Genomic DNA, 69,685 nt, shown 5'->3' on the forward strand with positions numbered 1-69,685 from the left:
GAGATCACCTTGCCACGAGACGATGTCTTCACGTTGGAGGTTGACGTCAGTTGATCACATGACTTCTCGCGCACGGACTGAAGCGTGTTATTTTTGGCCGCAATCCCGTTTGCGCAGGTTTGGTACGACAGTCAGTCTATATGCAATTCCTTAAGTGCACACATTAAAGACGTGCGTTGGTGTTTCACTTTTGTCTGATAGCCTTGCTTTACACAACACCTTCGGTTGGTGACTTTGGCCCCCATGGCCCCAGGTTTTGTCTAATCAACGGAGACGAACTGGTATAATGCAATAACGCCTTCCGCATACACTCATAACTGCTCACCAACGGATCACTTTCTCAAGGTCATTGGGCAGTTTACTTCACATTGTTTCTCTGTCACTGACTAGATGAAGGGAGTTTATAGATGCACGTGCACGGACTGTTGCCCTCTTGCATTTTAAGGGTGCGTTTAAGGTGTTTGCATCGTGGCCATTACAATTCAAATAATATTTACATATCAAATAAGTATGTCACGTTTGTCCACCAGGTGTCGCGATTTACCATTATTTGTGTTCATTTCTCACTTTTACCTAACGTTAATGAACACTGATTTGTGGAACAAATTGTATTAAATGGGTCTCTCAGACATATTATCCACAATAAAAAAAATACACAGACGTTTGATACAACTAATTGCATGCATCAAACATCTAAACCTGTAGCTTTTCTTTTGGATTATTATTATTATTATTATTATTATTATTATCTGTGTGTTTTCTTCTTTGTAGGTTCCTCGCGAGTGGTTTGCTGGTGTCATGCACATGTAATACCTGTGTAATCCGTGCGTTGCTATGGTTTATGGCATACATTGCCAATGAGTAACAGGCCACGCCTGCTCAGCCGGTTGTCTCCAGTCACGTCAATGCGATTGTGTACTTTCCGCTTACACTAACCAATCCCTATCGGCCAAATGCCATCTCCCGCCCCATATATTAGAATACGACCAATGGGACTTAACATGCAAATTAAGGGAGAATAGAGACGCTGTAGTTGTGAACCTTATCTTTGACTACCACTTTTCGCTCCCTCAGATACACGGATTGACGTACAGAGGAGGTAATATTGTTGAACCGTGGATAACGCATCCCGAAGACTGCTGATCCTTTGCGGAGTTTATTCTATTTGGCAGCCTGGGAATATCGACCCTTTAACTGGATTTTATGTGCAATATGACTTTTGAAGAGTTTAGTGGAGATCACTCTGCAGAAAGGTAAGTTATACAGTTAAAAAAGACCTTCCAGCGCTCTCGGAAATAGATGCACTGGCTGACTGTTTTAGCGCTCCGTGCAGTAAATAAATAGTAATTAACGCGGCCCTTAACATGCTGTTTTGTAACGTAAAGTGTCCATTTTACCTTGCATGTCTCCCGGACTTCTGGGCATATTAGTAATTTATGACTATTGAAGGAAACGAAACTTGAACGGAGGCTGCTCTCTACTTTACATCTTTCACGACTGGTAACATCTGGGGTGGCGTTGCACGCGCACCGGCTCGCGTGGCTGCTGCGGCAACACTCTCGCGCTCAGCTAGTTAAGAGGGACCGCCGGGCTGTGGGTAAAGTCACCTTAAACTAGTGATCGCTAACTCGCCAACCTCACGGGACGGTTTAGGTGCGGATCAGAGAAAGTGTTACTGGAAAAGGTGGGGGCTGGGGGCTGTGGGGGGGCCGGTCGGTGCGTTACTGACCGGGGACTGAAACCCCGGCAAAAAGACGTTAAACTAATTGGCGCGTTACAACGTGTGTCATGTTATTTTTTGTCCTGTGCTTTAGGATGGATTCGGTGGCCAATGCTCTGGAGGAGGTCCTCAGCTCCGCGGCGCCGCAGGGGTGCGTCACGGTGGGGGTGTACGAAGCAGCCAAGTGGCTCAATGTGTAAGTAGATGGCACCGGATCGCCGGCCCTCTGAACGGCCCTCTGCGGCTCCTCACCTCCGGCCCTAACGCGCATGCTGCTCCCTGTGCAGGAACCCGGACAACGTGGTGCTGTGCGTCCTGGCCACGGATGAGGACGACGTGGGGGACGTGGCTCTGCAGATCCACTTCACGCTCATCCAGGCATTCTGCTGCGAGAACGACATCAACATCCTGCGGGTGAACAACATGCGGCGCCTGGCGGACATACTGGGAGACTTCGGCCCTGGGGGCGAGCCGGCCGACCTGCACTGCGTCTTAGTCACTGTACGTGCCTTTCGCTTCGCTTTTCCCAAAGAACCCCCCCCCCCATGCGATCGGGCCGCTGGCTTCTCGCACCTGTTGTGAACTTGCCGGTACATGCCCCCCTCCTCCTACATCAGTCGCTCCCCGGCGTGCGAAGCCGTCAAATATCCTGCATCCGGCTTTTTGTTTCTCGGAAATAGGGGGCTCCCTCCCTGGGATGAACGCGCTCCGGGCTGCGCGCAGCAGTTTTGTGCGCATTTACGCATTTCTTTAGGAGCAGCGTTAATGCGCTCTGGGGGTTAATGAGAATTGGGGTTTCATGGCATTTGGAAAAGGCCGAGCTGGACGGATTACCTATGCGGAGCCCGGCGCTTTGAAGATCACAGTCTGCACGCTTTGCTTGAAGCCCTTTCATGTGGCTGCAGACTCGGCGCTACTGATGTGGATTGTGGGCAGGAGCGGCAGCGATCCGGAGTTGTGCTAATTGGCCGCCAGGCGGGTGCCGCATTCCCGCTTTGGGGATGGATGGAATGGGGGGGGGGCTGTTCACATCCTGTGAGACACTCCTGCAAACAGCCGTTACAGGAAGTAGGATGAGTAGTTTTGTAGAACATGTGAATTCCCGAAAGTAATGCCCCCCCCTTCCTGCCCTAACCTCCTGGCTGAAACACTAACCTCAAGTGTTGTTCAATCCAAATGTAGTTTACTTGCAGGATTTTTCTCAGAATCTGCATGTACTGTGCCTGTTGTACCCAGTGTTCTCTTTAGACATTCTCGGTATGCTAACCCTTTCCCCCGTTTCTCTTTCCAGAATCCTCACCCTGCAACTTGGAAGGATCCGGCTTTAAGCAAGGTGAACCGGTTCTGCAGGGAGAGCCGCGGTTTGGATCAGTGGGTGCCCATCATCAATCTCCCCGAGCGATGATGGCGGAGCTAGACCAAGGACTCCAGCACTGGAAGTGATGCACTGGATTTGTGTGACACAACAGCAGCCCACTCAGGAGAGGACTCCCACAAACTGATGATGAAATTCCCAAAAATTAAAAAGGGGAAGCATTGACGGACAGAGAGACAGCAGTATCGGTGAGAGAGGGGTGGATTTCGGCTTGACTGGAGGAGTCACATTCCTAGCCTGGCATGGGGAGCGGAGATTCAGGAGGAAGGAATCCATGTGGCCTCAGGAAGAGGCGCCGCACAGGAAGTGGGGGCAGGTGGGCGGGGGGGGGGAGGGGGGGGGGGAACAGGCAGGGCCCGGGAGCGGACCAGAACCTGCGGATCAGGACTGAGCCCCTGGCTGGATTACAGGGCAACCAGACGTCATATGGAGATGTTCAGATGTATGAATGCTGTTTTGTTGTTGCTAATATTATTATTATTTAAAAGGGAAGATCTATAATGTCAGTGTGCAGGACAAGTTATAGTCTTTCATATTTTACAGGAACTGTTTCACAAGTTTTTTTTTTTTTTTGTCTAAGTTATTTTGATTATATTAATTGAAATGTATTTATGTTGTAGTCACTATGAAGCCCCCTGTAAAGCAGTGACAATGATGCATTTTGTCGAATAAAATATTTTGCACGAAACCCGCAGCCTACACGGTGATTAAAGCATCAGAAGACGGGTGGGGAGGGCGACACCTGGTGTAGTTGTGTGGCGTAGGGGCCAAAATCTGACACACTGGGGCCCCGGGGATGTCACCTTGTCACACTGTTAATGGGCCGTCAGCCTGCTCTTTAAGTAAGAGGTGCTATGTGGGGGTAATGTAGAATGAACACCTTCCCTTATGCCTCTGCTAGCTTTCCTGGTAGGTCTCAAAAAATACTTTTACACTTGTGGCCATAGGTGGAAATTAGCGGGAGAACATTTTAAACTAGATTTAAGAAAGCACTTCTTTGCACAGTGGGTAGTTAGAGTACAGAATAGCCTTCCTGTTAGTGTAGTGCAAGCTAATGCCCTGGGTTCCTTTAAATCAGAGCTAGATAAGATTTTAACAACTCTGAGCTATTAGTTGAATTCTCCCCAAACGAGCCTGATGGGCCGAATGGCCTCCTCTCGTTTGTAAATGTATTATTTTCTTATGTGCTATCATAAAGTAAACTCTGTGTGTGAAGCAGGAGGCTCCTGTTCCTCAGGGCCCCGTGGGTATCTGCGTTCTGACTGCAGGCCCGCACAATCACGGCACGGCCAGGATTCTCCCAAGTCTCAGGCCGCCGCCTTCCAGGAGACACCCTAGCCGAACGGGTGCTCCCTGGCAGCGAGACGGCCTGCACACGCACGCAAGCCCTGAAGGCCGGCACCTATTGGACAGCTCCAACGCGAGAGTGTGAGGGTTTGGTCTACGGGTCAGCGTAAAAAGTCAGGCATTTGTCAGAGCTGGCTTGAGAAACTGCATCACACCCAGCCCCTCAGGATGCCCCTCCCCCCTCGACAGATCCACTCATCCGTGTAGATGTGCCCAGATGTGCTACGGTGCAGAAGGTCCGGTCACAATCCCCCCCTCCCACCCGTTTCCAGCTTCAGTCCAGGGTGGGGGGGCTGGGTGCTGTTTGACCACCCAACAAGACAGCAGGACGTGAAAAGTGAGGGAGGAAACAAAAGAGAGAGAACATGTTCCATCCCAAACCCGACGGGGACACCTTGACACCAGCTGCATTTCAGAAGCTAGAAAACAAGCAGCTTGCTTGGAGCCCCCACAGCAGCTGGGGCTGGCAATGACCCAGGGGAGAGGGCACATAAAACAGCCCCTCACCACCTCCATCAGCACATTTAGGCAATTTAATGTAAGTTTTTGCAATGCATTCCTGGATATCAAATATGACAAATTTCTTCATGAACAGGAAGCCACTGAATTTCCACATAATGCTCGATTTGTCAAGTTCAGATGTAGATCTTTCTCTGTTTCTCCCCAGATTGCACATGCTCCTCTCATTTGCAAGCAATTTGCATCTGTCTGACCCCCAGCACTGGCCTTATCTGGGTGTGTCATGTCCTTCTATATCTCCGAACGCTCTGTCTTCTTCCAGCTTAGAGAGCGGAGGCTGCAGACCTTGGGCTGGGCCGGCACCCAGCGCCTGACCGTTTCCCAAAATAGCTCCCCTCCCTCAGAGTGGAAGCCAGAATTCCTGCCGCAGCTATTTTTAGAAAGCAGCCCCCACCCACTCATCGGGGAGCTGCTGACTGTTGCCAAGCCATAAATAACCCCCCAGCAAGAGCCCACAGAGTGCGGGGCAGCGGGGCTGATTCAAAAACGACTCCGGCTGACACACATCCCCCCCCTCCCACATCGGACCCTTTGTGAGGTGGGCTGGCGGTCCTGATGAAAGGTGGCAGCACATAAAACACTGGCTGAGTCAAGGTTGTGCGGCCCAGCAGAGAACGATCCGGAAGCCAGCCTCAAAAGGTCGGGCCCCGCTCACAGAGCATGATTTATGCAGCTCGTTAGTGACCCGCGGTCTATGCTGGGGGGCCCATCAATAGGTTCCCCGGTGTCAGCGCATACCCAAGCGGTGATGCCTCGCGTCGCGTGGGTGGCTGGGTGGGTGGGAAGCAGCCGGGCTGGGCGAAAAGCCCGCTCCACCCGGAAAGCCTTCAGAGATGCCGGCGGACGCGAACGGGCACACATGTGAGGATGAGTAATGCGCAGTAAGCAGATTCAAACAGGCCACTCTGAAACACAGCAGTGTCATGCTTCAAAAGCGCCTTGCAAGTGATGTTTGTTGAGCTGGAAAGAAAAAAAACCTGCAGCTGCTACCATCCGGTCCAAAGAATTTGGGTGGCGGTAGGATCAAGGATGAGGTTCAGAAGCGCCAGACCCAACCTAATCCGGGCTGGGAGGCGGCCGCATACAAGGGCAGAGTTGAGGAATTCCACATAGCGGACTTTGAACGGAAAGTGCTTATCTATCGTCCTACCCCGCCCCCCCCCACACACACACACACACACACACACACACACACACACGCTATTCCACGTGCCTCGACCCTTCGGCCAACTCCAGGTAAGGTTCCTCCGATGTAAGAACGGCTGCTTGTTCACCCGGCACCCATACAAGTCACACAGTATCGAACCCCAGCTCAGGAAAGGAATTACCCGCAGGTCGTTTCCCTAACTGCCTGCCCGTAAATCAGGTGCCGCGTAAGAACGTGAGGCACGCAGGCCACTGAAGATAAACACACCTGCTATTTAGCCAACTAATGTCATTCAGATAGTGTTTATTGGTGAGACATTAAATGTGTCCCTTTGCAGAACACTATGTACAGGCAGGAAAGTCAACTGCCAGCAAAATAACTGGAAAACCTTTGGCGGCGGGGGGGGGGGGGGGGGGGGGGGGTGGTTCTGTAAATGTGTCAGGGCAAGCAAGCAACACTAACAGGAAGAGCCAGCCGTCACGGCACAAAAGGGATCCTGTTCTCCCCGAGACAGTGCAGTGCTGGCTGACTCCGCAGGTCAAGAGCGCTACGGGGTACGGGCTCGTCCAGCGCTCCTGCAGCACCACGAAACTGCTCAGGGGTCGGAGCCACAATGGCCAGCAGACACACACCAACCTAGTGACCCCTTGGACCTCAGCCTCTGGGATGCTGGTGTAACACGGAGAGCTTCCCAGCCACATGAACCGGACACGGGATTAAGGGCTTGGCAGAGCCAGGTTCGCTGAGCTTCCTTAGAGGGGTTAGGCGAGGCGTGACGTCACTCGCGACACGCTATCCCCATGAAAGAATTTTCTTATCTCAATGACACTATATATAACCATATATATACTTTCCGGCATCATAACCTTGAAGAGATATCACACCAGAAACAGTTGGCAGGCCCATTAATGTGTAAGCTGGCAGGTCACGAGGCATAAAGGGTGGCTTTGGGCGGTGAAAGCGGTAAAAGGTGAAGTTGTTTCGTTTGGCCCAGCGATGGGGGGGAAGTGGAAGGCGAAGCGGACCCTGGGGCAGAGATGGGAGGGGTTGCAGAGAATTGCCCGAAGCTCTCTGGGTCAACATGACAGCAGCTTTTCAGAAGCCAGGCAGACAAAGGGCACCACCCTGCCTAGCACTGCCAGCAGAATGTCACTTACTGCTCATGTTACATGGCACCCCACAATGTGCCAGACAGTGCTAATCGACGCAGGTAATATGACATCACTTCCTGTTTGGATTCCGTGCTGCACTCCAGGTCACAGATAACTGAGCCTGACACACACACACACCCCAATCACGACACCCTTAAAACCCCTACCCAGCCCTAACCTTAACCATAAGTAACCAACCCAAATACCTTTTGGCACTTTTACATTTTTGATTGCATTAACAGATTTTTATAAAATTGAGGTTATCCAAATCGGCACCTGAAGAAGTGTCCCCACAAGTAAGGAAGTTTCAGGTTTTACTTCACTTTGGGGACATTTTGGTCCTCAAATGTGATCTATGCAAACCCACACATACACACACACACACACACACACACACACACACACACATGGACACATGCACACACAAACACAGACAACATAAGCAATAGCAACAGATTTATGTTTAATAAAGTAAGAGCAAATTCCACTTGTACAGTACCAGAAAAATGTTTCTAGACTTTATAATTAAGAAAAACCTAATATCTAAAAACGGTTTAAATCCACCACTTACAAGAGTAGACTTGGCAAAAAATTTCATTCAAGAAGCCATTATTCATTTGTTAAACAAATACAGATTAACCCCCTCCCCCAACCCACGCCCCCAGAGCACAGTGGAGTTTCGTGAAACTGCTGCCTAATTCCATGAATGACTGCTGCAACGTGGAACATCATAAAGACGGCGGTTTAAAAACATGGGGTGCGAGTGGCTGCGATGCTGCTGGGTTTACGTCGCTGTGATCGAGGGCCGCTCCATACGGGTCGGGTTCGAGGAGGATGACGCGCGCCGATAGTAAGGCCATCGCAAAGGTGGTCAGATCACATGAAATTGGCGGCAGGGCTTGTCATCAGTGGTCAGAAGCTGAATACGACTGTAAACATCAAAACGTTAATACTCCCCGTCACATGGGGGAATTCTGAGTCGTGGAGAGGAGACAAAACACCTCCTAAACACCAAGGAAGGATCCCTTGGGCATCAAGAATGCTGAGGACCAGAGCGGCATAGAGCACTGGCTGTGAAATACAATCAGACATTCAGGATGTTTCGGTATATCCAGAACGAACTGTACTCGAGATGGCACACGTAGATTTGAGCTCCGTCACATACGCTACGTAAGAAGACATCAGTTATTAACAAACTGACGGCAAAGTTATCCTTCATAACTCTGTAAGGCATCTGCATTTAAAGGGTTAAGGTTATCCTGCCTCTCGGAAAACTGCACACAACGCTGGTTAGATCAGCTAAGCTAGACGTGGAACAAGTTCTAAAAGCAGGTATCAGGAGCACAGAATGTATGTTACGTTTCCATACAGCACTTCAAAACGTTCCCAACGCAGGTCAGCATTGTTAAACAGGCACCCTACAGGCTCTCCTGGAAAGAAATGACATATTAATACAGTGAGCAGTTTCCATCAGGAGGACTGAATACAGCGGTAAGTAGTGTCCTGATCACATTTTAAAAAGAAAGTACATTGGAAATAACAAATAAAGGTTTAGTGGTTGAGTAAGGAAAATCTGAAAAAAGCAGCCAAATAACTTAGAAAGAGGACACCTTCTGGGTCAGCTGTTACTCTCCTTCCAGACGAGGTTCATGTTCGTTAACTAACTGCTATTAGTGGTTTCAGGCTTAATTTTTACCGTTTTGATGGCCAACACTTAGCTTTTATTGAATTATTTAACAGAAACAGACATCTGGACAGCCAGACATTTCCATTCAGACTGTGTCCAGCCTGCCTCTGAAGGCCACAGCTTAGGAAGGGTTAGGGTCTCCAGCATACGCACGATTAAACGCCCCACTTTGCACAAACATAACATCTTGAGGTGTTTACTGGTTGGAAGCGACCTTTTGACCCGACAGATCACCCCCGTAACTTATGGTGACACAGGCCTTCCTTACCAAAGCAGGCCTCTTGTGGGAATGTGCTCGGTTCTTAATCTGGAAACCCTCCCCTAAGAGTAGGAGCTGCGCTAATTGCCTACATAAACGTTTGTGTCACTAGACATGAAAGGCCTCGGTTTTTCAAATGTTCCTCCCAAACCAGCACTCATTACTCATCCCTTCTGTGAGAATTGCTTCCAGAATAATCCGTAGATCTTCCCTCATTCCGACAAGTGTGAATGCAGAGGATAAAGGGGTGGGGTGGGGGCACTCTAGCTGCAATTTAACTGGGATATTCACTTGTTAAGTGTGGGGAAGATTAGAGCATTCTTTTAATCAGATTGCTGATGATAAAATTAAAAAATGACAAAAAAATGCAGGAGAGGCATGTCATTACAGTATAGTGCAGGGTTTTTTGTCCTTAAAGGGGTTTTCTGAAGCAGGAATTCCCATGAGCAGTGGGTCGTACTTGGCGTGCTCCCCACAGTAGCGCATCAGGTCCGCGGAAGCTTTGGACACCTGGGGGGGGGGAATCACAGGCCGTTAGGCGGGGGAGAACTACGCCTCCCAGAAGGCCTGTCTGGGATGCTGTTCATCTGGGCCAGGATGCTCTCAGTGTTCTTGGAAGACGCCCTTTGATCACCCCCCAGAAGGTATGCAGCCTGGAGAGGGGGCGACGGGACCCTCACCTTTATCCGCTCAATGTTGGCCTCTATCCTGAGCTGTTGAACAGCCCTCCGCGCGTGGGCAATGTTGTTGGAGCTGGGCCCTTTGGACGACATGCTGGCTGAGCACACGACCTGCCCAGAAGGAGACACAGCTGGGGTCAGCGATAGTCAGCTGGAAACGCCGGGAAAGGTGGGGAGGGAACCGAGCAGGTACGTACCCTCCTTCAGCACTGTGAAATCACCTCCTGCGTCTGTGGTATGTTGGATCGGAGTTACTCCTGCAAAACAAGACAGGGCGGCTTTCAACATGGCCGAACCCCCAAGGCAGCCATTGAAATAAAAATTTTTTTGGGATGTGAACTAGCAACGTACAGATCACAGCCACAGGGTTCTAACCCGCCAGACCACACACCACCCAAACATTCCTTGCGTTCCACAGCACCAGGATACATAACAGCACCAGGATGGAGGAGTCGAGCTCTTAGAATTAAGTACAGAACATGCCGGACTTGCGAACATGCCACTCCTCCTGACGCTCTGAAAAGGCAGGACCTGCCTGGAGGGGGCACTCTCTGCCTCGCCTCACTGCTCCTCTCCCACTCCCTACCCACTCAAGGGTCCTTACGGTGACAGCCAAGCCTGGGGCATTGCAGGGCACTCCGGCCAATGGTAACGAGCCGGCGGCCACATGCTTTGTGCTGAGTCATGCCATGTACACGGCAAAGGTGACGCGGTCGCACAGGCCCAGCCGGGCAGCGGGCTGACTCATCCGGCCAGACATGTGCACTGGGTTCACGGCCGAGTGGGCCCAAGGCCAGCACACTCTGCCAGCCACACAGTACTGCCCCCTAATGGACAGGAACAATAGATAGAACAAAAATGCAACAAAGATAATGACAAAACACCACAATGCAAAGGGAATGGTTCAGCTTCCCAGAATCACCATAGCAACTCCACACCAATGGCGGTGGTGCCGCCTTGCAAAGAGCATTCTGACGTTATCCCGACATTTTAAAGTTCACCACCCACGTCACCGAGCCGTGGACCAGGCAGAGTAAATCTGCTGTGAGCTGTGAATGGTTAGCGCTGTTTCCTTGGAGACAGCAAATGACACACGTGATTGCCTTGGGTTGGGGGGGGGGGGGTTTAGTCAATCCAACCTGGGAATTCCCATCAAAGCGTTTTCTACTAAAGCCCCCTTGGCAGTTGGGAAATAACACTGTGGGGGGGGGGGGGGTCAAGGGTGTAGTTCAGATAAATCCAAGGCCCAAGTTGTTCTCGACGCTTCTGGAAAAGTCGGGGACACATGTGCGGGGGCCTAGCCCTCCCCATCCCAGCCCACTAAGCATTTTCAGACAATGCACATTCAAATTCCTCCCAAAGGCTATAAATAGTCCACGCAGCCAGCCTGGAGAGAAGGAACAGGACGCAGAGCAATTCAGGCGGGCCGGTCGATGGGGGCCCCCAGACCGCCACCGCTGCTGGGTAACGTCAGGTGGCCCCCTCAGTCATGGTGACAGCCCCCCCACACGCATCTGGGGGGGCTCATCAGGGAAGGATGATTAGAGATGCGTCTGGGCCGAAGGGCTGGCAGAAGAAGAAGGGCAGTCAGGAGGGCATCGCGGACTCACCGGAAGGAAGGGGACGGTTGTACTACAAAGGAGTTGGTGGCTTGTTATTAATATACATCCTTTGTGGTGTTTCCTACACAACAAAGGCAAGGAACTGCTCTGCAGGAAAGCAAGGTTCAAACTAAGCATGCCCATCTGTGTCAGGCATGCATTCAAACACCAGTGAATTTTCCAGTGCAGTCAGACTAACACGGGTGGGCGGGGCCAAATCGCGGGGGCCAGAGACCTGGCGCCAGTCACGGGGCAGCTTGCGTCAGCGCGACGCGGGCATTGCCGGACTCGGCCCCGAGAGAGCGCTTCAGTGAGCCCTGAAGGTCGAGGCGCGCAGCTGAGCGAGGCAGGCGGTCACACACGTTAGACCAGACGCGCCACAGCAGGAATCTGCTCTCACACCCCACAGGGCCAAAGAGTTCAAACCTCATAGCCAGTCCTGGGTGATTCAAGGTGCTACTAGAGACGGTGACTGGTGTCAGTTCACACGAGTGCAGAGCCAGACGTGGCTGCCATCAGCTAACGTGCAGGCTCCTTACTGGAAGCAGAGAGCAATCCTCATATTTCTGCTCACATGACTTCAGGCTTCAGAGCTGAGCCAAATTCTTTCCGGGGACCCAGAGCGCTCCTCATTCCGGGAGTTCTGACAAATCCAGGCCTTGCTGCGGGGTGGGGGGAGGATCTGACGTGGGACGCCGGCATGTTTTGAAGATCCCATGAGAACACGAGGAGGAGGAGGAGCAGCAATTTCCACCGGTACCCACGTTCAGAAATTCCTCAGAAGTCCCGGTTCCTATCCAAGGAAGTCCCAGTAGGACCACCTAGGCTGTGAGGGGAGCCTGGCTGAGGGGGCAGACATCATAGAGACCACCTCAGATAGGAGACCCTGCAGCAATCTGCAGGTCGTATCACCAGCCACCTGTCTGGCCTGTCCTTCAGGGATGCAGAAGAGGGCGCCGGTGAGACATGTGATACCAGTTACCCTGCACACTGCATCATGTGACATCAGTGATCCCGTAAGCTGCACCCTCAGTGCCACGACGGCCATTGGGGGCCCACTGACAGCCATAAAGCAAACTGACCGGCAGAGGGATTCCGGAATACGCTGACAGCGCCATGCAGAAGCCAGTGGGTTGAAAGCTGAGGGGCATCCATTTAGGGAAGTTCGCGAGTTACAAGTGTAACAATCTGGGCACGTGGCACCTAGCCCCATGGACATGTGCGTACACACGCACATGAACACACAGAGACAACAGAGACACGCACAGAGACACACGCACGCACACAAGCATTCAGACACACATGGATACAATCACGCTCAAACACACATATGCACAGGTACGCACATGCATGCACACAGACACACACAGTCACACACACATACACCAAGAATAAGCTGACCATCACCAGGCTCCTGATTTCCGTCAGACCTTTGCCAGGCTGGCTGATTGCTTATCAGTCACTCAGACCCTCTTAGCTGCCTAGCAACAGGATAGCCAATCGGCTATTGCTGGGGGTAGCCATACGTTAATGGGCTGGGAGGCTCCACCGTGGGTGGGGGAGCTCTCAGACAAGGTACAGGCCGTGTAACACCCCCTCCCCCGGCTACTGCACACATCCTGCCAATGTTTAGGTATCAGCAGCAGAGCCCCGGGTTCCAAAGCAAAAGTCTGGCTAACCCTTATTAGCAGTAATCTCCGTGACCCTGATGCTATCTGGGGGCCAGACGGACGGAGACGTCACAGTAGTCACGGGAGTATGGGAGACGGGGACGGGGGGGGGGGGGGCTTCATTTCCTACACAACTTGTACAAGCCGCACGGGCGAGAGTGGCTCAACAAAATCACTGGTCTGACACCCAGGCCTGCAGATCGTGACCATTTATTGAGAGTGTGCGAGTTCACTGGGCGCGAGCACTGTGCTAACGCAGTGTGCTACAAAGTTTTATTTACTCTGCATTAGTCCAGCGTGTTTTTTTCTGAGTTGATCTCTCCTTGCAGGTCTGCACACAGCAGCACGTACATACAATTTAACTTCCTGTCAGTGGGTGCGGGAAATAAACAGTGACAAGTGATCTGGAGATCAGATCCTTAGTCAATATCACTCACCACAGAACAGCACTAAAACCACTGACCAATCACAGGAAAGCTTTTACAACACAGGCATTCAGTACGTCCAATGGCCTTCCAGCAGCCCGTGGAACTGGCACCTATGCGTACACATATGTGCACTGATAATAAAAAGCACGGAACTATCCATTTAGCTGCGGTGTTAACATGACTATAGGTGATTATTTTAAAGATTAAAGGAGGCTGAGAAAGGTCTCGCGACAGACACAGGTGATGACGAGAGTGTGGGTGCAGACAGGGAGAAACTGACTGAGCCAGTAAAAAAGTTTTTTCAAAAAAAAGGGTGTAACCAAATCATGTGCTGGTGCGGCCAACTGAGAAAGTTGATAGTACCAGTTCTACCACTGGAAAAATTAGTCTGGAGCCCTGCGACCTTCTGCAAACTGCCAGAAAAAAAAACAGTTAAAATCATACAGAATCATACAGCTTGAAGATGGAAAGATCTTCCTTCCTTTTTTTTTTGCTCGTTCCATCTTTATCCTGTTTAAAGCAGGACATGCTGTCTGCATAAGCACTCACGCAGCACTGGCGCAGGGACGGTCTTGGCACAAGCTGTGAGATACAAGGACTCTTTCATCTACGATGAAAAAAATGACAGATATTTTCCCGGTTGCTCTGACGTGCTGCTGAGTCAGCGCTCAAAGCAGCCTGTCGTGACTGCCAGTACACAAGTGTGCATTTGTCTCGCCTGACCCACAGCGGGGCAGGTAAGTGAGCCGTAAAATTAACGGCCTCCCCCCAAATGGGAGCGGGAAACAGGGTCGCCGCTGCAGATGGCGCCGCGGTGCAGCAGGGTGTGGGCACCCGGGGGGGGGGGGGGGGGGCATGTTATTTTCTTCCCACCGCACGCCCAGCACCCCCACCCCCCCAGCGTGCTGTGTGGCCTGACCCACAGATGGGAAACTTCAGCAAATCAGGAAGAAAGGAGGGTTTTGGTTGATTTTTTTCTTGATAGCAAGTTGGGCAAAACACCCAGGACTGTAGATTAGGCAAAGTCAGCAACCCGCTTCTGGGGAATGCTGGGAAAAGAGGGGGGCAGGGGGAGGCATGATGGCCCCCTAACTTCCTGCCTGGTAAGTTTATGTCTCCTCGCATATCCTGTCCAGGGAAAGTCACATACATCCAAAGATCAAAGAGCTACTTTCTAGTGTTTAGACTCATTCGGCCCACAGTATCCTTCCCAGACCATGAAATTTGCAGCAGGCTGTTATTTATAGAGGTCCAGACATTGTCGTCCTCTGGCCAGCTGGAACAGAAGCTGCTTCGGGTTCTGGGTTCAAACCCCAAGCGTTCTTCTATCCTCCCTGGTCCGCAGCCGTAACATCGACATGTGACAGCCTGTTGCATTTATTGCACACGAAACCAGCCAGCTCCCTTGTCTTCCTGTACTCAGGGACTCTGCTCTCATTTGCACAGCAGGCACCAGGCAAGGCTGCCGATTGCGCTGCAGCAGCTTCGCAGCAGAAACCCGCATCAACCCATAATATGCAATCCTCTCTCATGCTCCCCACCAAGTGCATGCTGGGAGACTGGAGGTGGGTTAGGGTTAAGAGGTATCCAGGACCATGGAGAGTTCTGCGGCACGGTACAGGTTGAAGGACACCCCCGCGGGGCCAGGCTGGGCCAGGAGCAGACACACGGAATGAGCGTCTGAACTTGCGGCGAGTTCATTTGAGAACACGCTGAACCTCTCCTGGTGGCCTGCCCTCATCTACACGCCACACCAGAGACTCCTGGCGGACATGAAGTAACTTATCTCTCAAAGCTACGCTTGTTCACGGCGGCCGACGACTCGGCAGGTCTCCCCTTTCTTTTGGGAGGCGTGGTGCTTATCGGCAGTGAGGCATAGGGGCGGCGATCAAAGGCATCTTCCACCTTTGTTTGGGGTGGCAGGAGGAGCAGCCACCGGCGTGCCTGAATGTGTCTGCCCCCCCCCCCGATCATGCGCAACCCCCATGACCACAAACATGATTCCCACGAGAACGGGCCCATCTCATTCCGACTCCTGCCCCACACAGCGCCCCCCAGGGGCTGATGAGATTGTGCACGTGCCCTAGTGTGAACCAGCGTCATGTCGCAGATGTCGGCGCCGCCCCCCCCCCCCCACCCCCAACGCATACCGATTGTATCCTCCTACGAGGACCGATAACAGCGACGCCACGGACGCATTCGCGGTACAATGCAATACACAACACCGTCTGGGAGGCTTATTTAAGTGCACAGTGGCAAGCCTGCATGAGAGAGCGAGAGCTCAGAGCTCGATTTCAGAATTTCAGGGGCGAGTGAGTGGGGGTGGGCAGGGGGGGAACAAAAACCTCATAACAGACAGAACACTGTTGCTTCAACAGGAAAGGAAAACAAAAAAAAGAAGGAAAAAGAGCCCTGCATGACCCCACCCTGCAGGGCAGAAGCACGACCCAGCCCTGCGGGGGCACACTGGCAGGGCACCCTAAATGCAGATAGTTTCCCAACCGCGGTACAGCCGCCGCCTCATTCGTCACCCCCCACAGGGGCATGGCGGCTTCTTGTGGCTTTGCCGGCGGCACCACTAGCCGACCACGTGCCGTAACCAAGTCTCTAAGACGTCTCTCACCGTAGACAAGAGGGGGGATAAGGCTCCACTGCCAGAATCCAATCTCTGGGGAGGAGGCTATTAACGGAAAAGGATGTCTCTCAGCCTGTGAGGGACGGGACAGGACGGCACGAGCTCCTGATGCACCCTCCGACACGCACGGCTGCACACACCCACAGCAAGGGGGAGACAGGCGGATAACTTCCTGGCCTGCTCCAGCTTTCCGCAAAGGAAGGGGCAGCTTCCCCGTCTAGACAGCAGCCTGGGCTGGACTCGTGGTGGAAGCTTCCAGAGAAGCCAGAGCTGTTGCAACCAAAAACACTCGCCCCCAGAACACTATTTAAAAAAAATAATAATTGTACTCCACATCTGTGTGTGCAAATGACATGCAATATAAGTGTAGCACTAAAAAGGTAAGTTAAAGATGTTCTATTGCAAAGTAGGCAAGTGCACCATGCGAGGGTAGGAGGATGCAGACAGTCACCTCTCAGGTATGTGCTGCACCTGCAGAAAGGCACCCTGGACTCTTATCTACGATCCAGAAAGAAGCACATGACCTGCAGCTGTAGCCTTTATAGCTGTGCAGTGGGCCGGCGCATGCTCAGCTACTAATAAGTGTCACTGCATGCATCTGGGCTGTGCCAGGCGTAGCTATGCTTCGAAATGTAGCCCACAGAGCTGCACTGTCGCAGCTTCTGCACTGAGTCTAAACCATGTTTTGATACTTTGGGGGGGGGGAGATCAGGATTGGACAAAGGCTCCCTTTATTATTCTGTTCGCGACACTAAAACTACCGATATCCCCGCCCCAGCTGAGCCCCCCCGGCGCGGATTTCCGCCAGTCAGCATGGGACGTTCCTTGTAGCCCTCCCCGGAAGCACTGACATGCAAATTGGAGGGGGCGGGCCTGCAGTTTCAGTCAGGCGACACCGATACTCGCGTGGCTCGGCAAACATTCCACATCGCGTGACTAAAAGTGCACCCATTCGTTCGCACGGTGCCCGAGCGGCATGCCGCCGGCGAGGGAAATCCCAGCCTCTCGCTTTCGGAGCCAAACCAATGACCCAAATGACAAAAGCACAGAGCCGGCCTGCAGCAACGTGTAGAACCGGCTGAGTAGAACTTCTAGACTTCGCCACCTCTCTGGGTGCTGGCACTCCTGGCTTCCGGCCTGGTTACAGATTAATGCAAAAGGCTCCCGGGCAGGGGGGGACATTTAAGTCAGATGTAAGGGGAGGGGGGGGAGGGGGGTGTGTGTGTGCTCATCCCAGAGTAAAAGGCTTCCGGCATTTTCCAGAGATCCGTCTGGCATGCAATGGGTGTGGCTGCAACTGAAGTGCAGTTTTGTTTTTCACAGTTCAGTATCAATGGCAACCCTTACGCCAAATCCCCACTACGGGGGGGTGGGGGGGGAGACACGACACACCTTATCTACGCCATGTTGGGGAAACGAACCCAATGCACTTTGCCCTCAGTCTGCACTGCAGATGCAGCTACACATATGTCGTGGAGGATTACACCCCCTCATTCATTATGTATGAAAGGCTGTCGTGCACCTCAGCCTGGGGGCACGCCTGACACTCACGTGCGTCTCGCACGGCCTTTGAAGACAAAACAAACTCTGTGTTTATTAAAGGCGAGTCCTGTGGAATGGGGCACGAATCCCTTGGCAGCAACACGGAGCACGGCAGCATCGGGAACGCTGCCCGGACCGCGTCAGGCAGGCCCAGGGTGCTCCTGTGTGCACACCTGATCACAGATGCCTCATACATCTGATCACCCTACGCTCCTGCTAACTTACTTTATCACCCCCTACTTCTGCTCAAATATCCAATCACCGTGTGCTCGGGTTTGCATGCCTGATCGCCCTGCACAAGTTTTCAGGGATGCGATCGGTGGGGAAGATCAGAAGAGTGTTTGACGGCTTTGCTCCCAGAGGGAAAAGTCCCTAATCCAGATGATGGTGAAGGACAAGGCCTGGGCACCCTGCTCTCAATGGGCCCCGTGCTATTGCCCACCCCACACCGCCAGCCCCCCTGCTGCCTCATGCAGGCATGTCCATTCTATAAATTTTGATACCTTTCACCCATTTTGCAGCTGACTGTTTACCTGCTGAAAAGGAGCAGATCCCAAAAGCACGCTTCCACACTATGGCCAATAGGGCACGTTTGATTCTTGCGCTTAGGAGCTCTGCGTGTAAAAACGGACCAAAAACAAGCTCAGAGGCGGTGCTTGGGTGTTTCCGATCGCGTGCGCGTCAAACACACACACGCCTAAAACAACTACAGCCAAAGCATACTCACTTATAAACAGATACTTCCACATAATTCATTGCACAATTTGTACACGCATGCTAACCGGTGTAAACGGCAACGCCATAGTCGGAGTTCTGTGTGTGTGTATGTGTCTGTGTGTGTGGAGCAAACCCCACAATCTGCCTGCGGATGCGAAAGGCCCTGCAGGGTGCCCCCCCCACCGAGGGGGCCAGGGGCCTAGCGGGCCCCTCAGAAGCCCTGCACAGTCGGGGTCAGCCCCCACTGTGCGACGATGACAAACAATGGCAGGCCTCCACCGCATTCCAGGTGTCCGGTTTCACACAGATGGGAGGGGGGACCTGCAGCACTGAGCTGCGAGTCACTAAGTGTTTCAAATGAGAAAAAACTGAGAGGCAGCATGTAAGAGACTGAGATTTCCCGCTCCAGAGACGTGGGGGGGCAGTTGGAATGATCTAACCCGGGGAATTAGCATTAGGCATCTGGACCAAGGCCACCAAGGGCCGGCTGTAGATGAGATCACCACACGTCTCCTGATCAGCCCATATAAGGGAGTAGAGGCACTGAGCTGCTCTTAGGCCCCGTGTGGAGGGGTATGGGCAGTTACCCGACTGTCTGACGGCGATGACATCAGCTCAGGCCACTCTGTGGGCCAGTGACATCATCGGCAGTACCGTCATCAGGTCACAGGGGCCGGAGGGAGGGGGGCAGGTTAGCTGCTGAGGATGTGTGTGTGTGTGTGGGGGGGGGGGGCACACATAACGGCAGGCTTGTCCCATGGCAAACGGTTTCAAACCTGTTGGACTATCATCAACACAACCAGGAAAAGGGAGATAGAGACGAAAGAGAGCGGGTGGGAGACAGAGTGGGTGGGAGAGAAGAAGAGAGAGAGAGAGAGAGAGAGAGAGAGAGAAAGAGAGAGAGGGAGAGAGAGAAGAAGAGAGAGAAAGCAAGAACTATACAAACTGTGCAAAGATGTTTTCCCAGAAATGAGCAGAGCAGTATCAAGAGTTTCCATCCCCCAGGGAGCCGGTATGTTTCATTATACTTGCAACCTGCAGAAACTCTGATCATAATTGTGGGTGCAACCTGGCCATGCATGAAAACATGTGAGGCACCATAATGTGGTGTTGAAACCATACGACCCTCTTGGGCCTAAGCCACCGAGAACGAGCGGGATGCAAACACCAGTGCAGAATTAAAATGGCAGCCAGAGGCGGTCCTGCACCATTGCACGCTAACCTGCAGTAGTTCTGCAAAACTGTCAGCTGCTGTGTTTGCCCCCCCCCCCCCCCCCCCCACACACACACACACAAACATACACCCTCACACTCAATACGGGCATTCACCCCCGAGTGCACTCTGCACAGGGCCACTTCGTGCTGACAGAGGCCCGTCTTTGTGGCCCCCACACTGCCCCTGCCTCTCCTGACCCACAGCCAGCCAGCTGCATAAGCATGTCTCATCGCATGAGTCCTGTCTAATTTGCTGTGGACAAAGGCTGCCAAAAGGCCACTCCCTAATTCGCAAGAAAGCAAAACTGAAGACTTGCAATCTGATGAAACTTAAAAAATGACGGCTCGCCTGTCTCCGTGTCCTCAGCACGTGCCAGACGCCGTCTCTGCAAAGCACATTCGGAAAACTGAGCAAGTTGCTTTTTCTGTCATGCACACGAAGATTTCCGAGGACGCATGAGAAAATACACAGGATAGACTGAGGCATCTGAAACACTAACAAACACTATAAGCAGATTAACCCCAATGACACGGCACTGTGTGCACTGCCACTGTACAGGGGACAGGCAGGGTGAAGCAACCCCAAAGCAACACAGTACCAGCAGCCCCTGGCTCCGGCCTGCATCCCCTACACCTATTTTTAGATGTTCCAGTAAAAACACCAGGAACAAGGCCAATGTGAGCAGAGGAAGTTTCTACGAAGTTCCTGCAAAGCGGTATGAGGAAGGTACTTGGAAACCAACAACTGCTTGGAAATAAGCACCACTCTAACATCAAAATCAGCAGATCAGTCAATGTGCATTTGTGCACGCAAAGGAGAGTGCATGCATGCCCTTCTAAAAGAACACATTCAGAAACAGTAACATGCCCAAATCATGGCATGTTCTTCCCATGCATTGTGCATATATTTCGCTTTCCCACACGCAAAAGCACAGACCCGCCCTTTTATATCAGCTGCAGCCTCCTGTCAGCATTTCAGCCGTGCCACTTCTGCGGTGCTGTTTCCGTTTCGGGCGCGCCACACCAACGTCACGGATCACGGCCGGCAAGGAAAAAGGGGAAACATTCATTCAGCGATAGAGCGCGAACTTCACCAACCTTCCCGTTTCAGAGAGAGCCCACCTCAATGATTCAGACTCACAGAGTTCTTCAGAAGGGCTGGGACTCTGCTCTCTACTGAAGCCAGTGTCTACATTTACCCACAACATGTCTGTGCAGCTACAGGGTGACATTGGGGGTCACAAGGGCGCAGTTTATCTCCAATCAATCCCACGTGAGCAGGGCTGAACGTTAGTAGTGCTGCAGCCATATGACCTAGAACAGAGATTAAGATCAGACCTTACTGACACGGGTCTTCCAGAAGTGGGAGGGCACACTTGGGGGGAGCTACCAGTGTCTATTCATCGGAATAATAGCAGACATGAAGCACATGCGGCGAGGCACGCCAGGAATGCGCCTGCCGGAAAGAATCCCGACTGCATGAAGCCAGCAAGCCGAACCAGAGTCCACAGAGTGATTTTCCATGGATCGGACGCCAAAAACTGCCACGTGCGTCATGACAGCCCATGTGATCGGCAGAGATGCCAAACGTGCTCCTATTCTCACAAGGACACTCAACTGGGAAAGCAGATCGTTGGAACTTTCCAGAACCAAAATGCCAGATGAGGGCTGTTTATGAACTTGAACTGGGGGACAGAGGGTTAAAAAAACATCAGTGATGGGGCAGACTGTTCCGGGAACAGGAAGTAGCATCACATGCCAAGAGTTTATCTGGAAATCCCACTTCCTTCTGAGATTTGCTGCCTGTAGAAGGACCTGATAGCTGAGCTGGGAGCTTACAAACACAGACGCTGCAGGATTTAACAGCACAGCACCTGGTGGGCAGCCCGATCACCTGGTCACGGTCAGCCTGACCAGACAGGGGGCTGTAGGGCATGCACACAAAAGGTGCTGGAAAATACCAGTGTTACAGGCAGGCCCAAAACGGGATAAAATTAGCATTATAGAAAAAGAAAAGTAACGGTAAACAGCTTTGAGGAAGCAGTGAGGAAGTATAAAAGATAATATAAACAGCCCTGAGGGGGTCCAAGCTGCTGCCAGACCCCCCAGAGGATATGCGGCTCTGTCCTAGCACCTCCAGCCCGGTGCACAGACTGAGCTTGGTGCCCAGGCTTCTGGGTCTCACACCAGCACCCAGCAGCTACGATCCAGAAGGAGGCCCGTGGAGAGGGTGCTCAGACGTGTTTACATAACCGACACCCACAGACAGGAAGGCGGGAGTGTGGCCAGCAGCAGTGGCAGCAAGATACACCCCGACCCACTTCTGCAAGTGACATGGGCAGGGGCAACCGGCCCCCCAGGTAAACAAAGGCAGCCCCCCGGAGATGGCTGATATCGGGAGCAGGGCAATGGGTCAGTGGGCCAGTGGGGCAGTTACGTGATTCACAGGGGGAAAGAGCCACAGTTTACAAACTGCCACCCACTGCGTCAAAAGGAAGTATTCCAAGATATATTTGGGAGTAAATATTTTGTGTCAAATGGAAAAAGAACCTTCTAGTCCACACACACAGGGCAAGCACACATTCTCAGGTAAGGAGACATTCTGTTCAAGGCTTCTTTCCCCACTGATACTAATTATCTTTAACATTGATTAATCTTTTACAAGCACTCTGTGTCATATGGGAGCTACATCCACCATGATTTGGTTCTCACTGGTGTGAAATTTCCTGGAAAAATCCCATGATTTCACCCTGACCCTCAGTACTGGAGGACACGCTTCCTCACGCCCACCTCGACCACAGTGACTGACCTACCCCGTGAGGGGAGTGGAGATCGGAGCAGGATGACGCAAGGCAGAGTAACCAGCGTGACGATCAGAAAGTAAGAGGGCCTTGCACGAGGGGAAAGTCCGAGCAGAACCCACCGGAACGAGAAACAAAGCAGCCGGAACATGTGGGTGATACACAGAGATCCAGGTCCTACTATCGTCCGACGCGCTTCACCAGGAAAGATACTGGCTTCGTGAATCGGAATGTGCTGTAGTTTCTTATTAATTCCAAGGAAAATCTCCCAAGTAGCCAGAGGGTCAGAGTAACCAGACCTGGGTATGTTCTCATCCCACGACCAGCCAGCTCACACCCGCACTAACCCGTGGTGACCAGCTGGTGTCAGCTGTAAGTAGATGGTATCGTGTGAAACCCACGTCCCACCTCCCAGCCACCTGGCCACCGGCACAGGCTGCAGTCTCCCCTCACCTGTCAGCAAACCTCAACTGGGTAGCTCCTCCTGGCTGGGAGAAAGTGGTAGCATCAGTAGCAAGTTACCAGTTACCCACTTCCCAAAAATCACTCTGCTTGGTTTTACTTGTGGGGGGGTGGGGGGTGCTGAACACAAGCTCCATATTTACCCCCAGTCCTTTTATTCAGGTACAGTGACCGGTTCCCATGGATGACTACAAACAAAGTGCAACGAGTGTTCAGAGACTCAGATACAGGGTGGCAGGGTGGAACAGCAAGCGTGCCAGTCCATCAGGGGGGGTGCGTGCACTCATGCCCAGACCAGGCGAACACGCTAGTGGTTTCCAGCGTCTGAGATGTGGCTGAGAAAAACCCCAAACAGTGTTGCTGAACATCAAAGGTGTGAGTGTGGCTGCCAGCCCGGGGTGCATACGGCTCTAGATTCCTCTGTGGGGGGGCTGGGGGGGAACAGACAGCGAGTCGCACACTAATTCCTGGTAACTGAGGGGCCTTATAAACGCACGGGTGGCAGGACGGCAAAGCATCGCGGGAGGGCAGCCCAGGCCACCTGGAAGGGTGCCCGTTTACACAGAGAGTGTCGGGGAGTCAGCAGGGGGGGGAGCACCGGCAGCTGTAGGGCGCCAGCGGGGCAAAGTCTGCCGGCGTGAACCTGAGGTTGGGCCATTGGGCAATGAGGAGAACTGGAGAGCGCACGTTTCCTGCCATCTGTGCAGAATGACAAGGGGCCCGGGGGAGCACACCTGTCAAGCAGGAGAAAGAGCCTTTGTAAGAAACCTGTGAGGCTTAGGCTGCAATTAGTGAGCGGACAGGGGGCCAAAACGATGCAGTTTATTACAGAGGAGAGGTGGACCTGGTCGCCTGTGTCTCTCTCTCTCGCCGGTAATGGGAGCAGCCTCTGACACCAAACAGGAAGTTCACAGTGGGTGCGGCCAGGACAGTGTGTGCGCTACACGGGAAGGGAACATGTCGAGACTTGTACTGTGCGCCAGAGAGGTCAGCCTGCTTAAAAGCACAGTCTGCACAGCTGTTCTGCAGGAGCACCACCTAGTGACCAGAAAAGCAAAAGCACAAGGTGTGCAGAGTCATCGGATGTAACATACTCATATGACCAATGAGGCACATTCTGGAATTACTGTACTGAGCAAATGTCCCACATTTAACATCCCACTGATTCATTTTACAACCAGTTTCATAACCGGAAGCTCATCAGATAATGACATGACCTTGAGGAATAACTCTCTAAATGATCGGACTTTATCTGAACGATCTATTTATCTTTTTAAGATGACTAATTCATAGGGAAACTTTTAACGAACAGAAAAATAGAGCATTTATTACAAAATTATTTCACTTAAATATTTTACCAATGTAAATGTGAAAACTTATATAATAACGTTGCATTAAGGCAGCAGGTATTTACGGACTTCTTTTCTTCTTAAATCGTCTACACACCATTTAAACAACGAAGAACAGAAGAGCAATGTTCGATGGAGTTGCAATGGAAGTCTATCTATCGATGACATCATAGAGAGATATGCAGCCAGTGACATCAGGGCAGTTGAGTGCTCGGTGATGTCACAGGCGCATAATCTTCCAGAGGGCCCGCACGCACATGGACAGCATGCCGGCATGCTTGGCCAAGTCACCCAGTTGCCAGGCAGGAAAGGCACCAGCCGGCTGGCCCAGTGACCAACATAACCCTTAATCTCTCAGCAAACGCATCGAGGACTGAATCAGTATGCAGTTTGCCATATAGGTCAGCTGGGTTTAAGACACATGCTTACAGCATAACATGTGACGCATCCCAGCAATGGCAGAAGCTGCACGGATGAGTTGTACTCCCACCTCTGTCATCATAACTCTAACCCCCCCCCCAAGCCCATCTAACATAACAGTTTCTTACCCACACACCCACACACACGAGCCTATGAGGCCTTCCTAACTGCTCTGACAAAGATTCCGACTTTCCTATATTTTCCCCAAAGGCAGTAAATTAATAACCTGCATGAGAGCAGATTGTGTTTAATCAACACTGCACTGGCACAGTCCTCCAGATAAGCCCACAAAATCCACAAAATGTCCAGGCTTTACAGCACCATAACTTTCAGAAGAAATGGTGAGCCGTATTTGTATTATAGTAGCATAAAATCCAACTCCCCACTGCCCCAAGGGGAAGGATGGAGGGGGGGAGGGAGAGAGAGAGAGAGAGAGAGAGAGAGAGAGAGAGAAAGAGAGAGAGAGAGAGAGAGAAGGGAAGTACTCCGAACTTGTGACCCCTGACAGCACATTGCACCATGCAGTCAGTATGTCTGATGGAGGCAGGGCCAATGACAGGAAACACAAAGGACAGCACTCTGACCAATGCTTACGCTGTATGAGGCCCTGTGAGCTGGTGGTGTTCTCTGCTGCCCTCTGCAGGACAATTGATTTTGTCACAAATATACAGCTGCAAAATTGCCAACAAGAATTAGACCAGACTTCTCTTATGGTTAAACAGCACACACAAGCAAAGCATTCTGATAATCCCATCTCTGATCTATTTCAGTTGTGGATACTGAAATACTGAATTACAAATACAACCATTTCCTATGTCTGCTTAAATTATTAATTTATTATTATTGCTATCAATAATAATATTGATTAACTGAAATATTAGTAAAGACAGCATGAGTTCTGCATATTCGGGCAAATTTGTTTTCATAGTCAGGCTCATACCATCACCTTAGTGAAAACGTAAACCACTCTGACAGGACACCGTTAGCCCTTTCTCACCAAGGCCGGTGCCCGTGCGGAGCCTAAATTTCGGCTCGGTCACTGCATTCACACAGCGGTGCCGAGCCGATATATCTGGGCCGGATTTTTCTGACCGTGACGTCAGGAGGCTAATTCCTATGACTATTAGCAGAATGTCCACAAGAGGGCGATATTATCTAATTATAGTCTAATGCACTGGGTTTACAGCAGAGGTTGGTTAACGCTATGTGGCAGAATATGAGATTCTTAAGCCTCACAAAGTCTCTGGTTGCTGCAAATGACAAGCTTATCAAAGATCAAAAGTTACTACAAACATTTCCATGTACCCTAACTAAACAAATGCATTTTAATGTCACTTAGGGATGTCGCAATTAGTCGACGTAGTCAATGACGTCGACGCTGAAAATGCGCCGACATCAATATTTCAAATCGACGCATCTTTTAAAAGTAATCGGTAAAAAATGCCGATAGATTAATCCATAGACAGATAGTCGTTAGTGGCAGCCCTAATGTCAATAATAACAATAAAACATACGATTATACTTATATAAATATTCAACAATTCGTGGAAGACTCATTAAATGTTATCAAACTGTAAATCTTATTCACAGGACATTGCGAGTAGAGACTAGGAACATCACCCAAATATACACTACGGAAACCTCAGAAATACTCAAACTGGTGTAATACACAAAATGTCAGTCACTGAAGGCAACATGCCACAATCATCACGAAAGAACTGCAAAGGTACTTGCATTTTCTTGAGTTTTTAAATTAATGTAATTTTAAAAAGACTGCTAAAATGTTTGGCCAACAGGGGGCAGGAGACGACCAGGTCTACAAGAGGGAACACAAAGAGAAAGCAAGGCCAAGCCCAACCCCCTGTGAGAGGCAGATCATGTTTGAAGTGCCTTGGACTGGTGGAAATATACTGAGCATTGCACAGAGTTTTTTGGCTTTTAGAAGAACGCTTGTCACCTTTAAACAAAATTCTTCAGCAATTTTAATCATTCCCCTCCAAATTCCAACAGAACTAGTCAGTCCAGGAAGCAAAACACAGTCTAGATAGTACATGACTCCGCTCAACTGACACGCTGTCAGTCATGTGACCATAGTGAAGACACTATCATGCTCCAGTCATGCCCCAAGGTTACCGCACAGCAAGTAAACATTTACCTAGCAAACCAGAACCTGACCCATTTGCAGCCCCAACAACCCAGCCACCAGCTGGGTGGGGGGGGGGCACTTGCAGAGCAGATCCATTTGCACCTTTCAGCTGTCTGAATAAACACGAGAACATCAGTTAGGAATCTAACCAAAGCTCAGAGACTGTCACGACAGTAACATCCAATAGTCACCGAGAGAGGACGCCACAGAGAAAGGGCAGCTCTCACACCAAAGTCAATGAACTTAAAGAGCTCACAGATGATTCAAGCCGATCTTTTCAGGAAACACTCCACATAAGACAGGTGTATATGCAAACTGCGCCACCTTGGGAGGTATAGCGGAAGGGGCATGACAGACACCCACTGGGGCAGAACAGAACACCAAAATCCACAATCATCTAACAGTGACACATAGCCATTTGTAGGTAGGCATCTGAGGGGTCACGCCCACTGGCATTTTTACATGTAGACGACGTCTTGCTCCTCCTAAACAGGCCGACAGCCTAACCAGACGTCTGAGCCTCCATCCAAATTCCCTTCGGAGAGTCGAGTTGAGCTGAACGGATATGGAGACCCCCGGTCGTCACGCCAGAGGGGTTCAACATCTCCAGTGTGACACTCACAGGCCAGAACTTGCTCCTATATAGTAATTCTTCCAAACTGACGTCAGGGTTTTACACGTTGAGGTCAGTACTGTGCCATCCCCTTGGGGTGAATGTGAAGTGCAGTGCAGTCACTGACAGAGGTCAGATGGGTCACCAGGCAACAGGCTGGACACCAGATGCAGATCCGCGAGAAAAAAAATGATGGACAGACACAAATATAATATTTATATGAACGTTAGTCCAACAGTGAGACAAAGACTGTCCAGATGAAATGGTCAGACCCAAACAGGGCCACACTTAAACTTCCTTTTTAACTTCCTTTTAAAAGTAACTTCCTTTTACTTCCTCTGTTCACTCAAGCAGCTCCCTCTCTACACACAACCTCGAGCTGCTGAGCTCCTTCCTCATTAATATTTCAAACATGAAGGCAGCAGCATTCAAACGAGACACACGGACTGCCACGGGACGCTCAGGGAAGACGTCACACCAGTACAGCACCAGCCGCCCCTAACACCCACCCCTCTGGGCACTTTGCGAGGCCTCAGAGATGCGCTTCCAGTGGAATAAAACAAGGCACAGACCAGTAACATTTTAAAAGTCTTCCTTTAGTTGCATGTCCAGCCAGGAGGGCACTGTGACCCCGCAGACAAATCCCAGCCTTCCTATGTATCCAAGGGCTTCACCGTTTCCCAAACAGCCGCGCTCCATCCGACTCCGATTAATCACGCCGACAGGCTTAGCTCGCGGCCCAGACAATGCACGGTTATCACGTGACTGATTATATAAATTTGCAACAAAAGGAGGACATTGTTAGCCTCTTCAGAGCGTTGTGCTTGCCCGTGCTGACATTTCCCAGAAAAGCAAAAACAAAAGCAGAAATGTCTTATTACCTACTGTTTCCTGCCGTTGCTAAGCAACGTCGATCTCCCCTCGCCATTCTGTTTGCTATGGCCTACTCTATCCTCTGCTCAAACCATGTGCAGGATACAGTCAGCTGTCACGGTCCGACACGGAAACTGCCCTCACACGCAAATACACAAGCTGGTATCCCGAGCAGACACCTCTACAGGAGACCTCACTATTGTCACCCCGAGAGCCCGCTGACCCAGTTGTGCTCCTTGCTAGGATGGTCCGCTCAGTGCCAGACGGAAACCAACTTCTGTCGCCATCGCCTAGCACACATGGTCGCTGCGGCAGTCCAGACCCAATTCCATTTGGACGTCACTCTGTTGCACCTTCATTCCACTTTCCCTCCGCTCCTGTCAATCGACCCTGAGGTTTACCAGTCTTAGTTACAAAAGTAAACCAGAGTCTCCCGGTCTCTAATGATGGACCCAGATGGCTTAGGAAGACAGACATACTCCAGGGTCCGTAAGTTGACTCTATCAATTTCACATATGTTTTCAGATTCAAGTCAGAAAGCAATATGATACTTTGTGCAACACGTAGGTGTCTCACGCTATTCAACAATTAGAGGAGAGGGGCAAAAGACCTATCAGGCAGTCTCCTATACACTCAGCATCACATAGCAATCGGTGGGTGTAATAAAAACACATGTCCTTTCTGCATGATATACCCAATTCAGAATGCTACTAAAACCTCCTGCCACATGAGGGCGATGTCTGTTTCAGCACTTGTTTGTTTGTTTGTTTGTTTGCATGGAGTGGTAGGGAAACCTAACATTACTCCGCATATCATAACAGGAACAGGCAGAAAACGTCAGGCCAGCACAAGACCTAACTGCTCTACTTCAGCTTTATATAATAAAAGCCTATGTTGGCACCTACATCTGTAAGTACTATCACGGTGTCGTTTACTTTTCCAGGCCTCCGCCAGAGTTGAGGGAGCCCTGAGACGCCTGGTGCTCTGGTTAATTAGTGACCTCGGCACGGAGCTAAACTTGGCACGTATCTCCGGGGAGAGTTAGCGATCTCTGCAGTAGACGGACCTCGCCCAGCTCTGGGACTGCCCACTGGGAGTAGTTCAGGTACAACAACTCTTAATTACCGCCCCAGGCAAACTGTGAGTATTATAGACGGTTCGCAGGTCAGGGCTTGAACACCAGTGCTGAAAAACCATCTCTCAGTCCATCTGTGTTAGAGATGCATTTGAGCACCCAGCTGGGAATGGTACGGCAAGGTGGGTCTATAAATAGCTCCACATCAGGACAGTGACCAGCCGGCGCCCCCTGTAGGCTGGACGGGGCTCTCCTGCCCTGTTGAGTTCTGAAATCGTCTAGCCCTCAGCAGACATCACAGGCTAAGTAAAGGAGTCAGTGCGGGAAAGTTGGAGCCAGAGCAGAGCTGTACCAGCACCTTCCCAGGGCAATGGCCTGTGAGGTCAGAGTAGGCACGACTGGGGTAAAGCTGGGACCACCAGAGCCATGGGGACACAACCCCCAGACTATGACCTGAACCCCCCCGCCGCCCATGCACACACCCCCCCCCCCAGAGGAGTTGCTCAGTTTAATACGATTAGGAGGAACAGAATGTGATTACCGCTGGATTCTCTAAAAGCCCCCACCCACGGAAAGGTGTGCAGGATGCTTAAACCGGCCGGCACCTGACAGAGGTCCGTGGAGGCGTGCTGGGTATCTGCATCACCATAACAGCACATGAAGAACAGAATAGGACCCTAATAATGTTGCAGGACCAGCAAGTTTCCACAGGGACACCAAAACTCAACACTTTGTGGAGATTTATGTAAAGACTCCTGGCACCATAGCAACCACAGCTGTCCACCAATCAGAAGCTTGCCTTTGCAGAGTTAAGTCCGACTTTGTCCAGAACGAGTTGACCGCACCAGTCAGGAAAACCAGGTTAAACGTTGACCAAGGAAAGGCTCTTCAAACCAGAAGGAATTCTACTCCGGCTGTGAACTAAGACACAGGTAGCACTGATAAAGACTCACAATCGTAGTTAAATGTTAGAACTTACCACAAATCGAACACCATATTTAACTGACTAGGGTCATTTCATTGAGCTCTTATTTACCAGAAAAGGTTCTTGGTTTCAGAAACCAAACTCTACGCTACTCTAAGAGCAGTAACATTTATCAGTTTCCCTGATCTCTGCCTCAACAGCCCCCCCAATACTGTTTGCTTTCACTCAATTAACAAATTAAAGTTTAACAACGCCCACGCCCACAAAAGACCCCTACTCCATCAGCTCGCCATTTCCCACGGGCCCACATGGGTACCGAGCGACGGTGAGACCCAAATTCAGAAAGGTATGACACCGCCAAATCCAGACCGTGAGAAATGCACATTTTATTGCGCTTTAAAAAAGGACCATAAACACATCCCAAACTTCCTCTTTAAAGAGGCAAAAGCTGCAGATTTCTGATAGACGACAGGAGACCAGCAGGGTGCTTAAAGACCATAAATTCACCCCCAGCCTCTGTGTACCACCAGACAGAACAGGAGACCCTGCAGCGTGCAACACTTTTACCCACGATTCCACTTATTCTATTTGGTCTCCATGGTGACGGTATCTGACGTCAAGCCAGTGATGCCCCCCTCCCCCCAGAGAAGCAGCCTGTCTACTGTGTGTTACTCCTTACCAACTGTATTTTATTTTCGAGGGGGGGGGGGGGGTGGCTGAGCTCTGCTCACTGAGCGAGAGGGCTGAGGTTACCCCTACAGAAGCTCCGAGACCCCCGACAATGACATCGTACAAGAGCAGCACCCTGGCACCCATACTGCCGGCGTCATTTTAAAAGGTGGGTGTGACCAGCGAGCACCATCGAGCACCAGCGAGCACACCCAGATCCACAGGTGTGTGACTCTCAGACAGGGGGAGCAGTAGGCGGGGTTACTGTCAATCAATGCTCGGCTCGAATGGAAAGTAAGGGGGCAGTGACTGACAGCATGTGATAATCCCACCTACTCAAAAGGTTGAAGAACGACCCCCGTCTTCATTCCTCATCTTAAAAATGACCAATCTGAGCAAAGCCGAAGGTGGCAGATGGCCCTAGGGTCCTGCAGATAATTTATCACATTTGGTTTCCGTAGCCGAATGTTTCGGAAAACCCAGAAAGTGACTCTACAGATGACAGAGAAAAAGAGGCAATTCGAGAAGCGATTTCTGAAGCTGGCATCACTGACATGGCTTCCTGTCAGGTAAGAGGAGAAGCACCACATCACTTCCAGTGTTGTCAGGTGCATCGCGATCCCTGTGCCATCACATAAAAACATAAACAAACTATCCAGGAGTTTTTCCTGCTTTACTGACCACACTTGACACAAGAACTGGAGCATGACATTGGGATCCTGAGTCACTCAGACAGACTATAAATGAAAGAGTGATTTAAAAGGGGAATTCTTCCTGTTCCGTGGCCGTTAAACCTGATTGACCTGTGGGTGGGTGTACGTCTTCACCCCACCGGTCAATACTCTTTCATGGAGCAGACATTGGTCCTCCACTCCAGCATCACAGAGAGAGGGGCTGTTGGGTTCAGCTCCGCTGTCCGTGTTTACATGAAACAGCAAGAGATAGCAATCTAGCCACATGACCACTCCTGGGGCCACGGACTGATAAACGACAGTCTGAGTTACATTTCTAGTCACCCCATTCAGACCAAGATTTTGCGTAAACCAGCTGAGTAGTCCGTGACTGTGACTGTTTATACTCATTTGGTTGGTTGAACCAAAATCTTGGTCAGGATTTTTACTTTCTGCACCTGAAATTTACACCTGCTTCCCAGTGCCATCCGCAGCAGTAAATAACAGGCCAGGAGAAAGCAGCAAAGACGAAACACATCTCACGCAGCCCGCCCATGATTTTCGGCAACTCATATCGCCACATCCTGCACTTAGGCAGGCTGACCACATTTACGGCAGAGGGCCACCGGGGCAAGACCAAACACACATCCAGGACGCCCACCCTGAGGCCCAATTTCCATTCCGCTCCTCCCTACCCAACTTGACAAGCTGGGCACCAGGATCCGGTCAACGACAGGTTAACAGCGAAAGGGAAAGCCAACCCCTAGCTGCAAGGGGACTGGCTGCTGACAGGCTGGTTCTGGAGCTCCATTCCGCTTCAGAGCCCGCCCTTGCAAGGGGCACCGGCAAGGTACCAGGAAATGTGTAGGGTACACAGACCGGGATTAAGTTACTCTGGAGAAAAGGACACACAGGTGCTATTATTTCATTTGGAAGCCTCGTTAGGCAGCCATCCTGCAGTGGAAACTCCTGATAACAGCAGCACATTCTCCCTGTACCCTGATACTCGCATCAGGATCCCAGCAGACAGGAATGTAAACACCGCCCTGAAAGACAATACGGCCCTGGTTCTGTCCCATTTCACGATCTGCTCCCATGCACCGACCTGAACGAGTCACAGAAATAATTTCCCGCCAAATTTCAAGAGGAAGCCCAAGGTGGTCCATCTAATGCAGAGATTTTGTGGGAAAAAAAAAACCCTTAAATATCACCAGCCCAAATAAGCAGCATTTTTCATATCTCACTGTTCAGTTATAAGAGTAACCATTTTAAGGAGGTGACACCAGAAAAACGAGTGATGACTAATGAATACAATCTGAATAATTATAGTTGCTGTCTAAAAACAGCAAGCTGGTTGATCCGCATTGTGCCTGTGCGCGCCTGGGAAAATGTCACCTGTCATTCAGCAACTGCGATCACCAGAAATGTCACTGGCTGCAACATGTCTAAAGCGAGAATCAGGGACAATAACGTGGTCGAATGTGAATCATTGGTGTTCCCTGTGGTTCTTCCCTCTCAGATTCTGCAGGCGTGCCTCAATGGGCATTAATTAATTCATCTGGGAGCATGGTGCAAAGCCTCCACATCCGGACACGTGAATCCCAATCCTCCGTCAGTCTCGCTTTGTGAAGCTGCCCAACATTCCGGTCTCCTGACACAACGGTCCAGCCAATGGGAAGCTGCTGAGTTACAGGGCCAGACTCCTGTCACTTTAAGCCATGCACTCATCGGCCCCAGCAACCAAGCGCATAGGCAAGAAAAGAGGAGGTGCAGGGTAAGAGAAGGAGGAGGTGCGAATGGGTTTCTGTGGACACTGTATAAGGAATAGGGTGTCGCCGAGCTGCGCTGCATATGACCTCACACAATATTCACCATTCATTGCTTTTTAAATATCACAGCGTTTCATCTGAATCAACTGTAACTGTGTCATAACTTATTCACACTGGGAAGTTCACCATCGATGGTATAACTGACATTCCCAAGGAGGATTCAAGGTTCACCAGCCAAGCTCATCAACTAGCAGACTCGTCCCCACCTCAGCTAACTCACAGTGCAGCTCCCTGCCTCTAAATCAGTAACAGTGTCTGGCCAGAAGCACGTTTTGGACCTCGGGGCTTGTCCTCTTAACCATTGGAGTACTTTTGTTTATTTTTTTTTGTTTTAAATAAATCAAAGATAATGAAGCAGTTCCCCAGTTTTACTTCATAGTGGCAGGAGCGATGGCCTCAAAGAGACACTTAACTCACTGTACTGTGGTAAAACACTGCGGTACACCAAGACTCGAAAGGGACGTGGGTATGAACCTTGGCCCCTACTCTCGCTCGCCCAGCTCGGCCACATTACTGCCATTTTTCACATTTGTCTTCGGACTCACGACCTGTGAAGTATACACAGCAGGCTGATGTGGCTCCCGGGTCGAGTCCCTGGAGGCCCCTGACTAAACAGTGGGCGAAAGACCTAACTCTACTCCTCTCATACAGTAATGCACCTTCTGCTCAGCAGCTCCCCACATTACGAGTCCCGCCACCTTAGTAGAGGGCCTGTTTACAGCAAATAAATACCCTCAGAAGGTCACATCAGCACCCCGGGGGGCCATTCACCGAACAGGACCCATGGTGGCCCGTTTGCACACATCTCCTCCAGAGACACGAGCAAACTGAAGGGACCCCGGCAGCAGACCTTCGCATGTGTGTTTACATTCTCCAAGAAATGGCAAATGCCCATCCAATCAAATCAAATTCCGCTCTCACAGGTCTGAATAAAAACGTCTGCCCTCACTCGAAAATCTGGTGAGCGATGTAGACAGGAATGCAGCACCAAGCCCTTCCACCAATGGGAAATCACACACACACACACACACACACACACAGCTTACCCCATCTTTTGCAACATATTTCAGGGTGATTAAAAATACAGAGATGAGTTTTCCGATGGATTCAAGGTGGGGGGGAGGCAGGGGTAGGTGAGGCCTTGACTGTCTCGTTTACCAGCCAGGGCTCAAGAATGTCAAACGCCTGAATGCCCTATGGCACAATCTTATGGAGCAGGTTCTGATGGAGGCACTCCATGATGCGTGATCTAGTGGGCCACGGGGTGCTGGGTAGCCAGAGAGAGTGGATGGGGCGCCCCTGAAGCGGATAACGTAAAAAGCGTCGCTTCTTGTGAGCAGAGAGGCAGCAGAAAGCTCAGCCAAGCCGCAAAGGGCAAATCTACATTCCGGCCTCACTCGCGCATACCCCCCGTGCCCCCCCCAGCTCCACACAGTGTCACTCATCGCTGCCAAACCCCCCATCCCCCCACGGTGAAAACAGTGCCATCCTTTCACACGGGCCGTGGCCACTCCATCAACAGGCCACCAAGGAGCCGCTCCCATTTCTCCTCTTTCAGCGGGGGACTAGAGGAGACCGGGTATAAAACACAACAGGCTGACCCGGGCAGGTGGACCCGAGTTTGTGGGAGACTCCCCACGGACGCGGCTGGCCAAATGCTGTGTTTACATTTTTATCCGAAGTCTAGAACCCTCTAAAAATACACCTTATGGTTACTCTGGGACTGTTCAAACAGAGAAAGAGAGAGAGAGAGAGAGAGAGAGAGAGAGAGAGAAAGGGAGGAAACAGAAAACAGCCTCTATGATTTACAGCCCCACGGAAGTGACTGTGGTCAAAGGTCGGCTACGTTCCAGAGCTCTGCAGCTTATGCCCCCTCAGTGTGGTGGCCCTACACACAGGAATTCTCCAGAAACATTTTGGAATTCCTAGAAATGGATGGAACATACAGCTCATCAGGAAAATGAACAGATGTTCTCTGTCTGTCAATCCTACAGGACTTCCTAATGAGCATTGTGCCCACAGACATGATCCCAGCACACGTCAGTAAATCCGAAAGTAATTTCATAAGCTCCATTGCACCACCCCACCTTGCTCGGGAAGGCATGCCAGGGGCCAGGTGGATGGGTCCGCGTGTGTCCAGCTAGCTGGCCCCCCGGGGGCTCTTTCCGGGTGCCAGATCAATCCCAGAATTCTCATTGGCACCCAGGAAGGAACAAAGAGCTGTTGTTTGTGGAGGCGGAGTGCAGGTCACATGCAGGACTCTAAACGGGTTTGTCGCCTCCCACTTGCCGTCCAGCGACGGCTGAGGGCTTTACAGAGACGCTATAAGCACCGGATTTGCGGCATGCTTTTCCTGTGCTAGTAATCCAGCAGTGTGCAATCCCCCCCCCCCCCATTCTGGGACAGTTTTTATAACAGTATTCATCTGCTGCTTAACATTATACATGGACAAGGAGAGAGGGAAGGGGGAGAAAGAGAAAAAAAGAGAGACAGACAGAGATAGACAGAGAGAATACAGACATGTGAAATGGAATAATGCTTGGCTGAATATAGCTGCTTTGCTTTATAGTTGAATATAAATGTTTTAAACTCCAGGAACGCCGATAAACATCCTAAAGGCTCGATAAAAAATGACCTCTCCATGTGACCCTATAAGGCTGTCCACAAGCAACTGACAGAAGATGCTCAAACTGGAAGGATCCATGGCAGAGCAAGGAAAAACGAAGACACGCCCTTATATTTTACAGGCATATGTGACTGTAAAGTGCCAATTCCACTTTCACGGTGCCTAATATTTAATTCTGCATTTTGAATAAGAGCAAAGCTGAGGCAGGGTGACGGGGGAAGGTATAGAAGCGGAGGTCCGTTTTCATACAGTGAACAAGGTCCGCGGAAAACTGCGCCGACAGCACCAAGAATCAATAACCCGCTGTAATATGAGGAAATGTGTGTCAGGCTTCAGGAAGCACGGTGTTCTAGAGAAATCACTTCGATATTTGTTACTTAAATACAATTACACCGCTCTATCACAGTAAATTTAGGTTAAACTGTAGGAGTAATCATTAACTATTACAATTATTACTATTATTATGATACTGTAATATCAGGAAATGTATATCAAACTTCACAGAGGACGCTGTCGTACAGAAATCACTTCAGTTCTACTGTTCTATTAAACATAATAATAACACCTGTATTACAGGACATTTTGAATAAAACAGAGGAACTTCTTTATCATTACTGTTGTTGTTGTTGTTGTTGTCATCAACATCATCACTCTTCGCGCCCTCAGACAGCCGTTAAAAAGTGCCGCGCGCCCAGCGGCGGATCCCCTCGTGAGCCCAGTGGCGGCGCAGCTCCTACCTGGACGGCGGCCGCGTGGAGCGTGACGGAGCCCCGGGCGGGAAAGCGCCGATGTCCGCGAGCCCCTTCCTCAGCGCGCTCACGGTGCGGCCACAGCGGCGGCTCTTTGCCTGTCTGTCACTGCGCTTCCTCGCTCCTAACTTTCCTTCTCTTTCTTTCTCTTTTCCCCTCCCTTTGGCGCCGTGTCACATCCTCAGCTCGCACCCCACTTCGCTACCGCGGCTCTCCGCCGTGACCTGCCGGGACAGTGCTTCCACTTTGCTCCGCCTGAGACACGGAATGGTGGGAACGATGGAGGACTTTTCGGGCTGCCCCCTCCCTCCCGCCTCGCGCCTCGCGCCTCGCGCCGTGTCCGCTGCAGTGGCGCCCCCTGGCGCTGGCGATGGCGGTCACGCGCCCTTTTCTCACGGCGTCCTTGTAATCGCGGCGTTGGTAGTGAAGCTCCGCCTGAGGCGCTTCCATGTGTCGCATCGCTTTTAAAAATATTTGTACTGCATGTACGTTTTTTAAAAAAGAATCTAAATTCATCTATCTGTGCACGAAGATCTTCAGAAACCACAGATTTATTGTAGAAAGGTTTAACCCCCAAATTGAAAACTGCCATACAAACAGCAGGCGGTCTGTGTATTCTCGCACACTGGTCTTTATAAGATCTGACACCAAGGCATAAAATCCGATGGGAAGTTTTTTTTATTCGAATCAAAAGCAATAAAGGAGCTGGTGAATGGAGACAGTCCCAGCATCTGGGCAGCAGCCTTCTGAAAGCATAAATAATATAATGAGTCCTTGAAGACAAAATGAGAGGCTGACTGGGGGGCATGGATTACTTTGGGAGAGCGGTGTGAGTACAGAGGACGGCGGTGGTCATTCTACAGCCTTTCATTTGTTGTAATAAATTATGTAATGTTTTGAAGATTGTCTTTTCTTGGTACTTTTCCAGACAATTGGCGGTTGCCGTCTACTAACTGTACTGCTATGGATGGCGTTCGCAGACCTGCTCTTTGACGCCCCCTTGTGGTTATAAGTGAGTTTTGGTCGTGCAGCGCGCTCCAACTGGAACATCTGGCATCCAGAGTGTGGTATGTCTCATTTTTGCAGAGTAAAACCAGCCGCGTAGATACCAGCCAGTGGTGCTGGTCCAAAACATTTATTGCGTGTTAAATATTTCTTTTCCCAATTTAGTGTGCCCAGACCGACATAATGAAATGGCTGAAAAGGGAAGGAAGAAGCAGGAGGAAAGAGATGTGTAGGAAGAGACTTATGGTGAATGACTGATGGTTTATGAGTAAGGTCGCGATATTTCCGTGGGCCAACCCAAAGGAAAGAAGGGGTGTCTACCTGGACAGAGGTGCAGGGACAGGAAAGGCAAGGCAGCCAATCGCCCAGGACCCTCCAGCTGGGCTGATTACATCCCATGATTGTACATAGTACAGTGCAGCAACAAATCTGTTCCATTTTGTGCATTTTGTTTTTCACAGTTAAGAGAAAATAAAGGATTTGTGTTTATTAAATTCTCTTTGTTGATGTTATTCATTTAGACATCATGCTAAAACAATGGTCATACATTTCACCACATCGGGCAGAGTGCATTGCAGGGCCCCCAAGTGTCTCTAGAATCGCCTCTTCGCCCAAACAGAGAATGAGGTAGAGTTTGCCTTGGTTCCACAGAGACTTCCTTAGAGTCAACTCACAGATGTTAATGTCTCCTTTGGGCTGATTGAAAAGTTCCTCAGGATTTGCTGGCCTTTCCCTGACGTCCAGTGTACGTCCAACGGAAATTTATCCTAATATGCTCCAGAATGGTGTGCCAGAGTAGAAATACTATGATCCTGTTAGAATCCTAGAAAACATATGCAGTGCATGTGCGTGAGGGCATATGTGGTGAATGATTCCGTAAGAAAACCATAATTTAACCTTTACTCATTGTTGAATGTTCAAGTGTATTTTAAAACTATTTCTTCTACATATGAGACAAAAATGTTCAAGATTTTAAATGCCATACCACAGAATCTGTCTCTACGCTACCATTTTGAAGTCATCATCCCAGAATTCTTTGTGGCACAGGCTGATGACGCCAAACTGTGCACACATCAAAGCAGGAGGGGAAAAGCAAATACACATTCATGGTTTTTCCAATGCTCTTTTTCTGAAGAATAATTACACACTAAACTACATCAGCTTAAGTTAATTGTAGCTAGTTACTGCCACCTTGACTTTAGCATGCATTTAGCAGCTAGTTACCGACTTCTAGCTTTTAGGGACTCATTCCACAGACTGGCCAGCAGCGTATTCCACAAGTACAGGTTAGGCCACGCTTCCCAGAGCACAGAAAAACACCAGGAAGGAGGCTGAACAGTAACAGGTCAATGGGTTGAGCCGATTGATCAAATCGTAGAACTATTCATCACGGATGTCATGAAAGCAAGCAAGTAACAGGGAAAGCTGCATTCATTGCGTTTATTTAATAACATTATCGCCCCCCAAACGGCACCCCCCTCCCCTCCCCTCCCTCAACATCGTTAGCCCTCCACTTTGGAGGCCTTAATCCTGAGGGCGAGATGGTTCCCACATGGCTGCCCCCAGCCTCCATCAGCAGCACCGTCAGCTCGCCCGCTCCGCAAAGATGCATCAAGGTTATGGTCCGTCATCACATGGAGGTACAGAGTGGTTCGCTGGCGTCAGGATCGCGTCAGATAAGTGGGTTAGTCATGCCTGCTTGTTTACTTTTCTTTGTGTTTCACGGTCATTCATGGAATAAAGCCAGAGAGGCAGCACCTGCTCTCTGAAATTTTTTATTTTTTTTTGGAAGACCATGGACCGGGGAAAGGCTTCCGTCAGTCGCCTAGCAACACCTCGCATGGAGACTCCTGCCCGGGTCCAAGGTGTCACTGCCTGCCTTCATTATGATGGGAGCAAACACGGGTCTTAGCATGAGTCATATTGAAAGCCGCCAATTAAAAATGGAGCTTCTGTGGAAAAACTATGATGATGTAAAACCCTGAATCACTTGGGGTATTTTTGGAAACACAGTGTATGTTCAACAGAGGGAAAAGATGGTGTGGTGTAAAAACTTTACCTGCGGAGGAAACACATCATCACTTTATAACTGCTTCTCCTGGAAACCTTCACGGGGGGGTGCAGTCTATTCCAGGACGCACAATTTTGGACAATTTAGAAGCCTAGATGTCAGTTAGCCTAACCATACATCTTTGGCCTGTGGAACATGCTGACATACAGGGTGGAGGAAATTTGCACACCTCATTCTCAGAGCTATTTCACCTCTTCAGTGCTCTTTTGTGCGACACTCTGTAATTATGCAATGAATTTAAATGAAAGATGTTGTGGACTTTGCCAGCCGTAAACTGACAGTGTGATAGATAAGGGCTCCACGCTATTTGTGTCATTTGTGATGCTTGAGGGATTTTGGTTTCAGGGGATCGATTTTGTGATTTTTACGAAGCACCATGGACATAAATTATGGGGGTGTATGGGGAGGGGGGGGTTGTAACCAAATTCAATCAAATTCAACAGCCAATTCAACATCTTGGACGCCGCGTTCTATCCGAAGCAGCAGCAATTCGCTCACCACGGTCCGGAGGTCTAACCAAATTATAAAATTTTACACAGTGAGCCATTTAATCTTTTTTCAATTCAGTAGTGCATTTATAATATTAATATTCAAAATATGTAACTAATTCCTTTGGTTAAAAATTAATTTATTGACTTTATAATAATGTAAGAATGTATTGCAAAAAGGCAAAACCATTGTGCTAAACGTGTCTGACAGATCGTTACAACATCAAGGACAATAAATGACAACGTGGCGCTCACATTAAATCACACTTGCCCTTTAGCCGATCCGTGGACGGCCAAATCCCGGACTTCTTACCGTCCACCTGCAGGCATACCGCCCGCCGTTTCTCCAGGTTGAGGAGCTCTTGGAAAAGTTCTTGTACGTTATGGTTGGTTTTGGCGGAGGTCTCCATGAAAGAACACTTCCAGCGAGCCGCTAGCCCCTCGCCCTCGCCGACGGCCACTTCTCGCTGACTCTCGTCGCTCTTGTTACCGACGATCATGATGGGTAGGCCTTGCGCGTCACCGCTCTTAATCTGACAGATCTGCTCGTAGATGGGCTGCAGCTCCTCCATGGACTGGCGGCTGATGACGGAGTACACCAGGATAAAGGCGTGACCCCGGGAGATGGACAGACGCTGCATAGCGGGGAACTGGTGACTGCCAGCCGTGTCGGTGATCTGCAGCGTGCACACGTTGCGGTCGCAGCTGATCACCTGCCGGTAGGTGTCCTCCACGGTGGGTTTGTACGTTTCATGGAAGGTGCCTTTGACGAAGCGCAAGACCAGGGAGGTCTTACCAACCCCACCCGCTCCAAACACAACCACGCGGTAGTCGTTGCTCTGCTCAGGCATGGTCTAACTTCGCCAAGCCTCTTACGGGTCTTCTTGGTGTAGCTGACCTTACATACCCAGATGGCTTGGCACAGCTGATGAGGAACTTGAGAGAAAAATAAAAGAAAATGGATTAAAGTAGCATACACTAAACCGAGATTTCGCTGCGTAAACTACAATATACGTGGATATGATATATATAGATATATTTTAATTCTATTGAATGAATGAGTATTTAAATTAAATAGCCCACAACTGAAGGAGTCTAATACCCGTAATGCAGATCGGACCAACAGGTACATTTCAGTATATTCTCGAATCCATGCACACCTGCTTTTTATTTTCCTGGTATAATATTTCCTATATTATACCGCATACATACAGAAAATACCACAATGCAAAGATATTATTAAACATGGAAAATGCAACCATTGCGATTGTCGTCACAGATTAAAGAATCAAATAGTTTTTAATGAGAGGTGCATGTACGACATTAAATTTTATTATTGAATCGCGTGAGAGGGGTTGCACACAGACAGCGAAAATCCCTCCGAAATGGAAATCACACAATTAATATAGCAACACGGAAGAGCTTTTTCTGTACTGTCGGGCATTCCATGAACCCAGCTGTTCTCCCTACAAGCGATGTTTGTATTTTTCCATATCGTCAAGCGTAAAAGAGGTCAATTCAATGTTGGGGGAACATTCATTAGAAACCCTTTTCAAAGTACGTTTTTTATTTAAAAAAAAATTATCAGCGGGGTTGGAAGAAGATTTTTTTAGTCTAACAATTATATACGTTGCTTAAATAATCACTTGTTTTAAACAGCCACCAGGCAAAGCAAGTATCTTCCGAGGGTAAGTTTATATATGTCAGAGTTACAATGCCGTTAAAAATAGACTTACCTCTGAATGGGTTCCCGCGGAATCCTTTTTATTGCAAATGGAAATTCCAGTGTTGTAGTTATATACAGACCTCCGAATGGATTATACCATCCTGTAGTAAAGGGTGCTTTCCTGATATAGTATTTTATGCAGATGTTTTTTCAACGAATTATGTTATGCTTTTTAAAATCACCATTTAAGCATTATTAACTTTAAACTTCAAGTTACAAAGCATCACTAAATCGCCTCCCTTGAGAAGGCACTTGTAAACAGCTCCACCTCTTTTTCATTCATTTATTGGTCATGGACTCGCCTTCCTCCATTCATACCACGATACAAATCAACGTGACACTTTACACAAATACGATGCTGTGTATTAATTATAACGACGCATTGCTTTTATGGTATGTGATTGGAATATGAACGTCATCATTCATAGCCATTAAAACAATAACAAGCGCAATTTTAAACACACATCAATGTTTATTACTCCATGTCAGTGCTTACAAATGGTTAAATATGAAATCTGACCTCCGTACTACTCCCTCAATACTACGTACGTAGTACAGTAAACGATCAATTCGTAACTGCTGTAAAAATCCCGAGATCGATTACCGCCTGTCCTCCCGCTCGCCGTTTTACATAAAAAAAACTCTTTCCACGATCTAGGTTAAATGTAAGGTGGTAATACCAAGGGCGATGGAAGGACACTATGCTATATCGGCCTCTTTTCAAACTTGGCTGTGTTTAAGCGGATGCTTTTGGATACGTTTCATGTATTCAATACCTCAAAAAGAGGTGTATGTATACTGCTGCAATATGCGCTCTTAACAATAGAGGGAGCCAGATTTCCAATAACACGCAGGAAGACTGGGGGAAAAAAAATCTGAAACCATGAAAACGTGAAGCAAATGCTTTATTTAAATTAGCATAAAAGCAAACATCTATACTCCCAAAATGTGTAATACAAACATCTTAATAGCATCTGGAAGAGATGGTCAAGAAGCTGTCAACCAACAAATGGTGATACATCTACACGAGACTTCCCTACACATACAAATGAGCGATTTATAAAAATATACCTCTACACTGCAACATAGTGAAATTAGCACGTATCATAAGTCATCGGGGCATCAGCTAATTCGGGAAATACACACCATCCCCACCGCCCTCCATGAAATCCCGCTAAAACCTCAGCAGCTAAAGCTGATGGGGAGGCTCCCGTACATACCTGTGCAGTACATTTCAGCTTCATTAGGAGACTAAAAGGGGAAACAGAGCGACAAGCAGGTGGAACTGTATAAAACGCTGAAATCGACACCACTGGGAAAAGGTTTGCTGTACAAGAGATCGGCAATAACCTCAGTCCATTAGAGGAGGGGTCCCGTTAAAATTGTGCAACTCACATGCAAGGCTTTTACTTTCATGAAAAACTGCGCATTTTTTCGCTCAAAACCTTCCCCACCTGGAAGGTAGTTAAGCAGATAATAACTGCAGAAATTAATTCTGTCACTCTCTTCAGTTCCATTCCCGCTCCCACCCCCCTCAAAAGCACATAAACACTTCCCTCAAATGGAGCATGAGATGACCGGACACAGATCGGCATGTTTTTCAACCTCTCAAACCACCACTAGATGGCGTGATAAAACCTTCTCAACCTCCAGGTGAAACTGCATGGCATTTTCAGGTGGTTGGGGGGGGGGGGGGGGGCTTAGGGGTGTGCCAGAAAACGTAAACTGCTCGACAGACTAGAAAATGTTTAAAAACATTTTAGGGGTTTGCAGTCGGGCTGAATGTGGGCAGTGTACAGGATTAAACGTCGCAGGAGTGACAGTAGTAGCTAATAAAGTTTCGCGCATGGTGAAATCTCCAGGACACGGCACCTCCTGCTGGGCGGGGAGGGCAGACCGCCGGGCTACTCATGCGCCTCCTTCCGGGCCATTCTGTAGATCTTGGTGGGTCCGTCCACATGGGTGACCGTGGTGGTGAGCTGCACGTCCTCGCCGCTGTTTGCGCCGACGTCACCTGGTCAGTACAGCAAAGGCATGAGGCCAAAGGGCGACGGGCTCCCCTCGTAACAGCTCACCTCAGAGCAACCTCACAGCAGTGTCAGAGCCCACAGAGGATGTGTGTTTAACGCACCATGGCATCGATTAAACAACCAAAACAAACGAAAAAGTGCTTTTCCACACGCTACAGTATCACATCCCATTACATGACTGTTGGCCAGTTTTGTTCATCCGTTTACATCTTACAGATAATGATGACGACACCACTTCATTGATCAATTCTCTTTCCGCCTACTCCATCTTGTTCTCCATGACACACAGACATATATGCAGGCGAGAGCAGAAGCCACCTGCAGCAGCACCCATGGAGCTGGGAGTTAAGGGCCTTGTTCGGAGATCCACCTCTCCTCATACTCATCAGAATCTCACATCTACCAGCGAGAAATGGACAGGCACTGCATGGCCAAAAGCACTGGGAGACTCGACCACTACACCTACGGTAACATGACATCACACTCAAAATCCATAGACATCAATATGGAGTTGGTCCCATTTCATCCAAGACATTTTGGACTATGCTTCCAACTTTGTGGGAACAGTTTGGGGAAGGCCGTTTTCAGTTCCAGCATGACTGCGCCCCAGTCCCCAAAGCAAGGTCCATAAAGACATGGCCGAGTTTGGTGTGGAAGAACTTGACTGGTCCACACAGAGCCCTGACCTCAATTCCATCAAAACCCTTTGGGTCGTGAGCCAGGCCTTCCCGTCGAACATCAATGCCTGACCTCAACAAATGCTCTTCTGGATGAATTAAAGAAAAGTCCCATAGATATTCTCCAAAATCTGGTGGAAAGCCTTCCACCTATTACAGCTGCAAAGGGGAGATCATATTGACATATTCTCCATATTGATGCCTGTGGATTTATGGGTGTAATGGGTCTTATGGGTGTAATGGCCAGGTTTCCCCAACACCATTGGCTATATAGTATACAATAATGATGCGATCATGTGATCGTCCCCTAACCCCAAGCTCTGTCAGACCTGTAACAGGAACAGACAGCTCATGGGGCAGCTGCCGAGTGACTAACTTCAGCTACTTTTGGGAAAGAAAACCCTGGGAGAGGTCAATGTCAAGAGATGGATGGTTTTAATCAGGCTGTCTGGAAGGACGCCAGCCCACATTAGGAACACCCATCTACACCCTGCCCCCCTCCTCTCCCAAAAAACAAAAGGCCTGGTTTGCCGAGTTCCCTGTAAACAGATCCTGACGTGTCCAATAATTATAAAAAGGGACAATAACAGCGTGACAATGAAATATCAGCAATTATGTGAAATATCACAAGGAAAAGAGGTGGATCTTGCTGATGAGCATAAATTATGGATGTCACTGCTAAAAATGCAGAATTTGTCTATATACACACACACACACACACACACACACACAATATACATAAATATTCACAAGTTCTTCCACCACTCTGAAAAGCTCTACACAGAAACCACAATTTATCGAAGCAATTCAAGTTCTGTCCCATCTGTGGATCTGAACCAGACCACGTCCTTAACCACAGCGGCTCACCTTTAACCAGCAAGAAAGGAGTCTCAGCGAAAATGGAACAGGAAGCATACCATTGGACTGGTCGTTGCCATAGCGCTTGTGGGAGGGTGCGTACAGGAACATGATGGCAAAGACGTAGAGGTTCCACATGCCGTAGATGCCCGTGAAGAAGGCGCTGTTCACCTGCACTGTATAATCACCCCAGTGCCAGTGGCCTTCGTTTACCTGACAGGTGGGCAGAGAAAGATCACACACATCATGCAGTAATGAACGGAGTACATCCCATCACCCACCTCCAGTGAAGCTCCCCTATATCCTAACCATCGTATCAGTCACTTTCTCATCACAGATCATGACCGGAACACACCATGTTCGCTTCCTGTTCTGGGCTTGAGTGACAATCCCACCACAGAGAAACTTAATAATTCACAGCAAAAACCTGTCATCTACACCTGGTTCAGTACCAGCAGATCAACACAAGAAACCCACCTGTGAAAACAAACATCCCCCCCCAGTGCATTACAACCACAAAAACACAACCTCAGGTCCCAGCCAAGCCTTCTCAGGCTGACGGAAAGGCCCCCCACCCGGGACTCTGAGCAGGAACAAGGCTCCGGGTTTGAGGGAGTAGCAGGCTCACCTGGCTAACGATGAAGAAGATCACCGTCATGGCTGCACACGTCAGAGTGACCAGCATGAGGAATTTGAACCTGAAGATGAGGCCCTAAAGAGAGGAAGAGATACCCGATGAAGCAGGACAGCAGATCGCTTAGCAGGACACCATCAGCTTCCATTCATACGGACAACAGAAGCAGATTCTCATCACTTGAGCCCAGAAGCGTAAATCTTAACCATGCTGTCAGACTGAATTTGGCAGTTCGATCAGGAGGCTGACACCCCCACCTCGTAGTGCAGGCGCCGGGCTTTGGACATGGCCGGCAAGGAGCTCCTCTTGCTACTGATGTTGCGGAAGACCTGGAAGACCATGAAGCAGAGGAAGAGGAAGTAGAGGCAGGCGCAGATCCCCGCCACGATGATGAAGGCCATCTGAGGCAGCGTCAAGGAACGTGTGGGAACATCCGGCTGGTTCACGCATTCCTGAGCGGGGGCCCCTTAATCCGCGCTCACCCGGCTTAAAGCGCTTGACGACCGCCAGCCGACCGCCGTTCGTCTTCTTCCAAAACGCGGACGGCTGGAAAGAGTTTCCCTCCGCACCCACAGGTACCGAACGGCCAAAGTAAATGTTACATTCCTGGATTAAACTCAAGTGTCTCAAGCTGTAAAAGCCTCACTCTGACGACAGGGCAGCAGTCAGGCAATCGCACAGGCATTCTCCCCGGACGACTTAGCCCGTCAGGTGTCACCCCACGGAGATGCCTATGCTTGTCCACCTCCAAACTCTTCTCCTTCTGCTGTGGATGACATCAAGCGGCCTGGATGTGTAGCCGGGACACAGCAGCCTGGCACGGAAGGGCTCCCCGGGTGGGGGGGTCACAAATATCACCCCTTTGTGATCCTACCCAGAGAGCTGCCTCCTTCAGGCCCAGCAATACAGATTATAGGGGGTTCAGCAATTGTACAACAACACACAGCCTGCACAACGTTTTGGTGGGGAGGGGGGGAGAAAAATCCCTCATAAATGCTTTAAAAAAGCAAACAAATGTGTCATGTTACACTCGGCTGGCTGTATAAAAGGCTCCTTTTATGGGGCTTTGAACGTGGGCGGCGATGGGGGCTGCTCTCGGGGGGGGGATGGGGAGGCGGGAGACAGCGCTCTTGAAACTTGTCTTTAGGGAAGAAAAGTGCTAATTAAAGTTGCATTAAAACTGGTCTGCTGCCAGCTGTCTAACTGGGAATCACCGGCTTGTCACCAGCAGCGTTCCAGGGATTAACGGAACGGCACCCACCACCGGACACACATCGTCTGCGAGTCACGATGTACTGGGGATGGGGGGATGCAGGTGAAGGCCCTGAAATGGGGGGGGCAGGACAGTGGGTGTGGGGAGGGAAGGTGCATGTACATGCAGATGAATAATGAGACCGATAATGGGAAAGGAAGCGCATTGAGACCCAGATGTCTGCCTGCTACCTCTGAGGCAGCCACAGTCCACAAGGATACAGCCAGCTCAGTGCCCACATCCGTGACCCAGATACTGTAAAACGGGTTCGTCAGCTGGACCCCCCTGGAAAACAGAAACAGCCTCCTTAGTGGAAGCAACCGGAGCCTCGTCACCATAACAATTACAGCCGTTAGTCACATTCCCCAGGATTGGGGACGTCGTGTCCTGATTTGATTTAAAGATTAACCCTAGACGTGCCTGCTTGGCTTTTGATATGAAACTCATCAGAAGACCTGTACATGATCCTGAGGAGCATCTAAATACCTGTCGGTGGGCGGCTTGACTTTCCCCACCAGGTGGACCAGAGACCTTGCTGAGGGCAGACAGATATCTGGCCCGGAACTGGAATAGCGCCGTCCCGATACAAACCCCATATGCCAGCAGAGGTGACTGGGCACTGAGCCAGTCAGCCTTCAGACAAATACATTTCAGAACGGCCGCCCCGGAGGTCCCCTGGCTTGATTTAAAGCACCAGAGAGCTCGGTGACATTTCATCCAAAGCCAGGATGACATCATGCCCACAGAAAATGCAACCCGGCCCCTTCCCCCAGCCGCATCGGCCCAGCACTCAGTGTCCAGCTCTCTCTCTCCCCTAGGGCCGCCTTGCTTCCCCCCATTCTGGGCTGCCAAGAGCCATTAATCCGTCCGCTGGGTGTCAGGGCCGCTGGAAGGCCGAACCCACCACCTCTCAAGCTCCCCCCGGACTGAAAGGGCAGCATCGCTATACTTAACTTCTACAAGGTACCCAAACACTCTTATAAAGCTGATTAATATCATAAGAAAGAACCAACAGACAGGTCTTCCAAACACAGTTATTCTCCACACTGAGCAAAACCAGAACCTTTTTTTATTGCATATTCATTCGGGTCATTTTCACCCAAAGATTCAGGCATAAAATCTCTGAATCCACCCAAGATGGTGAGCTTCCAGAACAGTCCGCAACGTCACGAAGCATTCAGCGAACAGAAGGATGCTCACCTCTCACACATGTCGAAGATGAAAAGGCAGAAGGAGCCGAAGGCGATGGGTCCAATCTGCTTCCAGTACACTGTGAATCGATTCCTCTCCATCTGGTCCTGGGGGGGGGGTGAATAAAACACAGGAAATTGAGGTCCACGAGGAGACAGCTTGCTATAGGGGGGTTAAAATCTCAGGGGTGATTCTAGGTGATTCTTTGCAGGCTCAGTGGTTTAGCTACACCAAGGGAAGGGCTTCCCAAAGCCCACCCTACCTCCCCCCCAAGAGGAAAAGGGGCACCCACCATCATGTGCTCTCCACAGAAGATGATCCAGAAAGACAGCAGCATGGTGTAGAAGATTCCCTGCCGAATGTCCCCAAACAGCAGCATCCAGGTCCAGTTGAAGCCCACAGAGAACCACTCCACGGGAATGTTGATGAAGGTCATGGAGATACCCAGAGCAAAGATTACCCTGGAGAACACACAGCCACAGGGGGAGGGGAGGGGGGGGGTCACATCTTGCTTAAGAAAGATTGCAGGGGTATCAGTGTAGCAGCCTTGGGGCAAGTCTAAGCACCCACTGGTAGAAGATGAAAGGCACTGCATTGGCAGAGTGCACCTGGGTATAAGCTTTCAAATGCTGGGCAATCCAGCATGAGAACACACTGTGGAGTCGAGAGAAGCCACACTGTATCGGTATGCAGTGTGGAGTCGAGAGAAGTCACACTGTATCGGTATGCAGGGAATGACCTGTGCTCACGAAGGGGGCATGAGGCATGGCAGGAGAAGTAATGCCCTGACCGAACAGGCAGCAATGCCCGGCAATGCCCAGTTTCCAGGGTCCCCGATTGGGACCTCCCAAACTGGAATGCCAAGGAGCCCAGCTCCACAAGAGCTCTTGGCCTCCAGGCAGGGACAGAGGCAGCCTGTCGCTGGGAAACTGTCCTTAGGTCCCCGATGTTCTCAGAAAGCCGCTCTCACACAGGACAGTTACAGAGCCATTTGGTAGCACTTTACCTCAATGGCCCAACGGCACCTGCTTCCAATCTTCTCTAAGCACAAAAACATAGCTGTAGAGACCCTGTTGCTTGAAGGACCAAGGCTAGTTTAGAAGGCACCTCAGTTACAGAACAGCGTAAAAGCTACACCTGCACGACGCCACAACGCAGGAATCCCCACCACGTGTTTTTTCAGCTAGTTGGGCGACACACATTTTGAAGAGCCTTCTGACTTGGAGTTAGACACCAGTCCAGTTGGGTTTTGGTTGGTCTCAAAATCAATTAGTAGATTCTGGTGACATACTGGTTACAAAACACACACAAAGACAAGTCAATTGTCCCAGGTAACTCAGGAACCTTAACACCACTTAAGCACCGACAACAGACTAACACCAAAAAGATAAAGCTTTTTGCCACCTACTGCTCTAATTACATGAGAACTTCCCACATTTGCACTAGCAACTAGGGTCCCATCACACAGGAAGGTGGGCCCAAGAGAAGGGGCGTGGAGAGCTCACTTGCTTCCGCAGCAAGCCTTACTTCTCGAGGAGGACTGGGGGCCGAGCCATGAGGGTGATGCGCCTCCAGTACCACACCATGATGATTAGGATGCTGGGTGTGAGGAAGGTCTTCATGGCGAACCACACCTTGGTAAAGCCGCCATTTTGGTGGATGCCCTGAAGGGAGAATGAGAAGGTTCCTTTTTGTGACACTGGTATCGGAACTCCAGATGATTCACAGTTGAGTCTGGGGCCGTGCTGGCTCCCCCCACCCGACCCCACCCCACATCACACACCACTAGGCGGATGTCCTTGATCTCCCCAATCCCCACGTTGACCTTCCTCCGCTCATTGACAGGCAGCCGGATATTCAACAGGTAGTACTTGTGAGCCACGCTACCGATCTCCATGAAGGGCATAAGGTCACACTCGTAGTATCGGCCCTCATTATCAGGAGTCTGAAAGAAAATCCAAGAAGTGAAACTCCTCCCACCCCTCAAATTACCCAGTCAAATTCAAGGGGTGGAGCTTGCGGTGAGGAAATGCAGAGTAAGGCTCACCTTGGCTGCTGTGAAGTTGCAGTTCAGCTTCCGCTCCTCAGTGGATTGGGCCATTTGCGTCCACTCGCTGACAGTGTCGTCCCTGTACCCAAGGCGCACGTCGATGGTCGCCACAGCGCCCTCCTCTGTTCAGAAACAGAATCAGAGCATTTACAAGAGGACATTACCACAGTACAGGTGCAAAGCCATGCATTCAGCTATATTTAATTCTGTAACATTTATCTTCCAACGGTGTATCGCGGTCTGGCTGAAGGATCTCCCAGATCTGCCAGAACAAGAAAGCAGCCGTTTAATACCTGCTCTTATATGAACTTTAATTTTTTAATCTCAGCATTAAAAGATACATCACAGGTGCTGGAACAGAAGACACACAGACCAGCTGTGTTGGGGGGGAATTCTGGGATTGGGCTGACATGTGACTGCAATATATCTGGCAGTTTCTTTGTAATGCATGAAAAAGTCTTAAGAATCCAGCATTGACCTGAAATGACTTCCTGACGATGGACAGGGAGCGCTCTGTGGGAAAGGCACCACAAGCACCACACAGGACAACTTTTTAAACCGCAGAAGAACCTCCGATCCTCACAGCATCCAACCGGCGATACCACTCGTGCGGTTTTAAGGGCCGACCGAGCATCTCTCACCAAATTTGAGCTTCAGAGAAATTTAAAAGTGGAACAAGGATCAGAAACAGGTTGTGGAGCCTGCAGACCCATGAAGGGGGGGGCAGGGCAGGCAGCCAACTGCGAGCTCAATCTCCAACAGCCAAAGTCGACAAGAGCTGCAGGAGAGGATAAGCCTGGGAAATCGTGTCCAGGTCCTCAAGCAACTTGGGCTAGCCTGTGTCCCCCCCACCCACCACTCACTGCCACCAAACCCCCCCCCCCCCCCCCCCCGTGGGCCAGGGCTACCAGACCCCCCAGTTTAGATCCATTTTCAGGGCTGCACTTCTCATTACTGAAGAGACTCTTGTCTCTTTGCAAAAACAGGCAAAGAAGAGAGAAGGTGTGCTGAAGATGGGGGGGTTGGCGAGGTAGGGGGGTGGTTTTGGCCGTTTCACTCCTCAAGGCCCCCACCAACTCTGCCAAGAGGCTGAATGTCATCAGACTGCACACAAACATTCCAGGGGGCACAAGGACCATTGCCACGGCGACGGAGGCGGGTCAACAGCTGTGTTATTGCTGGCATGCGGCCAAGGGCATGGCATGCTTGAGGGGGGGCAGTCGGGGGGGAGGGGGAGACTCATGTCAGGAACAGGCTTTATGGGGCAGGGAAGGAATTTGCTTCTCTTTACAGCTGTGTTAGCCAATGTCACCCTAACCCCAAACCTTCAGGATCACACAACCATTCCCTGGAAGCCTGAATGTGGCTTAAGCAGCAGATTTGGGGTGAGGGTTCCATTCAGGAGGGGGGTCCACCTAAATCATCCAAGACCACATCTTCAAATTGGTTCACATCTTTATTCCCAAAGGCCCCCAGAGCCTTTTACCCCCCCCCCCCCCCCCCCAACATCACACAAAGGAATGTAACAAGTTCTGCTCTTCAGTCCAAATCTGGACCATTGAACGGATTTCCATCAGTCTCCTGTCCAATTCTAAAGGCCACAGACCAACCAAATTCACAGGAACGCTGGACAATCCACTCACGACCAACATCAGCGAGCCTCAAGATGGACGCAATCCACCACTTTCCCAAGCAGCTGAGGTCGAACAATGCATATTCATCACCATCTTGTGTGATCCCTTAATCCCCACCACTGAAAAGAGGCCTGGGCCAACAGCACTACCCCCCCCCCAGAAGGCTTAAAGGGCCAGGCTATGGGTGTAACCATCTCCAGTATCTTGTTTTGGCACGGAAGAGGCAGACTCTATACAGACATTCACTTCCTGGTGGCTCCTGGGCTATGTAAACACTTCCATGTTGGTTGCAGAATAGTGGTCAGTAATCCTGCTTCTCTCTTCTGTGGCCTGTAACATTTTTTTCAGGCTATTCCGAGTTTTGGGGTCACTGGTGTTGATCAAGAGCAAACTGCTGCATTAATCATGAAATCACTGAAAAAGAGATTTCATTTAAAAACACCAGGCAAACCGCCAGGCGCCCGCATCCACGTCCACGTCCGCGGCCACGCAGTCCTGGCAGCAAATGCAGTGCATTCCTACAGTTGCAGAAGCCGGACCGAGTTGTGAAACTACAGGAGCCAAGCGATAACTGAAGCTCAGCCCATCGTGTGGACCCTGCTGCCCATAGTGATGTCCCAGCTTTGGATGGAAGAATAGAAGCGGTTTGTGTATTACAACCCCTCCCTTGAAGGAAATACTTAGCCTGGAAGGACCATGCCGGTGTTCCTGCCATGACCCCCCCCCACCTCCATTTACTTGCAGCAGGAGAAACTGGAGGTAAACGTACAAAGCTTCGGCAAGGAATGATGGTGGCCCAAATATTTGGAAAAACCTTCTTTTAAGAATCGAGATCTCTCAGCTTCTCAACAAGTAACTCTAAGATTTACTAGGGTCAGTGAAAAACGGAAAAAAGAAATAAAAACCTGCAAAATTACACCAGTGCTTTCACACCTCCAGGAGTGACTCTGCAATGCGAGTTTGATATCTAACTCACAGTTTAAGGTCATGAGAGTAGAGGGTGCCGACACACTCACCTATCTGGTTGTTGAAGTTGAAGGCGATGTCAAACTGCAAGATGACAAGCATGAACTGGAACCAGGGACTCATCTCATTCTTCTGTGGCGGGACGTGGACAGCAAACACAATGTCGTTGGCCTGCACCTTCATGGCCATGGCCTCGCTGAAGTCGCGGATCTTCTGACACTGGTCGGGCCCCCAGGGCATGAACCAGCCGGTATGGTCCTTACTCCCATCCACACATTTCATGGCGACGTAGGGGACTGCGGTCGTCGGGCTGGGAGCTGTTTTTGTTTTTTGGGGGGGAACAAGCAGACAGGTCAGTCATGGAGTTCCTTCCTTAGGGGGCCCCCAAAAAAGCTAATATGCAAAACCCAGATGAAATCAATAAAACGCACCTCTGACCCCCCCCCCCCCCCCCCAGTCGCCCTCCCCCCCCAGTCGCCCCATCCGCCAGCACTCCTGAGCATAAACACAGTGTGAGTGTGAGCTGGAAAAGAGTCAGATATTCTTCGACTCCCAGTAAACAAGGCTGCATTCCTGAGTAACAACATTTACGTTTGTCTGGGTGGGGGAGGGGGGGGGATTATTCACCTCCTAGCTCCTCATTCACTCTACTGTCCCCACCCCCACCTCAATAAACGAGCCTGCAAAGGTGAAAACCTGCTCCTTACACCATATACAAAGCAAACGTCCGAAGCCTCCCGCCGTAACATGTGAGGAAGATGGCGCCCTGCAAGTGGGCTGCCGCTCGTTAGAGAATGACATCAGAAGGGAGCCATTAGCCTTCCAGAATGCTTCAGAAGATCTGTTAGCTTATCATGAACAAGCTCAGAACAAGTAATCACACGGACTTGATGTCAGGGGCCGGCTTTGTCAACACAGCCTTCAGATTATCAATGTGTTACATTTCAGGCAGGGTAATGTCTCAAATGTCTCATTCGTTAAACTTTAAGTGGCACCACTGCATTGCACAGACACTGAAGCATTAGCATTAGCAAGCGGTAAGGGGCTCCACTGCCGGGCGAATTCCTGGCACAAATCACCACTGCAGAGCCTCCGGTCTGACGCGCCACATCAGACACAAGCAGCGGCCTGTTCCTCAAGATGAGACAAGTCCTCGTCTCCCCAGCTCCCCACGCAATGAACAAAAGATCAAACGCAGCCACTCAACGCTGGAAGATCTCAGCACAGGAGAGGGGACTCCCGCGGCCTCAGAAGTCCAGTTCCTGGGAAGTTCGGGTGTGATGTGGCAGGGGGAGGGGCAGCTGCTTTCTTAAGTAGCAACTAATGGAAGTCTTCCTGAGACATTCGGAACACCCTGAGGGCTATAAATGATGGAGAAGTTAAAGGAGATGTGGGCCGTCGCCCCTCCCCCGACTCCGGTCTCTGGAGACCACAGGGGCCGTGAGCAGAAAGCCTTTGATCCAGGGCGCAATCTGAATGTGACTGGATGGGCACAAGCGGAGAGGAATCGGCGATACCCAAAGCCCCGCGGTACCAGATTAGCAGTCAGGATGCGAGTTCAAAGTGGGGGAAATGGCAAAAATTAAAGGGCGTACAAAAACATTCCGCCATACTCCAACTGGGTTAACTGGGATTCCTGTTCTGTGGGTATGTGTGTTTGTGAATACAAAACGGTGTCCACGGCAATACATTATGCACGGCACTTCCAAAGCCAACCCAATTAAAAATGTATGTATACGACTTCCACAGTCCTGTGCATCTCACAAGTGAGGGGGATTCTCACATACTGGCAGAATGGTCCCAGACAGCAGATCGTCCTACATGTCAGGCAGGTAGATCAATTAAAAAATTATAATAAAGAAAAACCAATCAGGGACTTTTTGGGCCAAACTTCACCCATTTGCCGGTAAAAGACTCGCATCAAGTTATTTGCAAATTCTATATATATATATATATATACACACACGTTATTTCCCCAGGGGTCTCCATTTCACCAGATAACCGCAGAGTCTCAAAACACCCCACAGCATCTGCTAGACCCTTAGCGTTAGTCTGTTAGCGTTAGTCTGTTTTTACACGGACTCTGGAGCCGACAACCATGAAAACGGTTCATCTTCATTGCGGCAAGAAAAAGATTAAAACGCATCAGAATTCAGGAAAACCAATCCCACCGCAGGCGAAATCCATCTGCTCGACCCAAAATGCAGAACAACAGACATCCTTTTAAATTCCCACCCCAGTGTGTCTACAGCTTCGGCTGCCTGCGTCTCCTCCACCTCATGTGGTGTTTAAAGTTGTCCAGTAATGAGAAGAGCAGTATGCTCTTCTACTCAATTACCCTGGCCACCACCAGCCAGCAAGCAAATACAATGGTGCTGGGCTTCATTAAATCAGACGCAGATAAGCTAATATCTCAGCACTGACCCAGGCGGCAGCTAACAGGGACACAGGCAATGGCAACAAGGCAGCACCAGCAAAGGCGTTTGCTGTGTAGGTCCATTAAGCTGCTATGATACCACACAGACAGAATGTGACCATGTTTTGGAAGAAACGCGAGTACAAAAAGGCTCCAAACGCAGCACATGTCAGCCAGGTCAGGGGAATTTCACTGCTACAACTAATTACAAGTCATTAGTGGCTCAGATTAATACACCAAAAGACAGGGGACTCGCGCTCGTTTTCTCGTGCACAGTGACGTTTCCGGAACTCACGAAAGGCGAGCCGTCCGAAGGGGGAGAGCAGAGGAATGCGGCGAGGAACGCGGGAGCGCGGAGATAAGGGTGCGGTGTTTTGCCCCCCTTTCGCGCGCACGCGCATTCTCAGTTGTTTGAACCGCTTTTAATTCACATGGTTTGAAATGAACGGTTTAAACTAAATCTGAGGTTTCCAAATGTAATTGCCCAAGTATAACGCAAATTATTGGTCGTGTCTGTCACGCTGTTTTATCATCTCCACGTAAACCTCCGTGTTATGGCAGTCAGCCGTAAGCAAAGTTTAAATTAATCCTACAAACAAAATACTTTAATACGCACTGCTCTCGACTTCACACTTCTGACACTCTCAAAATGGTGACGAGTGAATACTTTTTTTCCATCTGTTGCATGCTTTCATTTCACCTAACAATGGTTTTAATTAAAAAGTGCCTTTATTAAACAAGTCTATGTAAAATGCGTGGTTATACAAGTGCAACATTGCAGTGAAATGTGATTTTCACCCCCCCCCCCCCCCACCCAGATTAAACCCCAGAAATTGCAAGCGTGTAGCTGCCACATATCGGTCCATATAATCCATATTATAAGGGAGGGGTTACTTTGACCGTTCGAATAAACCTTGAGGATTGAATCCAGTTAAAACACCGCGGTACTCAGAATGCGCGTGCACGCGAAGGGGTGGGATTTCGGCACAACACCGGCTGCAGCGGCATTTGGGGACTGGATACGTGGCCTTCAGGCGGAGGGCACGCAAAAACTGAAGGGGCGGCCGCCTTCTGACAGCGATACAAGCCTGGCGCTTTCATCTCGGGATTTCACCGTGTTCAACAATCCAGGGCTCCGAAATTCCTCTCCGATAGCAATGGGGGCGGGAGGGGGGCACTGAAAACCATCCCTTTCATTATAGCGCACTTCGGTCTGCCTCGTGTTATTCGGGAGACATTACAAAAAAAGACGAACACAAAGAATAGGGCTAATTACAATGTATTATGCATAATACATTTTGTAAGGCAACTTGTAGTAACTGGGGGCAAAATATTTTTGCAGCTCTACGACCGACTCTAAGCAAGAATCGCAAGCATGTAAAAATATAAAAAGTAAAAACTACGTTAGCCCAACTGGTTTAACCTTTTAAAATGAATATTCAAATGCTGCGATTTAAATAAATCTGCGATTTCCTGAAAGTGTCCTGGGTCTGTTATAAAATATTAAAAACGTGAAATCCACTCACTACTTCGCCATGGACAACACACAAAGACAAACTGATCTTATGAGATGGATGTGTGTGCAAAGCGTGCAAGTCGCACCCGTTACGCAGTAACACTGCACTCAGTGGTCCTTAAGGTTTTACACAAGGTACAGACACGCAAAGTATCCACGGTTAACCAGCAAAGATCGGCAAATATAACTGCTTATTCAAGTTAAGTAAACGTCGCGAAACTATGCACAACAATCCTGTACTGCAATCGCCGCTCCATCTGATAAGAGCGTCCTGTAAAGTGCCACAAATATTTAACAAGGTAGCTTATTAGACGGGCAGCTGGGTTTAGTGTGGAGACCAGGAAAGCAAATGACTTTCCCACTAGACATTGGCTGGGCACAGACGTGCTTCCTGCGTATGGTATGAAGGACATCTTTACATGCTGCTGTGCACAATGACCTCATGGCGAAAATGAAAACTTTAAAACCTCCGATCTTCTCAACTTTTCTCCCTGGAGCAGTCGCCATGATATAAATACTGTTGTTGTTTTTTTAACTTCACTAGAGAAAAAATGTACTGCGTTATAACTAGGCCAAAACTTTTCTGTTGCAGCTAAAATATGCGCGTAAATGGAAACTCGCCAGGGTTGATGCCTCTCCAGTTTTCCCAGTACAATAGAAATCTAATTAGATCATAGCAGTCGGACACTGATACTGTAACAGGGATAACAAAGGACCCGGCAGCGGAGAAGTCGTAGAAAACAAAACTTACCAATCAAACCTCCCACCAGGAATGAAAACACTTGAAATAGGAGCAGAATAACTCCAACGATCACCAGCTTCTTCGTGCTCATGTTTTCGATAATTGCCCCGGTCATGTTTAAAGTTTGCTGAAACCTCGCAGTTAAAAGAAATACGTGCTAATGGAAGAGAAGAGTGGCCGCATCCAGCCACCCCGGATCCCGAGAATGATTGTGGCGACTCTCTGCTGCCTTCCAGCTTTCTGTAGGTGAACTATAGAGGAAAAGGGATCATCACATGACCGCCGTATGGGGAGAGTCGCGCTTCACACTTTCTGCCCTTTTAAACCTTCGCTGATGGAAAATCAAGCCGCGTTTCTTCTCTTTTTATCGATAGTTTCACCGTTTAACGCCTCATGGCGATGTCATGGCTCAGTGTGATATTGTAGATCTGCCACTAGCTGCAGGCGGCATGTGCACCCCGTGTTTGCTCTTTACCAGAGCTGTACGACATGAATACTTGGGACAGTGAATGCGAAGCTTATTTTTATGATGTCCGAATGCGTTTGTTTTTCATTATTTATGAAATGCTCCGATGCACTGAGATGAATTCCATTCTCCATGTGATCTTTGTCCTGCCACTCTTTAAATATAGAGTAAGAGCCTCTCATAGAAGCCCTCTAATGGTATTCGTGCCTAAAATTAAGCGAAAACATGAATTTTTCAGATGCTGGAGGCTTGCAGGGTTGTGCTTCTGTCTGAGTATTTCACAGAAAAATGCAGCAATAATTCACACAGCGTCTTTGACTCTGAAGTTGTATTGCTGTAGGGACACATAGAACAGCGTTAATATTTGAAATCCGTCATTTTAGCCGGTCGCAATCTCGCACAAAGTCAAGATGGATGTAGCATTTCTTTCATTTAAAATGCACGATTAACATACCAATTAATTTCTCATCCGCCATTCACATTACTAAAGTTGTCTGTTTTAAGGCCCTCAATCTGCACAAATAGTGTGACAGGCCAGCTGTAACGAAACTCTATTTATTTATTGAAATATTTTTTTAACACTACCAGTCAAAAGCTTTTGCGCACACTGAGATTCTCTACAAGCGCGTGTTACGCAATTAACATTTATTTAAAAAAAAATACACTCAATATTCTTTGCTAACAAATAAATGTACGGTATGTTCACCATTTGAGTACCTTTATTAGCAAGAAAATGTCACATCTTTGATTCATCAAACATCCACTGGCAGTTATAACAGCAGAGCAAATATAAGGCGTTCTTTCCACAAAAGACATTCAATACTTGCCCCACCCCCACCCATTAAAACCCTGACCTTAACCATAAGTATAACCAAACAAAATACTAGACTTTTGGCATTTTTAGTTTTTTTGATTGTAGTCACAGATTTGTATAAAATTGAGTTTCCTCTTCCGGGGGACCGAAAACATGGCCCCCACAAGATAAAAAGTTACAGGTTTTTAATCACATTGTGGGAAAACCTGGTCCCCACAATGTAATAATTACAAATACAGACACACACACTACCAGAGCTACGTCAGAACACTGCTGTGCTGTTTTGTGGGAGTGGTGGGATGCTACACAGCTACACACAGAAATGAAAACGACAGTGACCGTCCTGTTGTTGCTTCAGTTGTGTTTGTATAGACGCTGTATAGCGTATTCCACGAGCTTTTTATTCTGGACGTTCTACAAGAAAATCAGCGCATTCAGTCAGTCGTTTCAGAGTCATTAGGGCCCTTAAATGCATTGTGACAACAATAAAACGTCTTGTTATTAAAAATAAAATGTAAAAACAAATGAAAAATTAAGTATTTTTGAAATCAAGTACATTAACTCGAGTAAAAATCTGACTGAAAAAGTTTCAATTGTATTTCAGTATTATTTGACCAGGAGTATTTATACTCACGCGCTGGAGTTATGTACTTTGTCTTCCACTGGATGTAGGTTTGGTGTTAATATTAGTAGGGACCAAATCACACCTCACCCTCCCCCCAAACACAGGGTACTCCCACATTATTGGTAGTTACATGGCTATACCCAAATCTATGCCGTTGGATTAGGGAATGTAAGATCAATGGCTGCTAAATCACAGATGTTGATATTTCTGTAGCTGATAATACAGAACAAATTAAGTACAATCTGTCGTGCTTGTGGTCGTGTAACTCAGGATACTGTAACTTTTCAGTATCCCTTTTTCAGTATTAGCAGTATTGAATGAAACATTGTAATACCGCGAGTAGGTATGCACACGAGTGTAGTTATTCGTTTACACTTGATGCCAGTGCATTTCATGACTCACCTGAACTGTCACCTTCACGCACAGGTGCGCAGAAACGTAAAGATTGACCTGGACGTTCCGTGTAGAATTGCGGTGCTAATGCTCTCTTCACCAAGTAATTAAAAAAAATGTATTAAATGCGTTTTGTAATCAGCCTGTTTATTAATTTCTCTCATTGATTATCGAAACTGGATGTTCCGCATTTGCCGTCAATTAATTCTTTAAAACGGTCTTTATTGCCATTTTATTTCAGTTCATTAGCTACCTCACGTGCATTTTTATTTGAATTTAAGCAGGACAAAATCATGCTACATTACATTCATCTGACGCCATAGATTGCTGCCGTAAGTAATTTTGAGTAGTTGATTTTATGGTTATCGATAAACGAATTCACTATTAAACAACATAGAAACTCTACGAAACACAAATTAAAATTCATTTTATTTTTATAAGGTGGTCTTCAGTTGCATTCGCCTTAACAGGAAGTTTACACTGTGGTGTAAATAAGCGCTCTTTTCTTCCATTTGGGTAAAATAAGCATGTTTATTTATTATGTGTCCATGTCTGCCTGTGCAGTGAACTGAAAGCGTAGTTCTGGTTTCTCACTCGGGCTATTGAAAGCCTTGGGACCCCTTGGCGCACACTGAGGCCACTAGAACCACTGGAATGCGGCAGTGATTAATCCCTCGCCGCCCCCAGCGGTAATTCAGCACATTCTGCTGCGCTCACCTGCTGCGGTCCTCAATGGACGGGGCTGAATAGGCCCTGATATGCGTCCCCCTTCTTCCAAAGCGGCTGCGTGGCCAAGTCCTTCCATGGAGCGGAAAAGCCGCAATTCTTTGCGCAGTGACGATTTGCCTGTGGCCTTATCGGTCATACACCAGAAAAACCAATCTTACAGCCACCGAGGGTCGGAAGCTGCAAAGACGAACCGTGGAAGATTCATCAGTCGAAGCAGAATGCAAATTGTGGTACACAGTGCAATATTTATACTCTAGTGACAAATTCAAGATCTCTCAAATTATTAAGATGTACTTTATTGATCCCGGGGGAAATTCTGGAATTGTTTATATTCAGCACTATTTTTAAATAGAATCACAGTTCATTTTAATTCACAAAACGTTTATAAAATGGAAACATTTTGAAAATCTATGACGGAGCATGAAAAACTTCGAAGGTAATATTTTGAAATTAGAAAATGTTTCTTTTCTGCATGTTAGACAGGCTGCGACTGCCGTGTGGTTAACAGAAAGCGGTAACAGACGGTGATTTTTTAATCCGTAATTGAAAGTGTAGCGGCTGTCGACAATTGATATTGGCTAAAATGACTGAGGCGACAGCAGGCAGGACGGAGCATTTCCGAATAAACTGCACTTAATTCGGGACAGTGAACAATTGCATTAGAGCTAAGTCTAGATTTTTCAGTTGGTTTATCAGCAATAAAGCTTCTGCTAATTACATATAATCATTTTATTAACTATTATATTTTTCGGTTGATATTGTAATATTCAGGTCTACTCATGAAGTGTAATTAAATTAATAGTCTTTTGTTGCAGTTCCAGTGTTCCATGTATGTCGCTGTTTCATTTATGTAGTTAAATAGACATCGTATTGGACTTGAATGGAGGTAGGCATCGTGGAAGACAGGATCCAACACTGCCATCTGCTTGTTTTCATTATTTCAGCTGTCATCAATTATTCATCTCCAGCACCAGCGCTTTGTGGTACGGAAAATGAAAAGCTTTTATCACATAACCTCTGTGAACCCACTCGGGTCTGAATGGCAGCCGGACGGAGCAAAGATCCTGCAAACTGTCCCAATTAAATGTCTTCCCTTGATAATAAAGACTCACAGCGACAACATGGATTTTTTTACTTCAAGGAACTTAGAAAATGTTGAAGTTCTGGGCAGCTGGGTATTGACGGACCAGCGATCCTGCCAGTGGGTTATAATCGTAGCGCCCCCCTGTGGCTGAAGCCAGGAACACAGCATGAATGATTTTCTCAAAAATGTGCCCCAAGCCGCCCACGTTAGAAATCACCGATGATCGCTACTTCTGCCATCATGTTCGATTACATACAATACAACATATAAGATTAACAACTACAAGTACACGAAACTACCTGTATTATGCGGTCATATCTGAAATCCACCGTGGTCATTGGCTTCAAGTACAATTGCACAAATCATTTTATTCAAGTTCACAGTGTATGTCACTAACCCTAACCCGAGCCATGACGTCATCACGGACACGCTCTTCTCAAAATACACAAAATTGCATTTTATGTGCTTTATCTAATTTTCAACACCGAAAAGTATTTACTTTGCCTTAAAACATACAACATCAAAAAATAAGTAAAATGTCCACGTTATAAAACATCAACTTTATTGCTCAGAGTACAGCTTGTGAAGAAACAGGGAACAGGCATTGCAGCAAGTCGTCTCTGGGCGTTTCTGGTCATATCCACGTGCCTTAACATCACCTCAAACAGGATATGCCCAAACACTTCTGCGATATGAAACGTACATTCCGCTTCCATGTGGCTATACAGCGGGCCGCCTTCGGCCCAGACGACGCACCTTGACAGTTTCACTCCTTCACATGTGAAACTTCCTGTCACTAAATTCTCAGCTATCTTTGGTTCTGCAATACAAAGTGTACTTCCTACGTTCTTTAGGTTTATTACTGCAATACTGAATTGAGAGGGGCAGCTAAACCCTACATATACAATGATGACTTGGAAATACATAAGTCACATTTTAATTGTATTTTATTTTTATTTTTTTTTACAAAAAGGGAAAAAAACTGGAAAACACCCCCTTTTCAATAAGAATGTCTTGTTGCACCAGTTAATACAATTTAAAGCAAAAAAGAGAGAGAGAACAGGGGCAACATTGGAAGGCGAGTGTCCTCCCGCACTAAGCACTCACCCAACGTTGGAAGGCGAGTGTCCTCCCGCACTAAGCACTCACCCAACATTGGAAGGCGAGTGTCCTCCCGCACTAAGCACTCACCCAACGTTGGAAGGCGAGTGTCCTCCCGCACTAAGCACTCACCCAACATTCAAGAGTATCTTCTAGTCTTAAAATGAGTGTCGAATCATCCTTCAACGTGACAATTCAACAAAAAACTGCACCAAGTATTTATAAAGTAGTGGGGAAAAGGGATGAAAAACTGACCATAATTTCAAAACTGGTGTTAACCACAAGGGGGGGGGGTGCGGGGTACCAGAGAGAAACTCTGGAAGAACAAAGAGTAACAGAAAAGCCCTCGGAGCTAAAGCGGACAAGGCAGTTTGGACTAAGACAAAAAAAAAACAAACAAAAACATGGTAGAGATGGTAGGTCCCGGCACTGGCGGACTCTCCGGTCAAGTCATGGGCTCAGGGGTCCCGGACCGCGGCGACGACCTCGTTGGCTAGGGGTGGGGCAGCCTGGGGGCCAGGTCACATGTCATCCTCATCCTCTTCCTGAGAGGAGCCGGCCTGCTGGGCAGCACTGGCTGAGGCTGCAGCCAGCTGTGCCTGCTGGGCTGCCTGCTGCATCTGTAGCCACTCCTGCTGAGCCAACTCGGCCTGCTGCTGCCGGGCCTAAAACACACACACACATGGGTCCGTGTGAAGGCAGCGCAACCAAGCACCACCTCACACGCATTTACAACCTCATTTCCCTCACCTAACCCAGACATGCTACGCAATCTATGACTGAGTTGAAACAGTACAAATTTACACTGGTACCATAAATACTAACTCATCCAGGGTTCCCTCAGTAGAGGGACAAGCCAGACCGTTCCCCAGACCACCAGGAGAGGATACTTCACAGGCTTTACCTTGGCAAATAGCTCTTGCTGCTGTCTGAGCAGCTCTTCCTCAGGAATACCGAGGTTTTCGAGACGAGAGCTGGCCTTCCTTCGCTTAAGTGCTACCGTTTTACACTCTTGTAAGACATCCTTCACTTCAGCGATGTAGGATGCAAAGCCCAGGCTTTCAAGTGCTGCAGGATTAAAAAAAAAAAAACACACACACATTATGAAGAGCTATGGGGGGGGGGCGGGATGGTTGTAAGGAGCACACGGCCTCTCTCATGCATGGTGGGAAATGCGCTGTTACTAACAATCTATCAGTTTGATAACATATTTATAATTAAGATGCGAGCATGAAGACAGTATGTCCTGCGTCTGGGTTGCCACGACCGCTGCACGCCCTTACCGTTTATAACATGCTCCGGGGAAATGGTTTTCTTCTCAGACTTGTTGCAGATTTCGTTCGCTTCAGAGGAGATAAGGTGAATGAACTCAGTGCAACAATTCACCACGAGTTCCCGGGCATCGTTGGCCACCCGCACGTTTGGGAGAGTTTCCTTGATCATTTTGTTAATGGCCGCCCGGGGTATCGTGAGATCGTCGTCGTTTCCCGACGAAGAAGCCATTACGGTTTTATTTTAATAATGCTAAACAGAGAAATCCTCCTGTGATTCCTTCGGACAGCAGCTCAGCTGGATGCCGGAACGCCTCTGCGGCGGCCTATAGGGTCAGACTTGCCGGCTTCACCCCCGCAACTACGGCGGAGTTCCGAAAATCAAACAATAGGCGTAAATAAACGCTAAAAAAGCAGACCTGCGATGCCGTGTAAGGAACGCAATTCGTCGGGAAGATACCGCAAAAAGGAAACGAAGAGAGGCGGCGCGGCGCGGTTACCGACAGTGTCACTCAGTGTGTTTTTTGTTGTGTGGACAGGAGCAGCTAACAAGCTAACGTGTAGCTAACGTTAGCTACAGCAACCAGCGCCCGCTGCATTTTCCGACTCACCATTTAACAGAATGTGGCGCTTCACTCGACATTTTATGACCGTTACTGAAATTTCTAAACTGGAAAATGCTCCCAACGGAAAAAGTTATTCAGTTCATTCCAGCACTTGGTACGCTCCCCAAACCGATGGAGCCGGATCTGACCTCAGCGGATGCGACCTCCCCTCTCGTCACTCGGCAGTCATTATACTTCCGGTATAGATTTCTGGCGCATGCGTACTTCCAACTGCATTTTTTTGGGAAGATTTGTGCATAAAGCTGAAGAGCGTCCGACCGACTTGACGTCATTTAACCGCTTCTCCTGGTCATGGCAGAGAACATATCACAGGCAGCATAGGACACACGTATGCCATTCCAAAAATCGCAATAAAAGGTCAAAAAGAGTAATTTGGGTCTTTTAAGTCATTTTTAAGAGGTGCTTCATTTTCAGTTAAGAGTTCAAGATGAAAAATGTTTCTGAGGTCTTCTGCAGATGTGTTTAATATAGGTTACAGGGACACTAGCTGTTCAGTTACTCACTACCAGCTAGAGGTATATTCTAAATTGTTGATCTAGGGATCAATGTCAAAGACTTGTTTGAAATGGCATTGTCTCTCATGCACTGTACTCGTGTTTTTGAGGTGCCTGTGTGTCCATCTATCTGCCATACCTGGTCTTGATGGTGCTTCCAGCGAGGTCCTCATCTCGCTGTCATGGATTGTCACTGTTCCACACTTGCTCACTTGCCCTACTGCTCGCAGAAGCAGACAGACACAAGGGAGCCCCCAGTCTGCCCGTCGGCATGTCTGTGCTATAAAAGTCAGATTCATGCCCATGCTGTGGGCTTTATTCCAGAAATAATACCAAAAATATGTTGTGCCTGTTAGAATTAGCAAGTAGGCAAATTCATAGAGGGAGCAAATCCCTTTTGAAACAAGATGTCAAGAATTTGCTCAGATACATAAATAAATACCATTTGTTAAGTAATTCAGAATGTATAAGTTAGGTATCCATTGGAAACATGTTAGAAAGTACTTGAGGTACAGGAAGTGACAAGAGGTGTGGAATAGCAGCCATGATGCTCCGTCCAGTATGACAACCTTCACACTGATTGGTAGACTGACCGGTGCCTCAAAGGAAGGGCATCAACATCCCCAGCTGCATCTGGGAGGGGGCCTTTCGGGACACATGCTCCCCCTACTTGACAGTCTATTCCCACTAGATACCTTAAAAATAAGGCAACTTCATAAAAGGTTGAAACCCTCTGGAAATTTTTCTTGGTGTATTGAACCTTGTTAATCATTTAACAGCATGTCAAAGCAAAAAGGTGTGAAACATGGTTCTGGTTCAACTCGGTTATCAAGACGTTTAAAAAACATCCTTAAATGCCAGTGCCACTACGAAACGCAGAGCTATAATTCCAAATATTGTACTGCGGTCATTTTTGCTTATCAATAAGAATGACAAAACACAAGCTCCTTTGAAAATCCAAAATGTTTAATAAAAACCAAAATCGGTGTACAGTTCCAAAGGCCACTGGATAAAACTATAAAAATTAACTAATTTATCGATATTGGACCCACGTTAAATATCTCAGCAGCAGCTGCGAGCATTACAGAGTTTAAGGCTTAGAAGTGCACCAGAAGATTTGCATGTATGCAGTAACTGAGTATTTAAATGGTTAGTTTTACAATGTTGCTATTTTGGCTGCAATGGATCCGAGTCAAACCTTCCACACTATAGGGTCCCAGTTACGGAGAAGCCCTTCATACCCACTCTTTTGCGGAAAGGAGGTTCTAAGGCAAGTACAGAAATACATTTGGACAGATGCGTAGCAGGTCAGCCCTGGCTGGCACATCGGGGACTGCATTTACTGCGCAATTGCATTGACACAAAGCAGTCGCAGAGACTCAGGTTCCGCGGAGTCTAGAACTTGGCCCGTATGCGGTCCATTGGGTCCGAGTCCCACATGGTGGGATCCCAGGCCTGAAACCAGCCGGTGAAGGTGGGCGGCTCGGCGCCCTGCTTGATGGTGACGACGGGCACTCCCCGACGTCCCGACGGGTCAGTGGTCACATACTCCTCGGCTGAAAATCAGACACAGCAAACGTGATCAGCAGCAGTTCGGCTCCCACCCGGCCACAGAAACAGGCAGAAAACGGTGTCATACTCATACCAATTTTAGGGGATCCCGTCTTCTCAACCTCGTTCGCTTCATTGCCAATCCAAAGGAAGATCTGGGGGGGGGGGCAAATTTCTGTGTAGTGAATTGCTGATCCTACAGTTGTGCGGCAATTTAGTACACTGGTGCTCCAAGTTTACCTGGTCCCACGTGTCCAGTAACATGACATCATCATGGGCGAGGTCAGCCTGAGTGAAGTCTCCTGGAACCTCCTCTGCCTGGAAGACGGGTCGGGTGAGAGAGAAAGAGTCACGACATCAACATGTAAGCGGACGACTCCGAGCCGGCGTAGACCTGACAGCCCAGGCGCATCCCCCACTCACAATGAGCCGTCCCGTCTTGTTGGAGCAGCCAAACAGACGGGGGGGCTTAATCGTGTGCTGCAGGGTCTTGGAGGTCTGGTACTCCTTCTTACCGCCCAGCGCAGTCCAGAAGGCAGCTGTCATAGAAAATGTGCTTCAGACATGCAGCAGAAACACAAGCCCATCCCAGCTAGATGCAGAACATGCCAATACGGCCACTGCTCAAAAATCATCACTCAAAGATCCTGAAATGCACTAACGCAGCTGACATTTCTGCCAAAGCAACAGTCTATCTAAGGAACTGATGTTTTGAATACAACAGGAGGGAGATCCTGAACATACATCCCATTCTTAACCTGCAGCCTCTGGCTCAGATTGATGCTTTTCAGTTTCATCTATTTCCCCATCAGGCCACATGCTGCCCCCTACTGGTCGCCCGCTTGCGCATCACCCCGACACACCTGGCTCCTTGCCCTCCTCCACCTGGGTGGGGGTTCCTCCCAGCACGCTGGCCACTTGCTTGCCGGTTGTCACTTCCTCGCCGCTGGCGCCTACGCCTTTCCAGATAAAGGTGGAGGCGGGGCACTTGAGCACGAACACATCATTGGTGTTCAGACAGGAGGCACAAGGACCCACCTGGCGGGAGAGGGACAGGAAGTGCTCAGGCTGGGCTTCTTACCACTTCCTGCTTAACTGAGCTTAAAAAGCAGACCACTGAGCAGCGACGGGGGGACATGGAAGAAGCCTGGCTTAATATTTGCTCTTCCCTGTACACTGTCAAGTTTCTTCTGTTTATATGCTGCAGGTTGGGCTCAGGCTGCAGAATCGGTCCTACCACACCGCTCCCTTCTTCCCTTTTATTGGTGCGTTCCATCTGCCCTCGCAACTCGAATTCCGGCGTTCTGAAGCCGGAAGTGACGACATGCGCGCTCTCGTTTCTCAGAGATCCGAGAAATATCTAAGGGAGCAGCACAGAGGATCCCGAGTTCAGAATCCAAGATGGCTGCGCCCTTTATCGGCAGAAGGGAATGTTGTAGTTTAAGCACTGCTTCCCATTTGCGGCTCATTAAATCGGTCGCACACACTATAACGTCCAACTCATCTGTGGACGTGTTGCTAAGGAGTTTTATGCGTAAAGCACCGCGCGCAATGTGTTATCAACTAATACTGCTAACAACGGTTAACCGGAATAGAATTGGATTTCATGATTAGTAGGATAATTTGTTGGATTTAAGGGTAGTTCGAACTAATTGTAAGTGAACGAAGATAAAGGCCATTAAAACTGAGGTACCTTAAATCCGACAATTTGCTACTTCTGTGGGAAATGGAAGGTTTCCGACTTGGTTTCACCCGAGTTTTTAGTGGATGTGATGTAATCTTGGCAACCAAATCTCGGATCCGAAGGCAAATGGAACGCGCCATATTTCTGCATTTCTTTCTTCGTTCCTTGGTTTGCATTCAACATATTTGCACAAATTATGCCACACACCCAAACACTGCTGATACTGCTGATATGTAGCATAGTCACACCTTGTGTATTAATTAAATTAAAATCTTTAGCATTTATGTTCAGACTGTGTGGCCTGCACTTTGTCACTCTTTGAGCTAGGTCATGACAACAAAGACTAATAGTGCAAACGATTAATGTAGTGCAAACTAAAAAGTTCACAGTGCTCAAACAGAATCCTGAAAAATAGAGTATTATGGGATATAATATATATGTATAGCCTATAGTATTTACATAGCACTTTATCCAAAGTGACTTGTCTGGCTGGGTACTATCTACTTAGGTGGCAAGGATCCCTTTCAAAGGTACAACAGCAGAGACCTTTGTGGGGGCAGGGCCTTACGCAGAGGGCCGACTGTGACCGACGGACTCACCTCCACGGCGCGGGTGGACTGGCTGGTGCTCTGGCGGATGTGGAAAAGGCGAGTGGTACCGGGGGTGGTCTGGCCGCCTTTGCGGGACGTT

The 69,685-nt window shown here is 49.0% G+C and overlaps 6 protein-coding genes and 1 long non-coding RNA gene across 9 annotated transcripts in view; 2 read left to right on the forward strand and 5 right to left on the reverse strand.

Annotated features, from left to right (window-relative positions):
- Positions 1–1,032: 1,032 nt before the first annotated feature.
- Positions 1,033–3,218, forward strand: LOC125716884 (growth arrest and DNA damage-inducible protein GADD45 alpha-like). The gene is made up of 4 exons (XM_048989696.1): positions 1,033–1,253; positions 1,815–1,916; positions 2,008–2,221; positions 3,012–3,218. The coding sequence occupies exons 1-4, from the start codon at positions 1,204–1,206 to the stop codon at positions 3,123–3,125; spliced, it is 480 nt and encodes a 159-aa protein (XP_048845653.1). The 5' UTR covers positions 1,033–1,203; the 3' UTR covers positions 3,126–3,218.
- Positions 3,219–7,705: 4,487 nt separating this feature from the next.
- Positions 7,706–37,172, reverse strand: gng12a (guanine nucleotide binding protein (G protein), gamma 12a). Of its 2 annotated transcripts, none has more exons than XM_048989189.1 (4): positions 36,890–37,172; positions 10,083–10,142; positions 9,886–9,996; positions 7,706–9,715 (listed from the first exon to the last, which is right to left on the reverse strand). In XM_048989189.1, the coding sequence occupies exons 3-4, from the start codon at positions 9,976–9,978 to the stop codon at positions 9,590–9,592; spliced, it is 219 nt and encodes a 72-aa protein (XP_048845146.1). In that variant the 5' UTR covers positions 9,979–9,996; positions 10,083–10,142; positions 36,890–37,172; the 3' UTR covers positions 7,706–9,589. The 2 variants fall into 2 exon arrangements, with proteins under 2 accessions (XP_048845146.1, XP_048845147.1); XM_048989190.1 differs by lacking the exon at positions 36,890–37,172 and adding an exon at positions 36,768–36,860.
- LOC125716638 (uncharacterized) lies at positions 37,032–38,400 on the forward strand. Of its 2 annotated transcripts, none has more exons than XR_007384371.1 (3): positions 37,032–37,171; positions 37,830–37,968; positions 38,072–38,400. It is a non-coding gene; the product is annotated as an uncharacterized LOC125716638 (long non-coding RNA). The 2 variants fall into 2 exon arrangements; XR_007384370.1 differs by lacking the exon at positions 37,032–37,171 and adding an exon at positions 37,201–37,730.
- Positions 38,401–39,419: 1,019 nt separating this feature from the next.
- LOC125716809 (GTP-binding protein Di-Ras2-like) lies at positions 39,420–42,928 on the reverse strand. The gene is made up of 2 exons (XM_048989571.1): positions 42,202–42,928; positions 39,420–41,401 (listed from the first exon to the last, which is right to left on the reverse strand). Exon 2 carries the CDS (start codon positions 41,314–41,316, stop codon positions 40,717–40,719), a length of 600 nt encoding a protein of 199 aa, XP_048845528.1. The 5' UTR covers positions 41,317–41,401; positions 42,202–42,928; the 3' UTR covers positions 39,420–40,716.
- A 149-nt stretch (positions 42,929–43,077) lies between these two features.
- Positions 43,078–58,567, reverse strand: wls (Wnt ligand secretion mediator). The gene is made up of 12 exons (XM_048989570.1): positions 58,167–58,567; positions 53,534–53,800; positions 50,881–51,005; positions 50,617–50,778; positions 50,361–50,497; positions 49,126–49,294; positions 48,843–48,940; positions 47,864–47,927; positions 46,648–46,791; positions 46,385–46,468; positions 45,816–45,969; positions 43,078–44,205 (listed from the first exon to the last, which is right to left on the reverse strand). Exons 1-12 carry the CDS (start codon positions 58,270–58,272, stop codon positions 44,096–44,098), a joined length of 1,620 nt encoding a protein of 539 aa, XP_048845527.1. The 5' UTR covers positions 58,273–58,567; the 3' UTR covers positions 43,078–44,095.
- Positions 58,568–62,807: 4,240 nt separating this feature from the next.
- dr1 (down-regulator of transcription 1) lies at positions 62,808–65,430 on the reverse strand. The gene is made up of 3 exons (XM_048988593.1): positions 64,653–65,430; positions 64,274–64,437; positions 62,808–64,034 (listed from the first exon to the last, which is right to left on the reverse strand). Exons 1-3 carry the CDS (start codon positions 64,870–64,872, stop codon positions 63,891–63,893), a joined length of 528 nt encoding a protein of 175 aa, XP_048844550.1. The 5' UTR covers positions 64,873–65,430; the 3' UTR covers positions 62,808–63,890.
- A 1,275-nt stretch (positions 65,431–66,705) lies between these two features.
- The window catches only part of scinlb (scinderin like b), a 10,563-nt gene continuing 7,583 nt past the window's right edge, over positions 66,706–69,685 (reverse strand). The window contains exons 12-17 of the mRNA XM_048988592.1: positions 69,595–69,685; positions 68,175–68,349; positions 67,735–67,850; positions 67,552–67,629; positions 67,406–67,466; positions 66,706–67,316 (exon numbers count right to left, since the gene is read on the reverse strand). The exon at positions 69,595–69,685 is cut by the window's right edge and continues 80 nt beyond it. Coding sequence (XP_048844549.1) covers positions 67,156–67,316; positions 67,406–67,466; positions 67,552–67,629; positions 67,735–67,850; positions 68,175–68,349; positions 69,595–69,685 — 682 coding nt within the window. The 3' untranslated portion in view covers positions 66,706–67,155. The remainder of the gene's footprint in view (positions 67,317–67,405; positions 67,467–67,551; positions 67,630–67,734; positions 67,851–68,174; positions 68,350–69,594) is intronic.

Source organism: Brienomyrus brachyistius, chromosome 21 (assembly GCF_023856365.1).
Source record: "Brienomyrus brachyistius isolate T26 chromosome 21, BBRACH_0.4, whole genome shotgun sequence".
Classification (NCBI taxonomy): domain Eukaryota; kingdom Metazoa; phylum Chordata; class Actinopteri; order Osteoglossiformes; family Mormyridae; genus Brienomyrus; species Brienomyrus brachyistius.

Bases quoted from the DNA above. Each gene is read 5' to 3' on its own strand.
- LOC125716884 (XM_048989696.1), top strand. From the start codon at position 1,204: ATGTGCAATATGACTTTTGAAGAGTTTAGTGGAGATCACTCTGCAGAA. The intron at 1,917-2,007 runs GTAAGTAGATGG...CTCCCTGTGCAG, and splicing joins GCAGCCAAGTGGCTCAATGT to GAACCCGGACAACGTGGTGC. The intron at 2,222-3,011 runs GTACGTGCCTTT...TTCTCTTTCCAG, and splicing joins TGCACTGCGTCTTAGTCACT to AATCCTCACCCTGCAACTTG.
- gng12a (XM_048989189.1), bottom strand. From the start codon at position 9,978: ATGTCGTCCAAAGGGCCCAGCTCCAACAACATTGCCCACGCGCGGAGG. The intron at 9,716-9,885 runs GTGAGGGTCCCG...CCCCCCCCCCAG, and splicing joins CCAACATTGAGCGGATAAAG to GTGTCCAAAGCTTCCGCGGA.
- LOC125716809 (XM_048989571.1), bottom strand. From the start codon at position 41,316: ATGCCTGAGCAGAGCAACGACTACCGCGTGGTTGTGTTTGGAGCGGGT.
- wls (XM_048989570.1), bottom strand. From the start codon at position 58,272: ATGACCGGGGCAATTATCGAAAACATGAGCACGAAGAAGCTGGTGATC. The intron at 48,941-49,125 runs GTGGGTGCCCCT...CCCCCCCCCCAG, and splicing joins TCTGTGGAGAGCACATGATG to GACCAGATGGAGAGGAATCG. The intron at 44,206-45,815 runs GTATGCTTCCTG...TGTACTGACCAG, and splicing joins TGGCAACGACCAGTCCAATG to GTGACGTCGGCGCAAACAGC.
- dr1 (XM_048988593.1), bottom strand. From the start codon at position 64,872: ATGGCTTCTTCGTCGGGAAACGACGACGATCTCACGATACCCCGGGCG. The intron at 64,438-64,652 runs GTAAGGGCGTGC...TTAATCCTGCAG, and splicing joins CCCGGAGCATGTTATAAACG to CACTTGAAAGCCTGGGCTTT. The intron at 64,035-64,273 runs GTAAAGCCTGTG...TGTGTGTTTTAG, and splicing joins AGCAAGAGCTATTTGCCAAG to GCCCGGCAGCAGCAGGCCGA.